This window comes from Mirounga angustirostris, unplaced genomic scaffold (genome assembly GCF_029215605.1).
Source record: "Mirounga angustirostris isolate CCGP_5_RB_7025 unplaced genomic scaffold, mMirAng1.0.hap1 SCAF_16, whole genome shotgun sequence".
In the NCBI taxonomy this organism is placed as follows: Eukaryota; Metazoa; Chordata; class Mammalia; order Carnivora; family Phocidae; genus Mirounga; species Mirounga angustirostris.
The window spans coordinates 58,900,866-58,971,907 of record NW_026991724.1 but is presented as its reverse complement, the minus strand read 5'-3'; the positions used below and the strand labels follow the sequence as shown (position 1 = coordinate 58,971,907).

The 71,042-nt window shown below is 44.1% G+C and overlaps 3 protein-coding genes and 2 pseudogenes across 5 annotated transcripts; 2 read left to right on the top strand and 3 right to left on the bottom strand.

Moving 5' to 3' along the window:
* The first annotated feature begins 16,240 nt into the window (after window positions 1-16,240).
* ZNF550 (zinc finger protein 550) lies at window positions 16,241-24,184 on the top strand. Its single transcript, XM_045892481.3, has 4 exons — window positions 16,241-16,417; window positions 18,702-18,828; window positions 21,098-21,193; window positions 22,109-24,184. Exons 1-4 carry the CDS (start codon window positions 16,241-16,243, stop codon window positions 23,098-23,100), a joined length of 1,392 nt encoding a protein of 463 aa, XP_045748437.1. The 3' UTR covers window positions 23,101-24,184.
* Window positions 24,185-24,344: 160 nt separating this feature from the next.
* LOC123856226 (thioredoxin domain-containing protein 17-like) lies at window positions 24,345-26,889 on the top strand (annotated as a pseudogene). The gene has a single exon (XR_008507393.2). The product of XR_008507393.2 is annotated as a thioredoxin domain-containing protein 17-like (transcript).
* A 19,695-nt stretch (window positions 26,890-46,584) lies between these two features.
* On the bottom strand, window positions 46,585-47,361 carry LOC123841257 (ATP synthase subunit O, mitochondrial-like; annotated as a pseudogene).
* A 135-nt stretch (window positions 47,362-47,496) lies between these two features.
* On the bottom strand, window positions 47,497-58,483 carry LOC123841255 (zinc finger protein 551-like). 2 transcript variants are annotated; one of them, XM_064580309.1, is made up of 3 exons: window positions 58,206-58,483; window positions 55,401-55,527; window positions 47,497-53,626 (listed from the first exon to the last, which is right to left on the bottom strand). In XM_064580309.1, the coding sequence occupies exons 1-3, from the start codon at window positions 58,236-58,238 to the stop codon at window positions 52,083-52,085; spliced, it is 1,704 nt and encodes a 567-aa protein (XP_064436379.1). In that variant the 5' UTR covers window positions 58,239-58,483; the 3' UTR covers window positions 47,497-52,082. The 2 variants fall into 2 exon arrangements, with proteins under 2 accessions (XP_064436379.1, XP_064436380.1); XM_064580310.1 differs by having other exon boundaries at window positions 52,074-53,626; window positions 55,401-55,522.
* Window positions 58,484-62,893: 4,410 nt separating this feature from the next.
* LOC123842119 (zinc finger protein 501-like) lies at window positions 62,894-70,462 on the bottom strand. The gene is made up of 2 exons (XM_045871534.3): window positions 70,153-70,462; window positions 62,894-68,731 (listed from the first exon to the last, which is right to left on the bottom strand). Exons 1-2 carry the CDS (start codon window positions 70,184-70,186, stop codon window positions 67,221-67,223), a joined length of 1,545 nt encoding a protein of 514 aa, XP_045727490.1. The 5' UTR covers window positions 70,187-70,462; the 3' UTR covers window positions 62,894-67,220.
* Window positions 70,463-71,042: the final 580 nt, after the last annotated feature.

The window sequence follows — 71,042 nt, the reverse complement described above, 5'->3', positions numbered from 1 at the left end:
ACCAATTTTTAAAGTTTGTAGTTCTAGTCATATTTTCTACAATTGACCTCACATGCTTGGGCCTCATGGTCTGGGCTAGTGGCTCCATGATTATTTTCCTGCACGGGCACAGGCAACAAGTCCAGGACATTCACGGCAACAGCCATTCTCCCAGACCTTCCCCCAAGGTCAGAACCACATGTACCATCTTGATCCCTGTGAGCTCCTTTTTCTCCTTTTACTCACTGTCTTCTCTTTTGTCTGTTTGGATGATTCTATTTGTTATTCCAGGCCAGTGGCTGGGGGATACCTCTACTTTCTATGTTTCCCAACATTCAGCCCCTTTGTGCTCATTTTCAGTGGATACTCAGGTCACTGATAAAACTGCTAAAACAGTTCTGTTTTATCTGGTAGGCAAGTAAAACTGCTTTTGCTAATTTGGTTATGACTGTAAGACTCTACTCTCTACAGGAAATTCAATCATTCTTTCCTTCATCTGTTAATACTTAGGGGACTAATAATTTTCGGATTCTTTTTTTTTTTAATTTTAAAGATTTTATTTATTTATTTGACAGAGAGAGAGACAGCAAGAGAGGGAACACAAGCAGGGGGAGTGGGAGAGGGAGAAACAGGCTTCCCGCGGAGCAGGGAGCCCAATGCGGGGCTCGATCCCAGGACCCTGGGATCATGACCTGAGCTGAAGGCAGACACTTAACCGACTGAGTCAGCCAGGTGCCCCAATTTTCAGATTCTTTTTTTTTTTTTTTTTAAAGATTTTATTCATTTGAGACACAGATACAGAAAGAGAGAGAGAGCATGAGCAGGGGGAGAGGCAGAGGGAGAAGGGGAAGCAGACTCCCCGCCGAGCAGGGAGCCTGATGCGGGGCTCGATCCCAGGACCCCGGGATCATGACCCGAGCCGAAGGCAGACACCCAACCATCTGAGCCACCCAGGCGCCCCCAATTTTCAGATTCTTGATAAGAGAAAGTATTATTCTGTGTAGAGTGGAACAATTAGGTTCTGGGAACCCCTAAATCCTGTAATAGGAGAACATGAATACTATGTATGTTGGTTATACAAAGATTACTCAAACTAACTGTTTTAGCTTCATCAATAGAAAACTCCATGAAATTTTGAAATAGTATAACAGAGGAAAAATTTTGAGTTTTGGAATTTGGACAAAATCTCTCACTTTGTAGGTGTTTTGGTGTATATATATATAGTGGTAAAATGTATGTAACACAAAATTTGCCATTTTAATAATTTTCAAGTATGTAATTCAGTGGAGTTGAGTAAATTTGCAAGGTTTTGTATTTCCTACCACTATCTATTTATAAAACCTTTTTTATTGAGGGGCGCCTGGGTGGCTCAGTCGTTAAGCGTCTGCCTTTAGCTCAGGTCATGATCCCTGGGTCCTGGGATCGAGCCCCGCATCGGGCTCCCTGCTCAGCGAGAAGCTGGCTTCTTTGCTTCTTCCTCTCCCACTCCCCCTGCTTGTGTTCCCTCTCCCGCTGTGTCTCTCTCTCTCAAATAAATAAATAAAATCTTTAAAAAAAAAACCAACCTTTTTTATTGAGGTATAGTTCACATACAATGTTATATTAGTTTCAAGTATACATCATGGTGATTTGACAACTCTATACATTACACAATGCTCACCATGATAAGTGTAGCTACCATCTATCACTGTGCAGTTTTTACAATATTTTTTTAAAGATTTTATTTATTCATTTGAGAGAGAGAACAGAGGGAGAGTGAGAGGGAGAAGCAGACTCCCCGCCAAACAGAGAGCCTGATACTGGGCCCGATCCCAGGACCCTAGATCATCCCTGACCCAAAGGCAGACGCTTAACTGACTGAGCCACCCAGGTGCTTCAGTTTTTACAATATTTTTGACCATATTCCCTCTGCTGTACTTGTTGTCTCTGTGACTTATTTATAGTTGGACATACAAAACTTAAAAAAAAAAATCAAACCAAACAGAAAATAGGTACCCCTTAAGCAATATTTTCCCATTTCCCCCTCCACCTAGCCCCTGGCAACCTCTAATCTATTTTCAGTCTCTATGAGCTTGCATATTCTAGATATTTCCTATAAGTGGAATGATAATATGTATCTCTTTGTGTCTGGCTTTAATCACTTAGCATAATGTTTTCAAGTTTCACCCATCTTGTGGTATGTATCAGAACTTCATTCCTTTTTATATTTGAATAATATTCCATTGCATGACTGTGTCACATTATATTTTATTTTATTTATTTTTAGAGAGAGAGCATACAAGTGGTGGGAGAGGGATGGAGGGACAGGGTGAGAAAATGTTAGGTAGGCTCAACTCCCAGTGCAAGGCCCTATGCAGAGCTCAATCTTACCACCCTGAGATCATGACCTGAGCCCAAATCAAGAGCCAGACACTTAACCAACTGAGCCACTCAGGCACCCTGAATGTATCACATTTTAAAAAAATCCATTCATGTGTTAACAGATACTTGGGTTATTTCTACCTTTTGGTTATTGTGAATAATTCTGTTACGAACATTGGTGTACAAATGTTTGTTTGAGTCCTGTTTTCAATTCTTTTGGGTGTGTACCCAGCTAATTGCTGGACCCAATGGCATTTTTATATTTAAGTTAGTATTAAGTATACTAAACTGGTTTCCACATTGTTAAACTATTTTTTACATTGTCCCATTTTACATTCCCATCAGCAGTTTATGAGGGTTCCAATCTCTCCACAGCTTTGTCAATACTTTTTGCCCCCAGAGCCATCCTGGTAGATGTGGATTGATACCTCATTGTGGATTTTGGTTAGAATTTCCCTAATGACCCATATCATTAACATCTCAAGTAATTTAGACCTGCTGTTTTCCATGATCCCTTTCCTTATCTATTTTCCCTCCACTGACCTTCCATCAGTGTATAAACAGGGACTGGCACCTAGTCTCCTAAAAGGAAAACTCTTTTGTTTCCATCACCTCCTTAAAGCTCTATTCCATTTCCTGAGGCTTGCTGGATCCTCTTCTCCATTGCCCATCCCCAGTCAGTTTTGCAGCCTATACGTTAAATTCCCTCCTCCATTACCTCTCTTCCATTCCCCCAATGAAGTCAGGGAAATCCATCTTTTTTCCAGTGAGTAAACTTCACATAGTAAAAAGATCTCCAACAGGAAGGAGACATATCCTATTAGAAATAGAGGTAATATATGACTTGAACCTGTCACTTTGGGATTTTCTTCCCCCTTTATTCAACTCAAAAAATAACTTTCCTAACTCAAGTAAATCTCCTTCCAGAAGGAGCTCTTACTTCAAATAAGATTTCTTCCGACCTTTAAATACGTTAGAGGTTTCATGCAAACCAGCCCTACAAGAAATATGAAAGGGGCCTCTAAGCAAAGAGAGAGCCTAGAAGTAACATAGACCAGAAAGGAACAGAGACATTATACAATAACAGTCACCTTATAGGCAATACAATGGCACTAAATTCATATCTTTCAATAGTTACCCTGAATGTAAATGGGCTAAATGCCCCAAACAAAAGACACAGGTTATCAGATTGGATAAAAAACCAAGACCCATTGATATGCTGCTGCAAGAGACTCATTTTAGACCCAAAGACACCTACAGATTTAAAGTGAGGGGTGGAAAACCATTTTTTTTAAAGATTTTATTTATTTATTTGATAGACAGAGACACAGCGAGAGAGGGAACACAAGCAGGGGGAGTGGGAGAGGGAGAAGCAGGCTTCCCACGGAGCAGGGAGCCCGATGCGGGGCTCGATCCCAGGACCCTGGGATCATGACCTGAGCCGAAGGCAGACACTTAATGACTGAGCCACCCAGGTGCCCCGGTGGAAAACCATTTACCATGCTAATGGACATCAAAAGAAAGCTGGGGTGGCAATCCTTATAGCAGACAAATTAGATTTTAAACCAAAGACTATAATAAGAGATGAGGAAGGACACTGTATCATACTTAAAGGGTCTATCCAACAAGAAGATCTAACAGTTTTAAATATCTATGCCCCTATGGGAAGCATGGAAGCAGCCAATTATATAAGCCAATTAATAAAAAAATCAAAGAAACACATCAACAATAATACAGTAATTGTAGGGGACTTTAACACCCCCCTCACTGAAATGGACAGATCATCTAAGCAAAAGACCAACAAGGAAATAAAGGCTTTAAATGACACACTGGACCAGTTGGACTTCACAGATATATTCAGAACATTCCATCCCAAAGCAACAGAACACACATTCTTCTCTAGTGCACATAGTACATTCTCCAGAATAGATCACATCCTAGGTCACAAATCAGGTCTCAATCGGTACCAAAAGATTGGGATCATTCCCTGCATATTTTTGGACCACAACGCTTTGAAACTAGAACTCAATCACAAGAGGAAAGTTGGAAAGAACTCAAATGCATGGAAGCTAAAGAGCATCCTATTAAAGAATGAATGGGTCAACCAGGAAACTAAAGAAGAATTAAAAGAATTAATGGAAACAAATGAAAATGAAAACAACTGTTCAAAATCTTTGGGATGCAGCAAAGGCAGTCCTAAGAGAAAAGTATATGGCAATGCAAGCCTTTCTCAAGAAACAGGAAAGGTCTCAAATACACAACCTAACCCTACACCTAAAGAAGATGGAGAAAGAACAGCAAATAAAGCCTAAACCCAGCAGGAGAAGAGAAATAATAAAGACCAGAGCAGAAACCAATGAAATAGAAACCAAAAGAACGGTAGAACAGATCAACAAAACTAGGAGCTGGTACTTTGAAAGAATTAATAAGATTGATGAACCCCTGGCCAGACTTATCAAAAAGAAAAGAGAAAGGACCCAAATAAATAAAATCATGAATGAAAGAGGAGAGATCACAACCAACACCGACAAAATACAAGCAATTATAAAAACATACTATTAGCAACTATATGCCAAAAAATTAGGCAATCTCAAAGAAATGGATGCATTCCTAGAGACATATAAACTACCAAAACTGAAACAGGAAGAAATAGAAAACTTGAACAGACCCATAACCAGCAAGGAAATTGAAGCAGGGATCAAATATCTCCCAACAAACAAAAGTCCAGGGCTGGATGGCTTCCCAGGGGAATTCTACAAAACATTTCAAGATTTAACACCTATTCTGAAGCTGTTTCAAAAAACAGAAATGGAAGGAAAACTTCCAAACTCATTTTATGAGGCCAGCATTACCTTGATCCCAAAACCAGACAAAGGAGAATCCCCATCAAAAAGGAGAATTACAGACCAATATCCCTGATGAACATGGATGCAAAAATTCTCACCAAATTACTAGCCATAGGATCCAACAGTACATTAAAAGGATTATTCACCATGACCAAGTGGGATTTATTCCTGGGCTGCAAGGTTGGTTCAACATCCACAAATCAATCAATGTGATACAATACATTAATAAAAGAAACAATAAGAACCATATGATTCTCTCAACAGATGCAGTAAAAGCATTTGACAAAGTACAGCGTCCTTTCTTGATTAAAACTCTTCACAGCGTAGGGATAGAGGGTACATACCTCAATATCATAAAAGCCGTCGATGAAAAACCCACAGTGAATATCATTCTCAATGGGGAAAAACTGAGAACTTTCCCCCTAAGGTCAGGAACACGACAGGGATGTCCACTATCACCACTGCTATTCAACATAGTACTAGAAGTCCTAGCCACAGCAATCAGACAACAAAAAGAAATAAAATGCATCTGAATCGGCAAAGAAGTCAAACTCTCACTGTTTGCAGATGATATGATACTTTATGTGGAAAACCCAAAAGACTCTACCCCAAAACTGTTAGAACTCATACAGGAATTCAGTAAAGTGGCAGGATATAAAATCAATGCACAGAAATCAGTTGCAGTTCTATACACCAACAACAAGACAGAAGAAAGAAATTAAGGACTCGATCCCACTTAAAATTGCACCAAAACCCACAAGATACCTAGGAATAAATCTACAAAAGAGGCAAAGAATCTGTACTCAGGAAACTATAGAATATTCATGAAAGAAATTGAGGAAGACACAAATGGGAAAACGTTCCATGCTCATGGATTAGAAGAACAAATATTGTGAAAATGTCTACGCTACCTAGAGCAATCTACACATTTAATGCAATCCCTATCAAAATACCATCAACTTTTTTCAGAGAAATGGAACAAATAATCCTAAAATTTGTATGGAACCAGAAAAGACCCCAAATAGCCAAAGTAATGATGAAAAAGAAAACCAAAGCCTGGTGGCATCACAATTCCGGACTTCAAGCTCTATTACAAAGCTGTCATCATCAAGAAAGTAGGGTATTGGCACAAAAACAGACACATAGATCAATGGAACAGAATAGAGAACCCAGAAATGGACCCTCAGCTCTACGGTTAACTAATCTTTGACAAAGCAGGAAAGAATATCCAATGGAAAAAAGGCAGTCTCTTCAACAAATGGTGTTGGGAAAATCGGACAGCCACATGCAGAAGAATGAAACTGGACCATTTCCTCACACCACACACAAAAATAGACTCAAAATGGATGAAAGACCTAAATGTGAGACAGAAATCCATCAAAATCCTTAAGGAGAACACAGGCCGCAACCTCTTCGATCTCAGCTGCAGCAACTTCTTCCTAGAAACATTGCCAAAGGCAAGGGAAGCAAGGGCAAAAATGAACTATTGGGACTTCATCAAGATAAAAAGCATTTGCACAGCAAAGGAAACAGTCAACAAAACCAAAAGACAACCAACAGAATGGGAGAAGATATTTGCAAATGGCATATCAGATAAAGGGCTAGTATCCAAAATCTATAAAGAACTTATCAAACTCAACACCCAAAGAACAAATAATCCAATCAAGAAGTGGGCAGAAGACATGAACAGATATTTCTGCAAAGAAGACATCCAAATGGTCAACAGACACATGAAAAAGTGCTCTGATCACTCGGCATCAGGGAAATACAAATCAAAACCTCAGTGAGATACCACCTCACACCAGTCAGAATGGCAAAAATTAACAAGTCAGGAAATGACAGCTATTGGCGAGGATGTGGAGAAAAGGGAACCCTCCTACACTGTTGGTGGGAATGCAAGCTGGTGCAGCCACTCTGGAAAACAGTATGGAGGTTCTTCAAAAAGTTGAAAATAGAGCTACCCTACGACCCAGCAATTGCACTACTGGGTGTTTACCCCAAAGATACAAATGTAGTGATCCTAAGGGGCACGTGCACCCCAATGTTTATAGCAGCAGTGTCCATAATAGCCAAACTATAGAAAGAGCCTAGATATCCATCAACAGATGAGTGAATAAAGAAGATGTGGCATATATATACAATGGAATATTATGCAGCCATCAAAAAATGAAATCTTGCCATTTGCAATGACGTGGATGGAACTAGAGGGTATTATGCTAAGTGAAATAAGTCAATCAGAGAAAGACAATTATCATATGATCTCACCCATATGTGGAATTTGAATAACAAGGCAGAGGATCATAGGGGAAGGGAGGGAAAAATGAAACAAGAAGAAACCAGAGAGGGAGACAAACCGTAAGAGACTCTTAATCTCAGGAAACAAACTGAGGGTTGTTGGAGTGGAGGGGGGTGGGAGGGAGGGGAGGCTGGGTGATGGACATTGGGGAGGGTATGTACTATGGTGAGCGCTGTGAACTGTGTAAGACTGATGAATCACAGACCTGTATCCCTGAAACAAATAATACATTTTATGTTAATAAAAAAATAAAAAAATAAAAATATGCATGCATAATCATTCTGTGGATTTCCATGTAGTCAGAGCACTCAGGTGAGGAGGCTGGAATTCCTATGTACGCCTGATAGAAAATGGGATATGGGCACTGAAGAAGCCTCAGAAATCTGCGAGAAGTCACCAGGGTGTCTGGAAGAAAACTAACCTGTGCAGGTGCTGGGTGAGACTTCACAAGGCTGGGCGAAGAACTACACCTGGGGCTGGGAACCCGCTCCAGGTTGCACAGGCCACACAGGGAGGGTAATATCAGAACCCTGCAGGAAACAAAAGCAGCAATGACTCCCCCTGTTGCTTGCACTCAGGCTGTCACCCCATCCTACTACCCCATAAGCGTTTCTCACCCTTTGAATTACCAAGTATTTTTCAATTTTCTGTTTTAAAAGAATTCACCATTGCTTTGGGTTGCTTTTTTGGATACCCCTGCAGGAAGACGCACCCGCACTGGAGGCCCTTGTCTGGAGCCAAGGGGCGGGGGAGGGGGGTGTCCCAGGTGGAGTCTTCCTTCAATGGACTCGGACTCAGGGGCAGGTGGGTCTTGGATGCACCAGGGGCCCACGGGTAGGCTCCGCACGGGGCTCTCAAGGTTCACTGGCTAATTCTTTCCGTCCTCAAACAGACACACTTCAAGCCAGCAGGCCAGGTGATCTGAGGCCGAATCTGACAGGGGACAGGGTGGGCTGGGCACCGTGGGGGTGGCACTTCAGACCCGTCGGGGCCAGTGGGCCCCAGGGGAGCTCGGTGGAGGGCAGGGGAGCGCGCGGGCCAAGGGACATACGTAGAGTCTCCATCCCAGGCCCCTGAGTCTGAGTTCCCCTTCTTACCCAAGGGCCGAGCTTGACTTTCACACGTGACCTCCAGGGGGCGCCCGCCCGGGGAGCTGCTCTCAGGGCCCCGGGGTAGGAGAGCCGGGAGCTGTGGGCGCGCGCGGAGGTTACTGTGTCGGGCTCCTCCCCGCCGGGCCCCCCGGGCCCCCCGGGCTCCAGGCGCCGCGTCTCCACTGCTGGTCCCGGGGGCGAAGGGCCTCACTCTGACCGCAGACCCGAGCCGCCAGCGACGCGCCCGCGCGGCCCTCCGGGGGCCGAGTCCGCACCTGTCGCCCCCGAGGCCAAATCCCGACCTCTGCGGGCGACCCCAGGAGGCGCACACGAACCCGCCGGCCCTGATCCGGGCAGGTCCTGCGCCCCTGGGGAGCGGCTCCGAGGCTGGGGAGGGGGCTCAGCACGTTTCTCAGAGGGCGTTTACCCGGGAGGCCTCCCACCTCACCCGCGACCACCCCGCTCAGCTGAGGGGTGCCCGTGTGGGGTTGCGCTTCCGCGACAGGACCGTCGCCGGGCCCTCTCCCGCACACCTCCTGAGGCAATGTCAGTACCTGCAGAGCAAACGCGGCCTCGAGTCCCTGCGAACCTCGTGCCGAGGGCCCCTGGCTGGGCCCGGGAAACCGTGGGAACTACGTTACCCATAATGCCCGGGGCCGCGTGCCCAGGATGCAGCCAATGAACGCGCAGAGACAGGGCGCTTCCGCTTGTGGACCCGAGCATCTGGGAGGGACTTCCGGCACCACTGTCGCGGCAGTCACTTTGACCGCTCTCGCGCGCAGCGGCGATCTGAGTCCTTTAGGAGCGGGAAGGTGCGCCCGGGGTGATGGGAACGAGAAAGCGATAGGGGAGGGGCTGTCCCCACTGCACGGCAGCCGGCGTGAGGTCGACGGCGGTGGTTGACAACTGTGCACGGGTCCCGTCTCTGTCGCCGGCTTCTTAGGACCCCCGCTCCGCCCGTACAGTCCGAGGGCCGGGGCCACGCCCGGAACCCTGCTCAGGTGAACGCTCGTCCCCCGGGCCTTCCCGCCCTCCCCCGACCCAGATCCTAAAGGCCCGAGGGCGGGGCGCCTGCTCGCGTCCCTGCCGCCCAGGGCCCGGTGTTGGGACAGTGGGGAGATCATGGGTGGCGTCCCCATATCCGAAAGCCAGTGTGATGAAGTGCGAGAATGTTACAGGCAGAGGGACAGGTTTGCTGGGGCGATTGATCCAGGAGCAAATGCTCCTGGAGAGTGCCGAGTTTTAACTTAATTCTCAGGATGCTGGGAGGCATGGAAGGTTGTGAATAGAAGAGACACAGGATCTGACTTAGGCTTTTCAAAGTTTTCTAAAAGTTGCTCAGAGTTAGAACAGACTGGAAAAGGGATGATAACACCGAGGCACAGGGAGGTTGAGTCTTTGTCCAAGGTCACACAGCTGTAAGAGTCAGCACTGGAGACCGAGGCTGAGAGATAATGCAGTCATCCCGGGTCACCTGGCTCCAGGGCTGGGCAGGGGTGCAGGGAGGCCTGAGCCTATGGAGCCCTGCAATGGTTACATCCCTCTGATGTCCCTCATCTTCTCACAGATTCCCATGACCAGAGAAGCACTTACGGACTGTGGGAAGGTGAGTGAAGGATATTCCAGGCCCTCAATGGTCCTGATCCCACCCTTTGTCTCTGGGATTGTGTCCTCTGACTCTTTGCCTGCCACTCTTCCACTCTTCTTGGTCCAGGAGACCCTGAAGAAACTCCAAGCCCAGGGTCATAAATCCAGGCTGGAAGTTATATGGAGAGGTTCCTATTGCTGGCACCCAATACAATGAGGTATAATAGATTGTTCCAGACATAGGTATCAGAATATGTTCATGCTAGGAGGTGAGGATGAGTTTGTTCAGGGAACTGCAGTTCTCCCTTCTTATCATGAGAGAGAAAGGAGAACTGAGAACAGGTGGGAAGGGGTCAGGCGTGGAATGGCTCCATGAAAAGTTGGGTGTGTCTTCTGGAGGTGGTGGGGAACGTAGGTTTGGAACAGAGGGAGGTGATCTGACGCAGGTTTCATCAGGCTCCCTGTGGCTGCAGCCTGGAGAGGGAGAGCAGATACTGTTGGAGTTGGGAGGCGATGGGAACAGGGAAGAGGAAACTGCAATACTTCAGGTGAGAGTTGGTTGTACCAGGGAGGTGGCTGTAGACGTGGGAGAGCCAGCTGGATTCTGGATCCGTTTTTTAATTAGGGCTGCCAAGAATTTCAGATTTTGCGAATGAGAGAGAGAGGAAGAGAGTTTCAGGGCTCAGCAGCTGGAAGGATGGAAACTCCATTAACCAGGATATTAAAGTTGGTAGTAAGATTAATTTTCACTGGGGACATCAGTTTTGTTTTTGGCTATCTTTTTTTTTTTTTTTAAGATTTTATTTATTTATTTGAGAGAGAGAGAATGAGAGAGAGCACATGAGAGGGGGGAGGGTCAGAGGGAGAAGCAGACTCACTGCCGAGCAGGGAGTCCGATGTGGGACTCGATCCCGGGACTCCAGGATCGTGATCTGAGCCGAAGGCAGACCCTTAACCAACTGAGCCACCCAGGCGCCCAATATTTAGTGTTTTTAAATGGGTTCAAACTTAAATGACCATCAACTTAATTTAGACTGCTATATGCATAAGATGTTATATATAAAACTAATGGTAACCACAAATCAGATATGCAAAAAATAAAGAGAAAGGGATCCAAGTGTATCACTAAAGAAAGCCAGCAAACAGGTGCCTGGGTGGCTCAGTAAGTTAAGCATCTGCCTTTTGCTCGGGTCATGATCTTGGGGTCCTGGGATCAAGCCCCACATCGGGCTCCCTGCTCAGTGGAAGCCTGTTTCTCTCTCTTCCACTCCCCCTGCTTGTGTTCCCTCTCTCACTGTCTCTCTCTCCCTGTCAAGTAATAAATAAAAATCTTAAAAAAAAAAAAAAAAAGCCAGCAAACCATGAGAGAAGAAAGGAACAGAGAAAAACAACAAAACAACTATAAAACAAGTAACAAAATGGGAATAAGTACATACCTATCAATAATTACTTTGAATGTAAATGGATTAAATGTTCCAATCAAAAGTAGGGTGACAGAATGGATTCAAAAGTAAGAGCCCATCTATATGTTCCCTATAAGAGACTCTTCAGACCTAAAGACATCTGCAGATTGAAAGTGAAGGGATGAGGGGTGCCTGGGTGGCTCAGTCGGTTAAGTGTCTGCCTTCGGCTTGAGTCATGATCTTGGGGTCCTGGGATCGAGCCCTGCATCGGGCTCCCTGCTCCGCGGGGAGGCTGCTTCTCCATCTCCCACTCCCCCTGCTTGTGTTCCCTCTCTCTCTGACAAATAAATAAATAAATAAATAAATAAATAAATAAATAAATAAATAATCTTTAAAAAAAGAAAGTGAAGGGATGAAAAAGCATTTGCCATGCAAATGGAAGTGAAAATAAAGCCAGGTTAGCAACACTTAGACAAAATAGATTTTAGAATTATTGATGCAATAGGGCGCCTGGGTGGTTCAGATGGTTGAGCATCTGCCTTCGGCTCAGGTCATGATCCTGGAGTCCCTGGATCGAGTCCCGCATCGGGCTCCCTGCTCCTTGGGAGCCTGCTTCTCCCTCTGCCTTTCTCTCTCTCTCTCTCTCTCTCTCTCTCTCTCTGTCTCTCATGAATAAATAAATAAAATCTTTAAAAAAAAAAAAAAAAAAAAAAAAAGAATTATTGATGCAATAGTATTAACCATAACAAAAAATAATATCATATATTTTCTTGTAGACTGTCTTCATGACTCAGGAAAAAAGATATTTCTTCTCCTTGAAATTACTGTCTGTATTATACTCTGCATCCCACCCTTTTCCACATTCTCCATTCATTTATTTGTCCTCCTCTTTGTCTATCAGACTTAAAGGCATTCCCTTGCACTGTGTCTGTCTGACCTTCGTGTCTTCTAAATACAAATATGATATTTAGTCTTGTCTATTTCACATCTGACTGCAGAGGCAGCTGCAGCCATCAAGCAAATGAATTGGCTTCACTGTCAAGTTGTGGCCTCTTCCCTCTAATCATCCTTCAGGCTAACTAGCCAGCCACTAAGTGCCCATATCCAACTAAGATCCTGAGTCTGTTCCAAATGCCCTCCTAAATTCTCAATCCAATGTCTCCACTTGAATGTCTCAAATGCACCTTGAGCTCATATTCCAACGACCCCAATTTCCGTTAATAGTCTTGCCATCCAAACAAGTTCAAAACCCAGATTCAGCCTTTGGCCATAAAACTCTACACACAGTGCTGAGAAATTGTAACTGCCTCGAATAAGTCTGCTCTGATGTAAGGGTGTCTCTCTTTTGTGATGAGTCCTAATGTTATTAGTGTTCTCTATCCAATACCATTCTCCATGCATCTTATACATTGTCAGCATGCAATGATCATCATTGGGTAGTTGATTATTTCATGTACTATTGAAACACATTTGTATCCTACTTCTACTGCTATTTCTGCATTTATTAGCTAGAAATTCTAAAGAAGCATAAAGATTTTTCCATAATCTTCTATTCAGTTACCTTCTATTCAGTTACTTCTATTCAGTACCAAAAAGGGAAGAAAGAGCTTGATACCTTTGCTCTATTTAGCAATTTCCAGAATAATTATTTGGATCACTAACATCATCCTCAAACAACAACCATGTTTTTTGTTTTGGTTTTTTAGGGAGAGAGTGAGTAGGGGGAGGGTGGTGGAGGGGCAGAGAGAGAGGAGCAGGTGTTTTTTTTAAATATATTTATTTTAGAGCGAGCACGTGAGTTGGGGGAGAGGCAAAGGGAGAGGGAGAGAGAATCCTCAAGCTGACTCCCCGCTGAGTGGAGCCTGATGCAAGGCTCAATCTCAGAACCCTGAGGTGGTGACACCAGCTGAAACCAAGAGTTGGACACTCAAACCACTAAACCACCCAGGTGCCCCAGAATGTTTATCTCAGGAATAAGATGCCCCCTTTGCACATGTGCTCAGACTGTGATCATAGTGCCTACTATCACAGCAGGAAAAAACATTTGTCAAGTGGCTCTTCTTTTCAGATAAGTCTAAGATTTTAAAATTAACTGTATCTGTCTTAGTTTGTTAGGGCTGCTATACAGAAATACCATAGACCGAGTGGCTTATAAACAACAGAAATTTAATTTCTCACAGTTCTGGAGGTTGGAAGTCCAAGATCAAGGTGCTGGCACATTTGGTGTCTACTGAGAGTCCACTTTCTGGTTTACAGACAGCTTTCCTCTTACTGTGTCCTCACATGGTGGAAGGGGCAAGGAAAATCCCTAGGATCTCTCTTATAAGGGTACTAATTCCATTACTAAGGCAGAGCCCTCATGACCTAATCACCTCCCTAAGGTCCCATCTCTTAATACCATCACATTAGGCATTAGGTTTTCAACATATGAATTGAGGGGGACACAAACATTCAGCCCATAGCAGTATCTGTGTTAGGAAATTCAGTTAGAAATATATGAAGGAGGGGAGAAACAGGTGAGATTGCTGGGGTTGGAATACTGAGATGTATCCATGCAGGGAAGAATTTCTTTGCATGGGAAACAGGCAAAATGCTACATCATCTTGCCCCTTCTGCTGCTGCTGCTGCTTCTTCTTTTTTTAGGGAGGTAGGGGCGGAGGGGAAGGGAGAGAGAGAATCTTAAGCAGGCTCCACGCCCAGTGCAGAACCCAATGTGGGGTTCAATCTCACAACCCTGAGATGATGACCTGCGCAGAAATCAAGAGTTGGATGCTTAACTGACTGAGCCACCCAGGCACCCCATCTGTTTCCTTCTGACATTTCCCTTGCCGTGACCCTAGCTGAATTCTTTCTTCCTTGTCCCTTGACTGCACATACCAAAGCCCACAAAAATGACTGAAGCTTTGATCACCATATAGTTGAAGAGCAATAATATTTGTTGGTTGCCAACTACGGAAAGCATGCATTTCATGACTAACATTGCAGTGTGTACATTCAGGTTTTTCTTTGGATTCCTGTTCTGCTGAATGGAATCTATAATATATTGCCTTAGTTTAAGGGAATAATTTTTAATAGAAAGGGCAGAATAAATATAAAGACACCGGGATAATAATAATCTTAAAATTATAATTTATGTCAAACTTCTCATTTTAGGTAAATTAAATCTATCTTATATATTCCACATAAAATTTGAAGGAACTTCATAAGCTTATTTAAAATCTTACAGAAAACAAATTTTTCACTATTCTCTACCTGTTTCAGGGACACACAACATTTTCTTCTCCAATATCCCAGTAATGGCTTGTGTGAAGTCTTTTCTCTCTTGACCCTGAGCCAACTCACAAAGTTGACTCTAAAGCTTCAGTCTATTTGAAGAGCAACAAGATAATGTTTATTAGTTCGCAGCTCTGAGTGAAGGTACTTTGTACCTAAGTGACACTATGATATAACATTATGATATCTTGTGTTACTCCCTCATACAGTGAATGCAGGAATAAGTCCCCCTTGTGGAGTCTTTAAGCAACACTACAACAAGGCTGTGTGAATTATACTCTCAGTGGCATATGAAATTAAAGGATTCATTACATTCAGAGCTCCTAGGAGACGGAGGCACCATACCCCATACAAGAGGCCAGATGGGAGGCCAGATGGAGCCAGGGAACTGGATGGAGCCCACAGACAGAGTAAGGACCCGTAGGCAAGTGTCATTATTGGGAGTCAAGGTGGGTGCACAGACAAATGACGTGAGGGAATTTCATTAATACACTGGAATGTCACTAGATCACAGGGAAGGACAAGAAAAGGAATTTGTATAGGGGACTAACCTTGTTATCACACTGGTATACCCGGTCACGTGGATGGGGTGCTCACAGCCGGTTTGTAGGATATTGAGGCAGCAGGAAAATGTGGTTTTAAAAATTTACAATAACAGGGGCACCTGGGTGGCTCAGTCCTTAAGCGTCTGCCTTCTGTTCAGGTGGGATCCAGCTCCCCATCCGGCTCCCCTGCTCAGCGGGAATCCTGCTTCTCCCTCTCCTACTCCCCCTGCTTGTGTTCCCTCTCTCGCTGTGCCTGTGTCAAATAAATAAATAGAATCTTTAAAAAAAAAATTCACGGGCGCCTGGGTGGCTCCGATGGTTGGGCGTCTGCCTTCGGCTCAGGTCATGATCTCGGGGTGCTGGGATCGAGCCCCGCATCGGGCTCCCTGCTCAGTGGGGAGCCTGCTTCTCCCTCTCCCTCTGCCACTCCCTCTGCTTGTGCTCTTCTGTCTATCTCTCTGTCAAATAAATAAATAAAATCTTTAAAATAAAATAAAATAAATAAATAAATAAAAATTTTACAATACAGCGTGCCCGCTTGCTCCATCAGAAACTTCTAAAATAAAAAGATACAGAAAACGCAATTTGGGAAATTTCGGGTGCGTCCCCTTTAGGAGTATCCGATGCCGCCCCTTCTTCTTTGGAGCCTCTGTACACCCTTTCCCAGTGTCCCCGTCCTGGACGCTGGGTCCTTGGCTCCTAGAAAGAGCGGAGGATTCCTCGTTGGGCCGGAGGCAGGACAAAAACTACATTACCCAGAAGGCTGTGCCGCACGAAGGGGCGTTGCTGGGCCCCGCTGGCGGGGGCGGGGCTTCCGGTGTCTCGAGTGGGCGTATGCTGTGACGCGACGGGTGGGTGCATGCGGGTGAGCTCCCGGTGGCTCGTGGGGCCGGAGCGGGGGACGGAGGCGAGGGGCTTCGCCCGCATCTCTGTGGAGCCCGGGGACGGCCGGCTAAGCCCGCGGGAGCCCCGCGGCGGCCTCGTGCGGCCCTGCTGTCCCCGCGGCCCGATGGCGCCACCCGTGGACCCGGCGCAGGTGAGTGGGCGTGCGGGCGGCAGTGCCCTGTGACCCTGCGCCTCGCCGCACCCCTGCCGCTGTCTCTCGGCGCTCGGGGTGGGTCCCTCTCGGCTCCGGAAGGCAGGTCGAGGGCTACGTGGGGTAGCGCCCCTTTCTGGCAACCGGTGGGGTGCTGTGCGGAAGGGTCAGGAGTGGCTTCTGCGACCCCCTCCCCCCCGCCCCACACCGTGTGTCCCGACCCGCAGGCCCACGACCCCACTGTGGGTTCCGGCCGCGCCCCTTCCCGAGGCCGTGACCTTGAGCGAGTCCCCCCGCTGCGCTGGGCTTGCGTGTTCTCGGGTGTAAAATAGAGGAGTATTGACAGTCCCTCGTCCTGGGTTGAGGGAACCAGAAGGGGTCGGTGGGTGGTGTGTGTCCCCGGTGCCCAGCAGGGTCCCGGGAGCATCGCTCCGGGAGCTCTTTCCTCGGAGATGCTTCCTGAGTCTGTTGGTCTCGGCTCAGCACAGCGGGAGTCTGGCCTTGCACCTTCCTGGCCTCCGGCCTTCAAAGCGAAGGGCTGGGGTGGAGGAGAGGCGGTAGGTTTTTGGAGTTGTTGCTGTGCTAGGGCAGAAAAGGCGGAAGGGCAGGCACTTTATCTTTCCGTTTACAGCGAATGGAACGGACTTTTTTCCCCTGACAGTAGGGGATCCATTTTCTTGTTTCAGACATTCCGTTAGAGTTGAAACGCGAGTCCATTCAAACGGTCAGTGATGATAGCGTTCAGGAGTGTTGGTGTCCCTTTGGACACAAATGCACAAGGGGATCCGGCTAAGTCCCTAGCAGTCACCTCGAGTACCCTCTTCGCAGCCTTGATCATTGTCAGCACTCGTCTTACTCCCATCCACACGGCTCCCTCCCTCACTTTATTTCAGACCCACTCCAGTGTGCCATCCTGAAAGACGGCTTCCGTGTTGCCCCATGTAAAGCGGACTACAAGTAGTCTCCTTGCTCTGTTTTCTTGTCTTTGGAATCTTTAGGGCCCTCTGACATTGTCTTGCTGATTTTAGTTGCTTGTTTAGGATCTGTTTCCAGCCCTGGATCATGAGCACCTGTTGCTGCCCTATGCCAAGACCTAGAACAGCCTAGGCTTGTAAAAGGTACTCAATAAATGGTTGAATGAGTGAATGGGTCTCCCCCTCAGGGGCTCCCATCATACTTGTATCAAATGCACACAACCCTCACCGTGGCCCTCAGGGCCCTGCTCCATCTGCCCCTGAGACTTACCTCAGTGCTCCCTTTCCCTTCTTCCCTTGCTCACTGCACCCAGCTGGGTGGTACTGAAATTGTCAAACTCCTTCCCATTTTGCAGCCTTTGCCCTTGCACTTCCATCCCAGGCCCTGTCCCCAGGTCCCTGCAGGGCTGTCTGTCCGTATTCCTCCTGTGTATCCATGCCACCGCTTAGAATAGCCTTTCCTGGCTGTTTTATTTCTAGTTAAGGTGCCCCTGGCCCCCACCTGCCTATTTTCTGGTAATTCTGTCATCTTTTGCTGGGTGTTTAGATCCTGTCTCTGCTCCTTAAATGTGAGATTGTGGGCAACTTTCTAAAGCTGCCTGAGCCTCAGGCTGCTGGAGGTAATGGTGGCACTGACCTCATGGGCTGTGGGAGGATTAGTAAAAGTCACAAAATACATTGAACACATTCCAGGCCAGGCACTCCACTGTTTTCCACGTGAACATTTTCTCTTTACTTAACCGCCTGGTGAAGTAGGAAGGATTATTGTACTGATGTGGAAATCAAGGCTTAGAGAAATGATGGGATGTCCGCCCCATGGTCACAGCTGGCAAGTGTCAGATTCAAGAGTCTTAATTTGGTCCCTGGGAGTCTGGCTCCAGAACAGGGGATTTTTAATCACTTTATCTCAGTGTGTGAAGCCCTCAGCTGGGGCGGCCACATGGGGAGGACCAAGGAGACTTGGCTGCTATTGCTGCAGTTCTCATTGTTGGAGTTATCATCATGATCATTTTCCCTGTTCCTCTGATGTCCCAGATCACCTATTGTCTGCCCCCACCGTCCTCATGGGAATGCTACTGTCTGTCATCTCCAGCAGCTTCCCAGGGGAGGTTCTTCGCTCAGCCATAATTGCGTTATGTCCAAAGGCTGCATCTCTCTCCCCCTTGAGCCCAGCACAGAGCTCTGCTCTCAGGAGGCCTCAGTGATGCAGGCCTGGGTCTCTCTACATCTTGACCAGAGACTGAGTTACAGGGTTCTGACCCCACCCAGCAGCACAAGGCCAACATCATTACCTCTGTTTGACTTTCCAGGTTTTGGTTACCTTCAAGGATGTGGCCGTGACCTTCACCCAGGAAGAGTGGGGACAGCTGGACCTGGACCAGAGGGCCCTGTACCAGGAAGTGATGCTGGAGACTTGTGGGCTCCTGGTCTCACTGGGTAAGGGCTCACCTCTCATCCCTGTGGGGTAACCCAGCCTTCTTGATTCCTGGCTGATCAAGAAGGTCACAGCAGCTATCTTTCCCTCTTCCCTGAAGACCCTGCAGTTTTCTGGTTCCTTCTCTTCCTACCTGGCCTCCCTCCATCAGGTCTCCGTCAGGGATCATTGGAATAGAAACCACCTCCTTCTGAACACAAACCCTCACCCCAATACCCAGCATGCTCAAGCTGCCGTCTGACCTCCATATTCCAGACTGCGTAGGAGCCTGGTTGGGCCAGGCGTCCAGGGCCCAGTTAGCGGGGCTGTGAGTGATGGGCTGTTCTCAGGAGAGAGGGTGAGTCAGGCAGATCCCCATATGGCATTTGTCATCAGTGCCCCCCGTGGGATCTTCCTAAACAACATAGCTATAAAAAGACCCCTGGTGTCTCCATGATCATCACCTGTTCTTCTGAGGCCTGGGTCACAGTCCTCCACTGAGGTAGGAGATGCTTTAGAAAGTGCACAGGAATGGCACAAAATGCCAGAGGCGGACACCTTGAGAAAGCCAGTCCTTTAACCTCCTCGGTCTGGAAGGCTGATTGGTGTCAAGAGAAAGTCTCAGAACAGTGCTGAGTATTTCATGTGCCCTAATTGTGGGTAATTTTTCTCTTCAACAGAAGGGACAGCTTGTAGCTCACAGTCCTGAACTAGCTACATGAACTTGCTAGGGCTCTGATGGCATTACTTTGATCTCGTTGTTGTGTTTTGATGGTAACCTGCCATTTGTGGAGAGTGAACTTGACTTTGCTCGTTTACCAGAGCAAAACAGAGCTCCCTTTTAGAACAAAATATGTAACAAAAATTAAAAGTGGGGCCGGTTAAAGAGAGGCCATCAGTGACAATGGCACCGTGGGTGTGAGGATGCAGACCGTTCACTCTGAGTTCAGGTCAATTCTTAGATGAATCGTGATGAGTCATACATAGAAATATCAGGGGACCTTAGAAGGCAGACGTCAATTCTTAGATGAATCGTGATGAGTCATACATAGAAATATCAGGGGACCTTAGGCGTATGTAGCCAGGTGGTCATAATCCATCGTGGGTGCTTCAAAAAAGGCGTCTCAGGAAGTGACATTGGAACTGAGCCTTGAAGCTTGGAGGGGAGGTGGGGGAGGAGTTCCAGGTGGAGGAACCAGTACAAGAAGAGACCCTGAGGTGGGAGGGGGCTCAGCTCCTGGCAGAGCCAAAGGAGCGTCTGGTTCACCTTTTCTCCTGCCCCTCCCTGAGCTCCGGGCCAGGCATGTAGGACACACTGGTGACTGTTACCGAGACTTGTCCGAATGAGTCCTGGGCTGAGGATCAGAACCTGCTAGCTGATAGACTTCAGTGGGTCCTGGTGCCTCAGTCCTTGAAATTCTGTACAGAACCCACCTATCTCTGTTGAGCTGTGTCTGGCTGCATGAAACAAAAAAGCAAGCTTGAAACCGGCTTCCCCTGAAGGAAATCTCCCATCTCACCTAATGAGAAGCCCCAGGGTGGGGCTGGCCCCCAGGCTGAAGGTTGCAGCCACCAGTTCCATCCTCAGTGATGTGAAGGTTCTCTCTGCTCCTCTCCCTGGACCAGGCATCTCCCTGTTCCTCAGGCTGGCTCCCTTTTGGGCCTGTGGGGTGCTGCAGCCAGGACTGAGGAAGCAGCCCCCTTGTTCAGCCTCCCCTCACATTGGAATAAAGGCTTTGTCTTCAGCTCAGGTCACCTGCCTCTCTCAGATTACCAGTGATCAGAGATGCCATTCACCACTTTCTGCCCTGGCAGTTTTTAGTTCTCTCTGGGAGAGAGAATTCCCTAGGGAGAGCCAGAAATACTGTTGGCTAGGCCTCACCCCAGGCAGTTTTGTTTCTTTTGGTTTGAGGTTGGAATCAAGCATCCCTAAGTGGTTCTGAAGTGCAGGGTGTTTGAGAACAGTGACTTAGATTAATTACAGAATCCCTTCTGGAAGGAGGGGCTCCCCTTCCCAGGGTCTCTTGGCTGTGTGTGAAAGTGGTGTGCCCCTGAGTAGGATTGGCTTCTGTCGATGAGGTTCAAGGACACTGATGTTGTCTGGATAGACAGCACCACCCTCTATGGCAGTTGCAGCCCAGGAATGGGATTTGTGCAGTTGGTTTCCAGGTCATAGGTCAGCATTTTCTCCACAGCTTCATTCAGTTCTTGTCCCTGCCATGAAGTCCCAGAGGGGATGGAGATACTGCTTTCTTCTCATACACCATGACCTATTTCTTTCTCCATCAACAGGGCATCCGGTTCCCAAACCAGAGTTGACCCATCTACTGGAGCACGGGCAGGAGCTATGGACAGGAAAGAGAGGCCTCTCCCGTAGCACCTGCTCAGGTAGGAGGGGACAGCTGGTCAGGTGGAGTCATGGGAGCCTTCAGCATGCAAGGAACCAGTGCCTCTGAACTTCTTTGTGAAACTTAGTGACCTCTTGGTCACATTCATGGAGAACATGAATGAGATGGAGTCTCCTAGTCTCTCAGATGAGGAAATCATGCTTTGAAGAAAAAAGTAACCTGTTCAAGATCACTCACTTGGTAGAGGCAGGACTGGACCAATGGCTTTCTGGCTCCAGAGCCCTCTTAACCACAACATGATGCCTCCCAGCAGAGCAGAAGCTTGTCTTTTATACCATTTGTCCCTGAGTGTCCCTCCATCCCTCTTCTGCAGTCTTAATTCTCTTCCTTTTATGGTGATCCCACTTCATTGTTGGCTTCACCAGGCATCTGGGGCCCTTTCTTCCTTTAATTGTTCAGCACTCTCCAGGAGTGACTCTACTTATGCTTGCTCCTCCCATTCCAACCCAGTGCTCCCTTCCTCTTTCTCTCTCTGGCAATTCTGATTCTCCATTAGGACCTAGCTCATGGGACACTTCTGGGAAGATGACCTCTTTTTTGTCCCAGTCCTGTTCGGTGCCACTTCTGTGTACTCTCTTAACACCAAGAGACATCAATTCTTGAAGCAAATACCCCACAGACAGTGTTATGTCCTCCCTCCTCTCCTCTGGACTGTGAGGAGGGGTTTCCACTCCAGATCCTCGGTTCCCTGGTCCAGCCTGTCCTCTGGATTTTCCCTTTAATGGTGTCAAGGGTACAAGGACCAGAGACAGTCCTTGGAAACCCAGGAACAGAGCTGTGGAACACAGCAATCCCAGGGTACTGTTTCATCCTCAGTTTCCCACTGAAGTGTTGAATTTGTTTCTTCTGTATTGAGTCACTAAAAGTTCCCCTCTCTGTGTTGGTTTCTCTGCAGGTGACAGTGCAAAACTTCAGACCAGGGACCCAAGCACTTCTCAACTGGTTTTGTCTGAGGGAGCCTTGCTCCAGGGAAGCCTGACTCAGGGATCTTCAAGGGACTCCAGGTTGGCGCACGCCAGGGTTTGGGAAGGGCTTTTGGAAATGCAGAAAGGTCAACTGAAGCCTGGGACAGATGCTCAAAAGGAGACCCATCTTGGGAGAATGAGCCTTGAAGATGACGGTTTGGGGACAGATGATAGTCTGCACTCTCAGGGACACGTTCTCCATGAATGTGACCCACAGGGACCAGGTAAAGGCCACATGATTCATGCAGGGAATAATCTCTACAAATGCAAGCAGTGTGGGAAAGGTTTTAGCCGAAAGTGGTACCTTGTTCGACATCAGCGGGTTCACACTGGAATGAAGCCCTATGAATGCAATGCGTGTGGGAAAGCCTTTAGCCAGAGCTCAACCCTTATTCGGCACTACCTCATTCACACCGGGGAGAAACCATACAAGTGCATGGAGTGTGGGAAGGCCTTCAAACGCAGGTCCTACCTCATGCAGCACCATCCGATTCACACTGGAGAGAAGCCCTACGAGTGTAGTAAGTGTCGAAAGGCCTTCACCCACCGCTCTACTTTTATTCGGCATAACAGGACCCACACCGGAGAAAAGCCCTTTGAGTGCAAAGAATGTGAGAAATCATTCAGCAACAGAGCACACCTGATTCAGCACTACATCATCCACACTGGAGAGAAGCCCTACGAGTGCATGGAGTGTGGGAAGGCCTTCCGATGCAGCTCAGAACTCATGCAGCACCAGCGGGTTCACACTGGGGAGAAGCCCTATGAGTGTGCCCAGTGTGGGAAAGCCTTTCATCGGAGCACGTACCTCATTCAGCACTCCATCATCCACACGGGGGAGACGCCATACAAGTGTCTGGAGTGTGGGAAGGCCTTCAAACGCAGGTCACACCTCCTGCAGCACCAGCGGGTTCATACTTGAGAGAAGCCCCCTCAGTGCCATGAATGTAGAAAGGCCTTCACCCACTGCTCCTGCTCCTCTTTTGTCCTTCATAAGGGGATCCACACTGGAGGAAGAAAAACAAAAACCAAAACCCTTTCAGTGTAAAGAATTTTTGTTGGCTCTTCAAACACATGAGTAGTCACACTGGAGATGACGCCTGTGATGCAGTGAACACGAGAAAGCCTCCAGCCACGGCTCCGCCCCCACTCATCATTGGATTCATACCGGAGAAAATTTCGAGAAGGCAGGTCACCCATGGGTCCACCTCTGTCAACATCAGAGAAAGCCCTGGGGAAACACATTCTGAACGCAACTACTGAGGAGTCTTTAGCCAGAAGACTCTTACCATCTGAGAATTCATAATGATCAGGAACCACATCGATGTCATTACTGTGAGAAAACCTGTGGACAGGTCAGCACTTACTGTTATGTCAAGAGTCAGATGGAATGGGACACAGTGTGGGCCTTAATGTGCCCATGAGAAGCATGTGGGAGACGGACAGTGGGTACTGTGCACTTACAAAGACCTCCGGCCACCGATCTGCTCCTTGGTTGACACTTAGACAGCCATCTTAGCATTATTTTTAAAAGAAGAATAAAAAGAAGGGGATGGAAACCTATACTCTAAACTGAAAAAAACAAATGTCTTCACAAACTCTTTCAGATTTCCCTGCCAAACCTATTAGTTTTTCATCAGTTTCATTATTTTGGTGGGGGAATGTTTGAGAGAAAGGGTCTCAGCCCTTTGTTTTTATGTGTGTGCACTGCTCTCCTGTATCCGGAAGCTTGGACAGTGAAGGCAGCTCTACAGACATTTGCTAGAAGCCTTGTTCCACATCTCTACCCTCAAGGAGCATCATTCTTTGTGAGAAATATGAAGGCTGAGTCATGAGATACTTGAACTTAGAAGAAGTTAGAATTCTGAAAATAACATCACATGCCACTTGCTTCTGATGTTGTCTGAAGGATCTGCATACAACAGCCACATTAAAACATGCTCCCTCCAGACTGTTTAAGGCTTTGATATTTTTAAGTAAAACTCCTTGTTTGTGTGGTTTTTCAATGCCTGCTGTTCTCCGTCACTTTTTGATTCCATTCTGCTCTTTTGTTTTCTGTATTTTTCCCCTGATGGTGTGGGTGTGGCCTTCTCAGTTGGAGCCTAATTCCTTCCTATTCTTGGGGTTTCACAGGTTAATCCCATGTAGAGGACTGTGCATTCTCAAGTCCCCCTCCACAGCTTTCTAGGGGTTGAATTACTGCTAAAACCAGTGAAATAAAACACTCTGCTGGGGTAAATTCATGATTAAGCCCAGAAAAACAAACACAGTATTCTCATTGATCTTACAAATGGTTGTGTAGGGTGCCTGGGTGGCTCAGTTGGTTAAGCGACGGCCTTCGGCTCAGGTCATGATCCTGGAGTCCCGGGATCGAGTCCCGCATCGGGCTCCCTGCTCAGCGAGGAGCCTGCTTCTCCCTCTGACCCTCCCCCCTCTCATGCTCTCTATCTCATTCTCTCTCTCATATAAATAAATAAAATCTTTAAAAAAAACAAACAAACAAAAAAAAAAAACAAAAAAAAAAACCAAATGGTTGTGTGAAGTTCTGTTTCAAAATAAAGTGCCAGCCCATGGCCGCGCCTCCCGGGGCCCCTGCCCGCCGAGCACAGCGAGCCCTCCCGATGGCAGGCTGCGAGGAGGTGAGCGTGTCCGGCTTGGAGGAGTTCCACCGGGCCGTGGAGCAGCACCATGAAAGACCATCTTCGCCTACTTCACTGGCTCTAAGGACGCTGGGGGGAAGAGCTGCTGCCCTGACTGCGTGCAGGCTGAACCGGTCGTACGAGAGGGGCTGAAGCGTATTAGTGAAGGATGTGTGTTCATCTACTGCCGAGTGGGAGAGAAACCTGACTGGAAAGATCCAAATAATGACTTCAGAAGAAACCTGGAAGGGAGTGCAGTGCCTACACTACTTGAGTATGGAACACCTCAAAACTGGTGGCATCTCAGTGCCTTCAGGCCAACCTCGTGCCAATGCTATTCTCTGAAGATTAAGATTTGATGGTGGCAATTGTGTCTGGATTTCCTGATTTCCTCTTAGTGTAAAGGCAATTGCATACTTGCTTTGAATTCACGTTAGCAATAAATAAATGAAGCGCCAGGGATTTGAACAGGAGATGCTGGTTGTGTACATGTGGGTGTCGGGTTTGTGTGGGCCTCACAGTTGCCACCATGAACTTACCATTCCCTGTGTGCCCGCATTGGCTGTGGTCATTTTACATTCATCCTGTGGACTTCCCTTCAAGACTAGTTTTCAGGGTACACAAGATAATGTTAATGGGTTAAAAATGTACAGAAAAATAGAAAGTGATCATTTCCTCACTTGGAGCTTTCCTCAGCGCCTTTAAAAGACTACACAGTTCACATTTTCATAGTGGGCATGCACCTTTTTTGTGGTACACACAGTATGGCTGCACTTCTTGATGAGTTAATAAGAGCTTTTGTTTGGATAGTGTGCAGTTTCCTGTCCTTCAGAAAGGAGAGTTGACTCAAAGCCCCCTGCCCTCTTCTGTGCTCTCTCTGGAGGGTGTATCGTAGCTGTGGTCATACTTGTGACTGAGCCTTGAGTTCAAGAGAGTTGGAGAAACCCCCTCTGGAAGCATCTTGGTTTTTATCAAAGGTTCTCCTTTGCCTGCCTGGGATGCTGACCCCAGTTTGTCCCAAAGCAGGAGTGATGCATTTTCCACTAGATGAAGGACATCTGAGGATTTGTTCCCTCAACTTCAAGGTTTTTCCATACAGTCTTGGTATGTTCAGTGCCAGGTCCTACTATACACTTGCTGCTGTGCTCAGCAGGGTTCTCCTGAGACCTCCATCCTTCATCTACATGACCACTTAGTGTGTTCTGGGCACACTGTGAGGAGTGGGGCACCTGGGCGACTGAGATGGGAATCCTGTCCTTGAGCAGGGAGGGAGTTTAATGCCTGGTGTAGGTGAGCAGAGTACACTGAAATCTAAAAAGAGAAGGAAATTGAGCACATGGCTTTGTTGGATTCTTAATCACCTTGAAAATTTTGTCTCCAAAGTAGGATTCTTCTCCATTCTTGAGTGCACTCAGGGTACTGAGCCTGAAGGGCGGGTGGTAGTGAATTAGTAAAGTTAGGATAAGTAGCAGAGTGGATTCTTACAAATGTCACAAAAGGTGACATTTAGTGCTCCAAAAAATCATTTACTGTATATCTTATGTGAGTCTCGGACTCTTTTAGGTATATGAAATGCACAAAACACCAAAAGAATTTTGCCCTCGTAGAACCTACATTCTGGGTGAGAAAACAGCAATGTTCTTTAACTTCCATAGCATGTTAGAAGGGAATAGGTTCTGTGGAAAAGAGAAAAGCAGGACAGCGGTGAAGAAAAACACAGGAGAGGGAAGAGTCCCAACATTAAGACTGTTCACATTAGGGCTGGTATGGATGATGTGTCTGGCATGTATTTTAAAGAGGTGAAAGAACAATCTATTTCTTCCTTTCTAATGCATATACGTATACATTTTTTCTTGCCATACAACACTAGGTAGTTTCCGTAATGTTGAACGCCAGGAGATCCCAATTATTTTTCTTTTGTCTCTGATCTTGGGTGAAATATTAACATCATATGTATGGCGTGTGTTGTAGAATCTTTTCAATGTTTAAGGAAAATCCATTCTATACTTTGTGGGTTTTTTTTTTTTAAAGCCAAAGAATGAGTGAATTAGCATCAAATTATATTTTATGCATCATCTGAGTTGATTATACCATTTTTTTTAAAGATTTTATTTATTTATTTGAGAGAGAGAATGAGATAGAGAGAGCATGAGAGTGGGGAGGGTCAGAGGGAGAAGCAGACTCCCCGCTGAGCAGGGAGCCTGATGTGGGACTCGATCCCAGGACTCCAGGATCATGACCTGAGCCGAAGGCAGTCGCTTAACCAACTGAGCCACCCAGGTGCCCTCTGATACCATTTTGTATGAAGTGGTAAAATGTATTGATTTTTGAATTTTTAAATTTTTCAGCTTTAAACTTACAGTAAGTACAAGAATAGTACAAAATACTCTTGTATAAATTCTACCCAGATTAAACAATTGTTTGTTTTGCATCTTTTGTTTTATTAGTCTCTCCCCGCATACATGTGCATATGTGTGTTTCTGAACAATCTGAATTAATGGGTAAATATATTGCCTCTGTACAAGTGAATGCTTCAGTGCATGCTTCCTAAGGGCACATCTTATATTATCAGAATATTATCATAATCAGGAAATTCAGTATTGGTAAAATACTATTATGTAATCCACGGGGCATGTTCAAATATTACCATTTGTCCTAATATTGCCCCTTGGTGTCTTTAGGGGTCCATGACCAAACCCAGAACAGCATGAGGCATTTTGTTGTCATTGCTCTCCACTCCTTTAATGAAAGTTAATTAGCCTTTGAGTTCCTTGGATATGATAGCTCATGAATTTTGTAGAATTTCCATTTGTTTCTCTGATGTTTCCTAATGATATTTTCCTTTTGCATTGTTTACACTGAAATCACAGAAGTGATACTGTATCTTTCATAGTACTTCATATCAGGAGGCACATGGTGTCCATGTTTACCAATACAGATAGTAACTTTAGTCACTTCTGTATGTTTGTGTTCTTGACTTAAGAATTACTATTTCCCTTTATTTTTTGTAACATTTAAGAGTTTATTTGAGCAAAAATTGATTCAAATCGGGCAGCATCTAATCTGGCAGATAGAAGGGAACTCTAAGGAGCTGTACAAAATGAAATACTTTTGGGGTGCCGGGGTGGCCCAGTTGTTAAGTGTCTGCATTCGGCTCAGGTCATGATCCCAGAGTCCTGGGGTCGAGCCCCGCATCGGGCCCCTGCTCGGCGGGAATCCTGCTTCTCCCTCTCCCACTCCCCCTGCTGTGTTACCTCTCTTGCTGTCTCTCTGCCAAATAAATAAAATCTTAAAAAACAAAATGAGGGCGCCTGGGGGGCTCAGTTGGTTAAGCGACTGCCTTCGGCTCAGGTCATGATCCTGGAGTCCCTGGATTGAGTCCCGCATCGGGCTCCCTGCTTGGCAGGGAGTCTGCTTCGTCCTCTGACCCTATCCCCTCTCATGTGTTCTCTCTCTCTCAAATAAATAAATAAAATCTTTAAAAAAAAAAAAAACCCAAAATGAAATACTTCTATAAGGGAGAAGGAAGTTGGGACAAGAAGTCATCCTAGGCAAAAAGTGGGTTGGTTCCTACAAGGTCACTTTCCTTCAGGAGATGGCTGGAGTCCATCAGGCAAAGTACCTGACTAGTGCTGATCAGGAGATCCTGATGGTTTACGGTTCCATTTTTGGGAGAGCCAAACTGTAATGAAGTCTTGGTTTGGTGACATAGGGCTTAACATAAGGGACTCCATGTTGGGCCTGTTGTTTTATTTCCCTTTATTTTTAGTATGTAATTATTCAGAAGATGTTTTGAAACTGCGTGAATATACTGATCCACATCAGTATTTCACCCCATAGTTTTAGCCACCACTGATGATTTTCAAATCCCAACAGTCGTCCCACATTTATTTATTTATTTATTTTTATTTATTTTTTTTAAGATTTTATTTATTTATTTGACAGAGAGAGAGTGAGCACAAGTAGGCAGAGCAGCGGGCAGAGGGAGAGGGAGAAGCAGGCCTCCCACCGAGCAAGGAGCCCGATGCGGGGCTCGATCCCAGGACCCCAGGATCATGACCCGAGCTGAAGGCAGACACTTAACGGACTGAGCCACCCAGGCGCCCCTCGTCCCACATTTATTAGTTGGCATTCTATTTGGGAAGTAAGTTTCCCAACGGATTGTTCACTCGTTTTTTGTTTTGTTTTTTTTTTTTTTTTAAAGATTTTATTTATTTATTTGAGAGAGAGAATGAGAGAGAACACATGAGAGGGGGGAGGGTCAGAGGGAGAAGCAGGCTCCCTGCCGAGCAGGGAGCCCGATGCGGGACTCGATCCCGGGACTCCAGGATCATGACCTGAGCCAAAGGCAGTCGCTTAACCAACTGAGCCACCCAGGCGCCCCTGTTCACTCGTTTTTTATTAATATATGTCAGTATGGAATAATGCACACTTAAATATATAAGTGGGCCATTCATTGTGATGCTTAAATCTTCCCAGGTTGGGCTCAGGGGAGCTCCTTCCAGCTTGCTTCTTTGTCCCTTTGTGACATCACCGTCACACTGTGGGCTCAACTTTCTGGTACAAAAGAGATTACAGTTTCACCTTATAACTTTCCTTATCCTACCAGGAATCAGTCTTTTCTTCAAGGAGGTTTTCTTCTTTTTGGTAGAGACCAGCACTGAGAAATCAAGAACTGGGTACATGGTGTGCTTCTAGGCCACCTTTGACTACACAGAGTGTACTTTATTGTTTTTTTTTAAGATTTTAATTTTTAATTAATTAATTTATTTATTTGCGAGAGAGAGAATGAGAGGCAGAGAGCATGAGAGGGAAGAGGGTCAGAGGGAGAAGCAGACTCCCTGCTGAGCAGGGAGCCTGATGCGGGACTCGATCCCGGGACTCCGGGATCATGACCTGAGCCGAAGGCAGTCGCTTAACCAACTGAGCCACCCAGGCGCCCCTAAGATTTTTAAAAAATCTATTTATTTGACAGAGACAGCGAGAGAGGGAACACAAGCAGGGGGAGTGGGAGAGGGAGAAGCAGGCTTCCCGCGGAGCAGGGAGCCTGATGCAGGGCTCGATCTCAGGACCCTGGGATCATGACCTGAGCTGAAGGCAGACGCTTAATGACTGAGCCACCCAGGTGCCCCTAGAGTGTACTTTTTAAAAAATATTTTATTTAGGGCGCCTGGGTGGCTCAGTTGGTTAAGCGACTTCCTTCGGCTCAGGTCATGATCCTGGAGTCCCGGGATCGAGTCCCACATCGGGCTCCCTGCTCAGCGGGGAGTCTGCTTCCCCCTCTGCCCTCTTCCCTCTCGTGCTGTCTCTCATTCTCTCTCTCTCTCAAATAAATAAATAAAATCTTAAAAAAATATATTTTATTTATTTGAGAGAGAGTGTGAGTGGGGAGAGGGGCAGAGGGGGAGGAAGAGGGAAAGGGAGAGAATCTCAAGCAGACTCCTGGCTGATTGTGGAGCCCCACAAGGGGCTTGATCTCACAACCCTGAGATCATGACCTGAACTGAAACCCAAGAGTTGGACGCTTAAACAACTGAGCCACCCAGGAGCCCCTGACGTCAGAGTTTATGTTCATAGATGCTACCCATGCCATGACAGAACCAAAACCACTGAAGTTCAGGAAATGTTTTAAGCTTTTTTAAAGTAGGCTCCACACCCAACATGGGAGTAGAACTCATGACCCCAAGATCAAGAGTTACATGCTCTACCAACTGAGCCAGCCAGGTGCCCCAGTGTTTTAAACTTTTTTTTCCTTTTATTTAAAATTTAAATTCTAGTTAGTTGACGTACAGTTCAATATTGGTTTCAGGAGTAGAGTTCAGTGGTTCATCATTTGCACATACCACCCAGTGCTCATCATAACAAGTGCCCTCCTTAATATCCATCACCCACCTCCCTCTACCAACCCTTGGGAATACACAAATAACTGTACAATTTGAGGACTGACAAATGCATTTACCCATGAAACAACTTCCCAATCAAGGTATAGAACAAATCCATGATTCCAGAGAAGGCCCACATGCCTGATTCAGTAAATCTGTGAAAGTCAAATCGCTTTCCTTATTTTTTCATTGTAGTTGTTTGCTTTTTCTCTCATTGATATCTAAACTTTGCCTGTCCTGAGTTTTATGAAATGGAAATCTTTAACTGGAAATATTAACTATATTTATCAATTTTAATTAAGATTTTTTACTTTCTCTGGATTTTTTAAAAAAGATTTTATTTATTTATTAGAATGAGGGGGGTGGAGGTGGGCAGAGGGAGAAGTAGGCTCCCTGCTGAGTAGGGAGCCCCAATGTAGGGGCTTGATCCCAGGACCCCAGGATCATGATCTGAGGTGAAGGCAGATGCTTAACCAACTGAGCCACCCAGGCACCTCATGGATTTTTTAATTAATTATCTAGTAACAAAATTATGCTCCTAGCATTTTTAAAAATTAGTTTTAGTTTTAGCAAAACAACATTAAATCTATGTTTCTGTAAAGGATATTGAAGCAAAATTAAGAACTTTTAATATATTAGAATCAGGATGAAATAACAGCAAAGAAACACTGCAGACTGAAATAGAAATTCTGCAAATAATTCAATTCACAAAATACCTTATGTAATGTAATACCAGTTGAATAGCAATTTTTCCAAAATCCCGCTAGTAATTACAAAATATTTCTAATTAATAAATAAAATGTAAAGTATTCAATGAAGAGAATTGGCCCTGACAAACAAAATATATTAACAAGTTTTTATGCCAAATGGGTGAAGGGGAGGGGGAGGTACAGGCTTTCAGCTATGGAATAAATAAGTCACAGGAATAAAAGGCAGCATAGGGAATATAGTCACTGATAAGGTAACAATGTTGTACAGTGACAGACAATCGCTACAGTTGTAGTAAGCACAGCATAACATACAGACTTGTCCACACACCTGAAACTAATGTAACATTGTGTGTCAACTACACTCAGAAAAAAAAAAAAGACAAAAAATTGAGGATTGTTTCAATGGTACAGAACAGGGAGCCTATGAAACAAACGATTGGTGATAGATGATGGCTAGATGGATGGATAGCTAGCTAGCTAGATGGATGACAGGTAAGTGACAAGTGACAGGTGATAGATGAAGAAAAAAGAAAATTTAGTGAACATACGGCATTAAAATATTTGAGTATTTAACTGAAACACAGAGGTAAGTTTTTACCTGGTACATCAGAGAGTTTTAGAAAATAATATACTCGATCTAAAATATCCTGCTATATATTTACAATGTGGAATAGGGCAAATCATTACTACATATAGCACAGACCAGAGGACACTTAATTAAAACTGAAATAACAGTAAAATTACTAATATGCCACAAGCAAATTAAAATGAAACTTAAAGAAAATATTTAAATATGGAATATTTAAAAGAGGAAACTATCAATAATCTCCTGGTACTGATATTAATCAGTTGGGTTAACCAAAAAAATGCTGTAATGTATAGGAACAGACAGTATTAAAAAATAATAAGCTCAGAAGGCATGTTCATAATGAGCAGAAAATTGCAAACAAAAATGATGCTCGATTATGTTCAACTATAACATATGAATTTGCTCAGATTGTATTTTGGATCAAATCCCTGTGATTTAAATTTTACATATTTTTCATTCTCTATCACAAACCGTAATTGATCAAACATGACTTAATATTGGGAATCCTTTCAAATAGCCTGAAAATTTAAAGATGTCAAAAACCTGAGTGGAGAATATTCAAAGGCTTATATGATATCTAATCTGGTATGATTTTATAACCCATTTTTACCTCAATTGCATTTTTAAAGCCTCTTCACTTTTCATGTTTTTGGAGACATGCAATTTAGGATTTACAGAAATAAGACTTTTTTGGCAATACACGTCAGTAGTTGTCATTACATTAAATCACATTTGACAATTTATTGTCATAAAGGACTTCATAGTATTCCCTCATTATTCTTTTAATACCTATAGAATCTGTAGTGATGTCACTTCTAACATTTCTGACATTGGAAATTTGTGTATCCCCTCTTTTTTGTATGATCAATTTGGATAGAGGTTCATCAATTTATTGATCTTAAAGCCTTGGGTTTCACTAATTTTCTCTAGAGTTCTTCATTTTCTATTGCATTCATTTTTATTTTATCTTTATTATTTTCTTCTGCTTTCCCTGGATTTCATTTCTCTTTTTCTGGTTTCTAAAGGTGGAAGCTGAGATCCTTGATTTGAGACCTTTCTTTTTTTAAAGTAGGTTCCACACCCAATGTGGGGCTCAAACTCACCACCCCGAGATCAAGAGTCACATGCTCCACCAAATGAGGCAGCCAGGCACCCATAGACCTTTATTTTTTTTTTTTTAAGATTTTATTTATTTATTTGACAGAGAGAGACACAGGGAGAGAGGGAACACAAGCAGGGGGAGTGGGAGAGGGAGAAACAGCCTCCCCGCTGAGCAGGGAGCCCGATGCGGGGCTCGATCCCAGGACCCTGGGACCATGACCTGAGCTGAAGGCAGACGCTTAACAACTGAGCCACCCAGGCGCCCCTTTTTCTGTGTTTAATGTGATAAATTTTCCTTGAAGTACTGCTTTAGAAGCCTCCCACAAATTTTCTTATGTGGAGGGCTTTTTCCCCCCATTCAGTACAGAATACTTTTCTCCAAGAAATTAAAAAAAATTTTTTTGGTGTGTGTGTGTGTGACAAGGAGAGAGAGTCATTAAACTTAAGAGCTTCTACAAAAGTGCTATTGCAAATATGGCTATTGCCATACCTCTTCGTCCATTATAAAATATGCCCCTGAGACTGTGAACAAAACCAGGATGCCTACTCTCTGCACTTGTATCCAGTATTAATATTGATGTTCTTACCTAGTGCAATAAAACAAGAAAATGGATATGTAACATTTGGAAAGGAATAAATAAGGAATTTATCACTAGCCACCTTAACATTTTCCCCCAAATTTCATCTTCACTGAGTACTACTTTGGAGGTCCAATTTACCTTTTGTAATCCTTCCCTACCCCCTCTACTTGTCTTCACCCAATCTGGTTTTCTCCTTCCATGAGACCTATTACCTTCTAAGACACTATGTAACTCAACTTAGACCCATTGCTTGTCTGTTTCCCTTAATCAGAATGCAATTTCCTTAAGGAAACATTCCTTGTTTATGTTCAGTGCACTCATATATCACATACCTAGGAATGTGTCTGACCCACAAAAGGTACACCATAAGTACCTGCTAAAGCACTGACCAACGTAACACAGAGTTCCCGTTCTTTCTAACCCTGCAGATCCAGTAGGGTCTCTCCTTTCAATTTCAGTACCGTCAGGTCAGTACCGTCAGGTCTCTCAGAATGGGAAAGAAATCATAGTTTGGATATAAACACTGAATTGACTAAGTGGATAAGATGTGCTCAGCTTAGTTCTCTCACTTAGTAGATTTCAGCGTCTTCTGTTCAATTTCCATTAGGATTTTTGCTCTCCCCATCCTGTTCTGCCATTCCTGTTGGATATCTCCATCAATCACTTTTAATAGCGTTCAGTGATATGCACAATTCATAAATGTTTTCCAGAAATAATCTTAAATCCCCAGCAGACACTGTCAGTGCAATTGTAGGTGAAATGATAATCACTTTCCAGCAAGCAGGTGAAATCACGGAATCTCACATCCGTCACCTCAGGGTCCAGAAGCCCCTTTCCACACCTGCAGAGGTTCCATCACTGTAACCACTGCCCTCACAGCTCACACCAGTTGGGTTAGTAGCTGTTTTTTTCCAGTTCTTCATTATTATAAGGAATTTATCTCAGGAAATCCAGGGATACGCATTCTCTTAAAAGCATGAGGCTTTCTGAAATCGAAACATAAAAAAACTGAGGGGCAGGGGAGACATTTGCTCTTGGAACCAGCTGAGGAAGACAGAGGCTCTTGCCACTCTTGTCCACCTGCCTCAGGGCCACCCCAGCTGCTCCCTCTCCCTCAGTTGGGTTAGTAGCTGTTTTTTTCCAGTTCTTCATTATTATAAGGAATTTATCTCAGGAAATCCAGGGATACGCATTCTCTTAAAAGCATGAGGCTTTCTGAAATCGAAACATAAAAAAACTGAGGGGCAGGGGAGACATTTGCTCTTGGAACCAGCTGAGGAAGACAGAGGCTCTTGCCACTCTTGTCCACCTGCCTCAGGGCCACCCCAGCTGCTCCCTCTCCCTCAGTTACAGCCCTTGTGAAACCGTCTCTCACTTGTCTGCAGCACACTGCACCTCACAGGCTCCACTCTGGAGGCTTCGCACTGCGGGCGTGTGACCAGCAGTCGGACAAGAGGAGCTCCCAGATGACGAGCGTCCGAGTGCCCGCTGGTGGGATGCCTAAGTACCTCCGGCGACGCTGCTCTCCGTTGTGCGCAGGGGAGGTGGCATGCAGTGCTAACTAAAGTCTAATATGTTTCTAAATTTCTCTCATTTGTAAACATTCATATCTCATTTACAGAAAACAATGTCTCATTTGTTTGCATGACAGAAACAGAATTTTTATGGTAAGAAAAATGTGGAAAGGACCCCTGAGTAGCTCAGTTGGTTAAGCGGCTGCCTTTGGCTCAGGTCATGATCTCAGGGTCCTGAGCTAAAGCCCCGTGTCAGGCTCCCTGCTCAGTGGGGAGTCTGCATCTTCCTCTCCCTCTGCTGCTTCTCCTGCTTGTGCTCTCTCGCTCACACTCTCTCTCTTTCAAATGAATAAATAAAATCTTTAAAAATATATATTAAAATAAGGTGGCAAAAAGTTTGTGGGGAACAGACAAAAGGAATAATCAGGACTTTAATCGTCTCAAAATACAAATGTTACTCTGACAGGTAACCAGATTTTAAAGGTGCTTCAATAGTCTCCTTCTTGTACAAATCTGACATTCTCTCTACCCTCTAGGGACCACGGCTATCCCTTTGGATCCATCATATCTATATCTAAAATCATCTATCTACCTATCTCTATCATCCATCATTCTATCTATCTATCTATCTATCTATCTATCTATCTATCTATCTATCACCAATCTTTCCATCTAAATATATATGTAGTGTGTGGTCACTCCATCCACTTAACCACCTACCTCATTTTATACATTCTTCTTTCTTTCAAACAGAAAACAATTCTGACCAGAGACTCTGACTGACAGGCAGGTTCACCTTCCTCTCTGCTAGAGCAGGAACACTAAATTTAGATTCTCTCTGTGACTCACAAAGCTACTATGATCAGGTGGACACTGTGAGCCATTATTGCCCTGTGCATTGCTACAGTTCTTTATTGAGACTGAATGGTTAAAAATCACACTGATTTGAGATTCACAGGTTTCTGTTATGAGATCTCTTGTTAAAAAGAAAAAAAATATTAAGTCCTACACCATGACTGTTAACCTACCTATTGCTATTTAAATACATTCTATGATTTCTCCTCCAAATCATTCCTATTTCTCTCCCTATTCTCTTGTTTTAGTTCTATAATATTTTACTAGCTAGTGTTTTTTAATCTTAACTGTCATTATCAAGAGTCAGTTTTCTACCCCAAAACTTCAACACCATTGCACCCGTTATTTCAATTGCATAGTGTATTTGATATGATGAAATGCTGAAATATGGATGCATTAAAAAATACCTTCTTTATGCCAAACCTTAATTTAATTCTTTGAAGAAAATAAATACTATATATTACTTTAAAAACCTATTAAGGAGAAGTGGATGAAGAAACCGGAGTGCTTTTGAGAATAGCATGATATAAATCAGTGAGCATTCTCTACTCAAAGAGGTTTTCAAATGTTTTAAACTCCTTGGGCCATTTTTAAAAACTTACACAGTTTTAAAACCTTTACTAATTACAGTTTGTGATAGGAAAATGAAAATGAAAATACTGTACCACAGAAATGTGACCCATAAAACAATTTTGGTAAATTAATAAAAATTATACTTGACAATAATGGAATATCATTTTCAATTGATTTCACTTTATTTTAGAAACAAGCATTTCATAACTTTATAATGTTTTTACTTTTAAGTACTACCTGTTCACATACACTGCCAGCACTTTATTTTTTATTTGTTTTTAAAGATTTTATTTATTTATTTATTTAAAGATTTTATTTACTTATTTGACAGAGAGAGACACAGCGAGAGAGGGAACACAAGCAGGGGGAGTGGGAGAGGGAGAAGCAGGCTTCCCGCCGAGCAGGGAGCCCGATGCGGGGCTCGATCCCAGGACCCTGGGATCATGACCTGAGCCGCAGGCAGACGCTTAACGACTGAGCCACCCGGGCATCCCTACACTGCCAGCATTTTAAAAATCCATTATCTAAATGATTAATATCCATAGTGAGGTCGTGCTTAATATTGTCCTCCTTTATAATCTACATAGTTAAATAACTTCTTTGTATTTAAGTTTAATTCATTTCTGGTACATCTGTATTTATCTCTACTTTCATGTTTGTTTTTTTTAATTTTTAAAGATTTTATTTATTTATTTGAGAGAGAGAGTGAGAGAGAGAAAGAGCACAAGAGGGGGGAGTGGGAGAGGGAGAAGCAGACTCCCTGCTGAGCAGAGCCCGATGCGGGACTCGATCCAGGGACTCCAGGATCATGACCTGAGCCGAAGGCAGTCGCTTAACCAACTGAGCCACCCAGGCGCCCTCTACTTTCATGTTAATGAAATAAAATGGCCTCTGATTTGGGCCATGCATAGTAATGATGTATCAAAACAAATTTATAAAAATATACCCTAGTATTTTTACATGGCAGATTTGACATATTTATGTTAAGATAGAGTGTGTTATTTAATTCTAAGATGAGAGCAAGAAATTTACCGCTACTATTTCAAATAAATCTCCAAGCAGTTTAGCCATGTATTAAATAGCTTTCCCAAATACTTGATGATTTACTTTCATCAGATACGGGTTTTGGTTTATTGACCCTGTTCTGTGCCACTGATCTGTATATTTCTTCAGCAGTGATGAGTTGTGGGTAACGCTCTTTGTATCTGGACTAGCAAGTTCTCTTCATTGAACTTAAGTGTAAATATATGGATGATATAAAATACATTATGTAATATGGAATGCATTTAATATATAGTATATAATTACATATGTTTATATTTTTTGTTCTTTTGTAGTATTAGAAAAATTTAGGGGCACCTGGCTGGCTCAGTCGGTAGAACATGACTCTTGATCTCAGGGTGGTGAGTTCAAACCCCATGTTAGGTGTGGAGCCTACTTAAAATAAAAATTAAAAAAAAAAAAGAAAAGGGATGTCTGAGTAGCTCAGTTGGTTAAACGTCTGACTCTTGATTTTGGCTCAGGTCATGATCTCAGGGTCATGAGATTGAGACCCTTGTTGGGCTTCAGACTGGTCATGGAGCCTGCTTAAGATTCTCTCTCTCGGGCGCCTGGGTGGCTCAGTTGGTTAAGCGACTGCCTTAGGCTCAGGTCATGATCCTGGAGTCCCGGGATCGAGTCCCGCATCGGGCTCCCTGCTCGGCGGGGAGTCTGCTTCTCCCTCTCCCACTCCCCGTTTGTGTTCCCTCTCTCACTGTGTCTTTCTCTGTCAAATAAATAAATAAAATCTTTAAAAAAAAAAAAAAAGATTCTCTCTCTCTCCCTCTGCCCCTCCCCCATCCCTCTCTAAAAAAAAAAAAAAAGAAAAGAAAAGGGAAAAGAAAAATTTATAAATTTTAACTTGAATTATATGAAAAAGATACTAATTGTGTTAATTAAATCACTACAACAGTAGACTTTCTATCTTGGGATTAAGTCTGTCATGCTATTTTTTTAGTACTGATTTAAGCTTTTAATAGGGCTTTAATTTTGCTTCAGTACTTCATTACCATTATTTAGCTTATTAAATTATTTAATTTACTAAAGAATATTTTAGTAGACTATTTGGTATTTGGCAAAACTGTATTATCTTTAGTGAGATATCTTTCTTTATAATTGTACAGACAATATTTCCTACATGCAGAAAACTGGTTGATTTCTGATGATTTTCATAGCAAATACATAAATGTTAAACTATGTTACTAATTCTAACATTTTATGTGGTCCTATAGTGCCTCTGAGATATGCAGGCATTTCAGCTCTCAATAATATATTTCCATTTAAAATAAATATATCTCATAGCTATTTTCCCTGGATTATTGAAATGCCAGGAGATTGGAGTCAATAAGGGACCAGCACAGTCCTCTTATTTCTGATCAATTTGGGAATATTTCCATATTTCTCCATTCAGTACCAAACAGAGTATTTCTTGAAGAAAACCCATTCTTAGGGAAGCCTCCCCTTAAAATCTTGTTGAATTTCATTTTATATTAATATACTTTAGATCTCTGCTTCTTTTTCCACCACTGATAAGGTTTTTTATCTGAGTAAAATCATTGACTTGCCACAAAGGCTCATACAAAACAGACCTAGTTTGGATACCTGCTGCCAAAGAGTTTTCTTAATGTTGTTATTCCTTTCTTTTAAATAGTATGGAAATTTATTAAGCTAGATTCCTTACATTTAGAATTATGTGAAAATCTGATACATTTCATTAAATGATGAGCACACAAGCACCTGTATATTAGGCAGCTTTTACCTTTTTAGTTTCCAAACTGCTCATGTATCTGGTCCCTCTGGATACAGACATCATTTGATTTTTAGAGTCCTGTCTAAAGACAGAAAAACATTTAAATATAGTAAGAATAAAGTAATTTAACATCAAATGAAACACTAAGAATAAAAAGTATATTGTCAGTGTGAAAAATATTTGAAAAATATTTTTTGAAATATTGAAAAATATTGCCTTAAAGACGTAAAACTTAGAAAATATTATTCAGAGAAGAAAATGTTTTTAAAAACTGGCACAATGGAATATTCCAAATCTATGTGAAAGGTAATACCATAAGGCTCATAGACATATTACCAGCTTCAACAGTTAATTATCAGCACACAGTCATTTCATTTCATCTACACTGCTACCCACATTATCCACACTGGATTATTTAACAAAAAAATTATATATATCATTATATTCTTGAGTAAATAATCAAGAACATACTTCCACACAATGATATGGGATCTAAAGATGGTATTCATTCATTAAGGAGGACCTGAATACCTTTATAATACCTACAACAATAACAAAAACTCAATAATATCATTAAATAACAGTAAGAGCTCATGTTTTCCTTATTTCCTCAAAAAAACCCCACTAATAATCATTTAAATCAGGATCTAATCAATGTACCCCCATATACTTTGTGGGTTATTTTTTATTATTATTATTTTTTAAAGATTTTATTTATTTATTTGGGAGAGAGAGAATGAGAGAGAGCGAGTACATGAGAGGGAGGAGGGTCAGAGGGAGAAGCAGACTCCCTGCCGAGCAGGGAGCCCGATGCGGGACTCGATCCCGGGACTCCAGGATCATGACCTGAGCCGAAGGCAGTCGCTCAACCAACTGAGCCACCCAGGCACCCCTGTGGGTTATTTTTTAAAGATTTTATTTATTTATTTGCCAGGGAGAGAGAGTGAGAGAGCACAAGCAGGGGGAGCTGCAGGCAGGGCAGGCAGAGGGAGAAGCAGGCTCCCTGAGCAAGGAGCCCAATGCATGATTTGATCTCAGGACCCTGGGATCATGACCTGAGCCAAAGGCAGACGCTTAACTGACCCTGCCACCCAGGCATCCCTAATTTGTGTTTTTCTATTAAGAGTCTGGCAAATAGGGCGCCTGGGTGGCTCAGTTGGTTAAGCGACTGCCTTCAGCTCAGGTCATGATCCCAGGGTCCTGGGATCGAGTCCCGCATCGGGCTCCCTGCTCTGCGGGGGGTCTGCTTCTCCCTCTCCCACTCCCCCTGCTTGTGTTCCCTCTCTCGCTGTGTCTCTCTCTGTCAAATAAATAAATAAAATCTTAAAAAAAAAAAAAAAAGAATAGCATCTGAGACAGACAAGGTGCTCAATAAATATTTATTCAGCACGGGACACCACCCCTTTCCCTCTGTTTATATACCTTGTCAACTTTCTCTCACTTTACTTTTTCTTAACAGCCAAGTTTGTTTTTGTTCAGTGGTCTCAGAAATAAAAATATGCTTTGGAAAACAATTTTCACGGTAGCCCAGATGCAGGATAGCCATGGACTCAACTGACTTCTCTCATGTCTCAGAACCCAGCGACCTCTACTTCCCACCGAGACTTAGCCAATCACCAACTTCACCAACTTCTCTATTTCTATAGTCATTCTCCTTGTACAAGTTTGTTAATTAACATTAATAGCTTTACATAATTTGCTCACTTCACAAATGCCTTTCAGATATAATCTTAAGTCCCATACAGACCCTCCCCACCAACTACAAGTGAAGAGACAACCACTTCCTAGCAAGAGGCCAGATCATGGAATCCCCAGTTTTTATCTCAGGCTTCAGAATCCCCATCTCCACAGACGTACAGGTATACAGATGTCTGCAGCTACTGTCCTGGGAGCAAACACAATCTGTGTCAGTAGGTGGCTATTTAAAAAAACAAGTATCAGAACCTCTGAGGAAACAGAACGTATTCCATAAAACCTAGTAAGAAACCCATATGAAAAAACCTCATTCTTCTTGCTCGGGTTGAAACAAGTACTCTTAGGATTGAAAGCATTAGGGAGCTTTCTGAGGGGTCCAGACACACTGTCATGCTCATCCACCTACTTCAGGGCTCCCAAGCATATCCTTCCTTCTTCCCTATTGCCCTGACATCTTCTCCTCTTGCTTCTGAATAAACGGACATGCAGACACGCTCATGACAGTCAGGGCAAAGGCTTAACACTAAATGGAAGTGAAGAGCAGTAAGATAATGATTTTTAGTTCTCATCTGTAAATGGACACTTGGTTTCTGGGTGGCAATTGCAGATATATGCAGTAGGGTTTTGTTTGTTTTTAATCACTGAGAGCCTGTGTTTAAAGGAGTCTGTTATTACATTTCTCTACAATACCTACGATTGGTGGAAGAGTATAAATCTCCTACTCCCATCTGGAGATATGACTCTTTCAAGAGAAAAGTGACTGAAGATTCCACATTTAAAAGAGCAGAGATCATCAGGGACTTCAATATTCTCAGGTTCTCAATGTTACCCTGACCTAGAACTAGATTTCAAAATTACTGTGAAATTATAATTATCTATAAATCTGTAACTCTTTCTACCCAACAAGAACTTCACTGTCCACTCTGATCAATATGAAATTCTAGTGTGTTCACCCCTCACACACCTGTAGCATTAACAGGATGGTTTGTTCTGACATATAAAGTTCTACCCATATGATAATTGACTTTCTCTGTTTGACTTATTTCACTTAGCATAATCTCCTCCAGTCCCATCCATGTTGATGTAAAAGTTGGGTATTCATCCTTTCTGATGACTGAGTAATATTCCATTGTATATATGGACCACATCTTCTTTATCCATTCATCTGTTGAAGGACGTCTCAGCTCGTTCCACCGTTTGGCTATTGTGGACATTGCTGCTATGAACATTGGGGTGCATATGGCCCTTCTTTTCACTACATGTGTGTCTCTGGGGTAAATACCCAGGAGTGCAATTGCTGGGTCATAGGGTAGCTCTATTTTTAATTTTTTGAGGAACTTCCACACTGTTTTCCAAAGTGGCTGTACCAACTTGCATTCCCACCAACAGTGTAAAAGTGTTCCCCTTTCTCCACAGAGAAAGTCAATTATCACATGGTTTCACTTATTTGTGGACATAAGAAATAGCATGGAGGTCATTAGGAGAAGGAAGGGAAAACTGAAGGGGGGGGGATTGGAGGGAGAGATGAACCATGAGAGACTATGGATGCTGAGAAACAGGGTTTTAGAGGGGAGGGGCGAGGGGGGATGGGTTAGCCCGGTGATGGGAATTAAGGAGGGCACGTACTGCATGGAGCACTCGGTGTTATACGCAAACAATGGATCATGGATCACCACATCAAAAACCAATGATGTGCTCACCTCATAATTGTGTGGAGGGCTCCTCTGAAGGGCGCTGGGTCCCCCTCCCAGAGTTTTCTGGTTCTGTGGGTCTGGGGGGGCCTTGAAAACTTGCACTTCTAGCAAGTTCCCAGCTGATGCTGATGCTGTGGGTCTGGGGACCCCACTTGGACAAATCACTTCTCTGCACCCCTGCTGCCCAGTACGTAGTCACTAGCCACAGTTTATAGAGCACGGGAAATGCAGTTGGCCCAACTGGGGTTAATTTTTAGTTATATTTAACTTAGAGGAAATTAACTTGATGCACAGTTTAGAAAACTCTTCAGTATGGTATATGAGTCTTGTTTCAACTGTAAATTTTATTATTTATTTATTTATTTATTTATTTTAAAGATTTTATTTATTTATTTGAGAGAGAGAGCACATGAGAGGGGGGAGGGTCAGAGGGAGAAGCAGACTCCCTGCCGAGCAGGGAGCCCGATGCGGGACTCGATCCCGGGACTCCAGGATCATGATGTGAGCCGAAGGCAGTCGCTTAACCAACTGAGCCACCCAGGCGCCCCTCAACTGTAAATTTTAAATACAGGTCAACCCTTTCTCATGGAAATTTAATACCCAAATTGAGAATCAAAAACACTGAGCTTTGAAGACAATACCAATAGAGTATGTCATTGTTAAAGTTATTTACATGTTGAAATACTAATATTTTGGATATGATGGATTAAATAAAGCAATAAAGTTAATCTTAAAAAAAAAACTAATGATGTATTTTATGGTGACTAACATAATAAAATAAATAAATAAATAAATAAAGTTCTACCCAAGTAGCATAATGATGGATATTTCAATATTCTTTCTCTGAGAGCACAGTGCACATAATTTAGCCCCTAAACATGCCTATGGCCACCATTCCCTTTTGATTAAGGGAATAAAATGAGTCCCTTTTTTTTGCCCTTGAATGATTACACTTTGAGCATAGGAGTGACCAGTGATCACAGCTGTTAAGGAGTCAGAGACTCCTCAAAGTTGTCTCTGATTTACAGAAACTGTATAAATTCTCACTCCACATAAAATGACATCTTTGTTGGAGAATTGAATTCATTTTGTTTTCTTTTCAAAATTATTTCTGGAAATTTCCCTTGGTTTAAAATTCTTCTTTGATAAAGTTCATATGTATATTCTACTTTTTCTTAAAATTATTTTTCAATTTTAACTGCTGTTATAAAAATCACAATTGTATCTAAACATTTCGAACAAATCCACCTGCCTATAAAGTTAACATGAAAGTTTATGTCTAAATACCCCACAACTCCCTCCTTCAATAACCCAAGGACTAAGGGTTGTTGTCAATTAGTACACATCCTTGGAGAAACATTTTGAATTATTTACAACTACTTAGTAAAATCTCCTTTAGAAAACCTCTCTCTGATCCTTTTGTTTGCTTTTTTATTTTTTCTGGTGGGGGGGGGAGAGTAGGGAGGAGGGGCAAAGGGGGAGGGAGAATCTTAAGCAAGCTTCATGAGGTGGGGCTTGATCTCATGACCCTGAGATCATGACCTGAGCCAAAATCAAGAGTTGGACGCTTAACCAACTGAGCCACCCAGGCACCCCCTTTTATTTGCTTTTAAGGACATATTCTGAATGTCCTTTATGTGGGAAAAAATGCGGTTAATGAAAAGCCCTACAGGAAACATGAAGATAGTAATACATATATTTTGGATTTCCTCCAGATCTTCAACTCCAATTAAAGCCAATTTCCACTTAAAAAAGAAAAAGAACAATTTCCACTTGATATTGATGTGATGGGCTCTTTCAACTTGGAAATGGGGATTATCTTCCTCATTCAGACAGGAGTGGGGATCCTGGGAAATTCCTTCCTCTTTGGTCTTTATAACTTCACTTTGTTCACTGGACATAAGTTGAAATCCAAAGACCTGATTCTCAACCAACTGGTCTTAGCCAACTCCTTGGTGCTTTTCTCCAAAGGGATCCCTCAGACCATGGCAGCTTTTGGATGGAAATACGTCCTGGATAACATTGGATGTAAAGTTGTCTTTTATGTATACAGATTGGGCAGAGGAGTTTCCCTCAGCATCACCTGCCTGTTGAGTGGCTACCAGGCCATTAAATTCTTTCATTTTATTGTTTTTTGGTGCTATCACTTAAGGACCACACTTATGTTCATCCCATTTTTCTTTATACTCTTATTGTTATATATAACATTAGTACAGGGAATTTATATATATTTAGAATTTAACAAATGTTCCTAAAATAGATGCCTCTGTATCTGCCACTGAGGGAAATACAAAGAACGCTAGTAGTGCCCTGCCATGTCAAGTACTCCATCCCAGACACAGTCTGCACCTCCTCCAATAGTAATCCAACAGCCAGATTTTTTTTTTAATTTTCTTATTCTTATGTTAATCCCCATACATTACATCATTAGTTTTAGATGTAGTGTTCCATGATTCATTGTTTGTGCATAACACCCAGTGCTCCATGCAGAACGTGCCCTCCTCAATACCCACCACCAGGCTAACCCATCCTCCCACCCCCCTCCCCTCTAGAACCCTCAGTTTGTTTTTCAGAGTCCATCGTCTCTCATGGTTCGTCTACCCCTCCAATTTCCCCCCCTTCATTCTTCTCCTCCTGCTACCTTCTTTTTTTTTTTCTTAACATATATTGCATTATTTGTTTCAGAGGTACAGATCTGAGATTCAAGTCTTGCACAATTCACAGCGCTCACCATAGCACATACCCTCCCCAGTGTCTATCATCCAGTCACCCCATCCCTCCCACCCCACCCCCCACTCCCCACTCCAGCAACCCTCAGTTTGTTTCCTGCGATTAAGAATTCCTCATATCAGTGAGGTCATATGATACATGTCTTTCTCTGATTGACTTATTTCGCTCAACATAATACCCTCCAGTTCCATCCACGTCGTTGCAAATGGCAAGATCTCATTCCTTTTGATGGCTGCATAATATTCCATTGTGTATATATATACCACATCTTCTTTATCCATTCATCTGTCGATGGACATCTTGGCTCTTTCCACAGTTTGGCTATTGTGGACATTGCTGCTATAAACATCGGGGTCAACAGCCAGAATTTTAAAGTCAGCATCTTTTGGATTTTCTTGATAGTTTTCCTTACTATGCATAAATCCTAAACTAGTTTGGCTCTGTATATCATTGACATTTATATGAATGGAATCATATGCTATGTATTTGTTTGATCTTACTTCTTTTGCCCAGTGAATGTCAGTAAAATTCACCCATGCTGTTCAATGTGTCTGTATCATCCACTTTCATTGCTGCTGAGGGCACCATTTCATAATCTATCTCTATTCTACACTGATGGACCTTTGTATTGCTTTCAGGTGTTGCAATAACAACAATGCAGCTGTAAAAGTGTGTGTTCATGTGTTCTGATGCACATCAGAACATACTTCTTTGGAGCAGCAGTTTCCTTCCACACTAGGTGTGGATGTCCAGATGTATATGGATCTCCTTCTAAGCTCTACATGGTCTCCACTGATCTGTACGTGTAGCTCTGTGCAAATATCTAATACCAAATTGTCGTCATTTCTAGTTTTATAACAGGTCCTAGCTTCTGAAAGAACAATCCACCTTATCTTTTTTTCTCCTTATCTTCCAAATGTGCCTTATTTTTCTGTGAATTCTGAGTTTTAAAAACCCATTGTCAAGTTCAACAACAGTAACAAAAATCAGAAAAATGAAAACTTGAAAGTATTTCAGCACTCAGAAGACTTTTTCTCTTAAAACTACCAACTATACCAGAATTTACTTTTTTTTTTTCTGTTCAGGAAGCATTTTATTGTTGCTCCAAGTTTAGGAATTTTCACTGACAAAATCAACACTTTCAGAAAACTTCCCGCATGGCCCTGCTGAGCTTCTGAATCTTGGTTTTTGCAGACATATCAGCATCTCTCTCTCCAATACGGACAATCATTCCACCCATGATTGACGGGTCAGTCTTAACTTCCAAATTCAAGACTTGGCCTTTACTTAGGAAGCTCTTCAGGACTGTTTTTAATCCAGTAAGAGTGGCTTCATCTAAAGGAGATGCAGTGGTCACTGTGCACGGTACTTCTCCACAGTGGACGCTCATCATGGTCGAAAAGGCAGAAATGACTCCAGGGGTAGTGTCCAAGCGACCATTCTCAGCAAGCAAATTGATCAGGTTGGATGTGATAGGAGAGAACCTCTCTTGTGCTCACGTCATTTAGGTTTTTCATTTTCACTGAACGCTTTATATAGGGATTCATAATGGAAGCAGCCATTTTGGGTTCCTTCAAGATTTGTGATACTCTCAACAATTCTTTCTCTACTTGTTCCAGTTTATTCTGTTTAGATGCAGCAGAATAAAGAGCAGTGGCATAGCGACCTTCGATACCATATACCTGAACAGGTGGCCGCACGAGCTTGGAAAACAGCCTGACGACAGTCATACTAAAGCATCGCACCTGCTGGGACAGCCCGGACACTGCTGGGACCACCATCTTCTCCCGGTGGCTGTAGGTCAAACTTGAGTTAGGGGGGACCAGAATTTACTTTTAAACTGTGTTATGTGTACAAAATTATTTTTTCTTTTAGATAATAAAAAAACATTATCAAGATATGGATTATCCTTACATGCCAGCCCTATTTCACCACCCTGCTTGTTTGTCTTGTCTGAATATTTGTTTTTAAGACAGTCATTGTGGTAAATTCCCAGTTTGGAAAAATAAATTCCAAGGTTTAATATGCCCACAAATATTTCTATTGCTTTTTCTTTCAAACGGCATATTGGTTGAGGATGTATTTTTTAAAAATTTCTGCTTATTTACTACTTAGCCCATTCTTTCCTTTTTAAATTAAAAAAATTTTCAATTAATTTATTTTAATTCCAGTATAATTAAGGTACAGTGTTATAATAGTTTCAGGTGTACAATATAGTGATTCAACAATTCTACACATTACTCAGTGCTCACAACTGTACTCTTAATCCCCATCACCTATTTCACCCATCCCTCACCCACCTCCCCTCTGGTAACCACCAGTCTGTTCTCTATACTTAAACGTCTGTCTTTTTTTGTTTCTTAAATTCCACGTGAGTGAAATCATATTTGTCTTTCTCTGACTTATTTCACCTAACATTATACCCTCTAGATACATCCATGCTGTTGCAAATGGGACGAATTCATTCTTTTTTATGGCTGAGTAATATTCCAGTATGTGTACATTTTCATACACACACACACACACATCTTTATCCATTCATCTAGACACTTGGGTTGTTTCCGTATCTTAGCTATTGTAAATAATGCCACAATAAACAGGGTGCATGTATCTTTTCAAATTACTGTTTTTGTATTCTTTGGGTAAATATTCAGTAGTGGAATTACTGGATCATATGGTAATTCTATTTTTAATTTTTTGAGGAATCTTCAAACTGTTTTCCACAATGGCTGAACCAGTTTGCATTCTCACCAACAGGGCATAACGGTTCCCTTTTCCTCCACATCCTTGCCAATACTTTCTTTCCGTGTTTTTTATTTTAACCATTATGACAGGTGTGAGGTGATACTCATTGTGGTTTTGATTCACATTTCTCTGATGATTAGTGATGTTGAGCATCTTTTCATGTGTCTGTTGGCTGGCTGAGGATATTCTTGGTATACATAATTTTTACTTCAATACTTTTTTTTAAAAGATTTTATTTATTTATTTGACAGAGAGAATGAGAGACAGAGAGCATGAGAGGGAGGGTCAGAGGGAGAAGCAGACTCCCCGCCGAACAGGGAGCCTGAGGCGGGACTCGATCCAGGGACTCCAGGATCATGACCTGAGCCGAAGGCAGTCGCTTAACCAACTGAGCCACCCAGGTACCCTTACTTCAATACTTTAAAAGCTTTTATTTCAGTGCTCGCTTCGGCAGCACATATACAAATAAAAGCTTTTATTTCATGGTACACTTGTACTCACGAATTGTGAAAAGGAATGGGCTCAAGCTGACCTTGGTTCCTCTCTCTCACTGTACATGTGTATAACTTTCTCCTGTCCTTGATGTTCCTTATTACAATGGGTCTAGGCAGCACGTGTTTCCCTGTTCTAAACATGCCCCCTCTGTAATTTTTCCTTCTTTGCATTGTATTATCTAGATATATGTCTGCTTCTTCTTTAATGTTTTAGATTTTTAGCTTTCCTTTAAAATTTCCATTGGCTTTACCCCTTTCTGACTGCTTTAAGATTTTCTCCATCTGAGAGAAATCTTTTTTTTTTTTTTAAGTAAGCTCTATACCCAACGTGGGGCTTGAACTCATGACCCAGAGATCAAGAGCTGCATGCTCTACTGACAGCCAGCCAGGAGCCCCTGATATTTTTAATTTTAGTTGTATAGAAATTTATTTCTCCTTATTGTGTACTTTATGAAACCACTGTATTCAATGTCCAATATTTCCACATTATCACAACTTTTATATTGTACTATATTACTAACGTCCTCACTTTGAAAATAACTATTACACTTTATTTAATAGATATATTAGTCTGTTACAAAAGATGTTTCTCCAGTGTTATACATAGCCCCTTTTACAATGGTTTTGCTTACAGGTAACTTTGAAAGAGAAAGCCAAAAGGTGACTTCTTTACTAGATATGAAGAAACCAGAAAGTCATGGTAATGAAAGGTGTGGTGTCAAGCAGCCAAGCAAACTTTATGCAGCAGCAGCTGCTAGGTTTTGCTTGCCAATCTGCCATAGGTATGGCTGGTAAGGAAACCACAAGCCCAAATGGACTGAGAAAGATTATTCCTTACACAGATAGCACAAGAAAGTCAGCAAACATTCTGTCACCTCCTGCTATGCCTGTCACATAGGACACCACCAAACCAAAGGGACCAGATTACAGGCAACATGTGCAGTGGGACTCAGTTGCTGAAGAGCTATTCAAGCCTGGCTGTGAGTGGTTTTATATCCTTGCAGATGGACCCTATGAGGGAGGAGTTAAGTGGAAATTCCAATGTCTCACAGGAACCAGGAAGGTAGTGAAACTCTCATATACCACTGGTAGGAAATATAAAAAATAACCATTTCAGATCAGTTTGGTAATTTCTTAAAAAGTTAAACATTCACCTACCCTATGATTCAAGCATTGCACTCAGACGTATTAACACAAGAAAAATGAAACATGTATCCGTATAAAGATTTATATGTGAATCTTCACAGAAGTTTTATTTGTAATCATCAAAACCTGCAAACCCAGATGCCAAGGAACAGATATATGGAAAAACAAATAGTGGTATATCCATATAAATAGTGGTATATCCATATAACAGAATACGACTCAGCAATGAAAGGAATGAACTTTTTAAAATCTCAAGGTATGGGCACCTGGGTGGCTCAGTTGGTTAAGCGACTGCCTTCGGCTCAGGTCATGATCCTGGAGTCCCGGGATCGAGTCCCGCATCGGGCTCCCTGCTCGGCAGGGAGTCTGCTTCTCCCTCTGACCCTCCCCCCTCTCATGTGCTCTCTCTCATTCTCTCTCTCTCAAAAAAATAAAATCTTTAAAATCTCAAGGTAATTATGCAGTATATATGAAACCAGAAAAAAATAAATGCTTTATGATTCCAATCATATAAAATTCTAGAAAATGTAGTCTACTGTAAAGGAAAGTAAATCCAAGTTTGTCCAGACAGCCAGAGAGGGCAGGGAGAGAGATTAATAAAAATTATGAGGTAAATATGTGGGGGACTTATATGCTCATTATCACAATTATGACGATTTTGTGGATTATACTGTCAAATCTTATCAAACTATACACTTTAAATATGTGCAGTTTACTGTACGTCATTATAACTTAAAGCTTTAAGCAATGGTTCAAAATAAAAGAATCTCTCCCACTCCTTATAAAAAAAAAATCAAATCTGGCAACCCTCTATTATCTCTATCACCTCTCTCCTAATGTTTTGGGAGGGATGCCTTACCTCAGTGATAGCAAATATTGGTGAACAATGGAGGATGTTTCCACCTTAGTCACAAAGGCCATACCGCTGGACTAAGAGATCTCCCTTCTCTATATCCTTGTTTTCCTGCATGTGCAGTCTTAAGGTCAACAGCCCAGAAAGCAACAGGAATCCACAAAACCTTAATTTCTCTCTGCCAATGACCTCAGCTATTCAAGATACACAGGCCAGGAGGTACATACTCACTCAACACAGCCAGAGACACTGAAATAGCTGTGGGTGCACTTTCAGAAGAGGGATGTTCCATCTACTTTATTGCAGGCTCCAGCATTCCCTATCAACCCAATGTTTCTCACCAATTATGATTTCCGCCCCCCGGGAATTATGATTCCCACCAACTATGAGTCCTTTAGTGTTAAAACCAGTGACACTACCCTACCAAATTCTGGGCATCAGGGCACGTGACTCTTCTGAAGGACCTGGGGAAGAAAGTCCCCTTAGCTGTGTGGTCATTACATGATACGCACTATAAACAAAGGAACCAATCCCAGAAACACTGGGGATGGTCACAAGTGCCCGCTCCTCAATGTGACCTTTGGGCCCACAAAAAAATCTTGGCTTCCAGGCTGCATATTAGTTGTACAAAGCCTGTTGCCCTTGGAGGCACACCAAAGTTGGGAACTGTCACACAAGCCATTTACCCCTTCATGATGTTTTCAAAGCAACCAGTTAGTGAATACAACCCCCAAGATTAAAGGTGGCTTAAACAATAAGGCCTTTATTATTGCACAAGTCATAGCAAGGTCAGGCAGGCAGTTTATGGGTTGGTGACATGGAGACTGGAAAAATCCATCACAAGTGTCATATGAAACCAGTGTCCCTGAAGACAAATCTTCTCTGCAAGCCACCAGTAGAACCCAGATAAGGTCTTTTGGGAGAAAACTGGGTCAGGTATACACATTAATCAGAGAAAAGGGAATGATGTTACTCTAAAGGCTCAGGTTGCTCATTCTTTTCTCCAGACAGAACACAGAGATCTACTTCCCTAAACAGTGGGATAACTGATGCATACCATGGGGGCCTTTCTAGGCAGTAGCGCTGACTTATACTACGAAAACTGGCAGTCACACAATTTCAGCAAGGACCCCAAGCCGGTTAGGAAGCACAATATGGTTCCTAGAAGCTTCCCACGTACCTGGAACTTACAGGGAATCTTCCCTGTGGTGTATATTCAGATGTATGAGTTCAACTTCAGGAAGACGTCTCCCTCACAAAGGCTCTCCTCCAATGTCATTGTATCAAACATGTAGAAAGCCTGCTCCTTGCATGGCTATGGCTTTGCTGTGTGAACTTTCTGGTGCCCAATGAGGTGAGACTTCCGGCTGAAGGCTTTCCCACATTCACTGCACTCATGAGGTCTCTCTCCAGTGTGGACTTTTTTGTGTCGGATGAGGTTACACCTTCGGCTAAAGGCTTTCCCACATTCACTGCACTCATAAAGCCGATCTGCATTGTGAACTTTCTGGTGCTGAATCACAGCAGACCACTGACTGAAGGCTTTCCCACATTTGCTGCACATATATGGCCTTTCTGTGTGGTGGTAAACTTTCTGGTGTCTAATGAGGTTAGACCTTCGGCTGAAAGCTTTTGCACATTTGTTGCACTCATGAGACCTTTTTCTGATGTGAATTTTTTGGTGTTGAGCAAACTGGGTGTCACTGAAGAATTCTCCACATTCCCTGCACTCATGAGGCCTCTCTCCAGTGTGAACCCTTTTGTGTTGAATGAGGTCAGAGTTTCGGGTAAAGGATTTCCCACATATCTTACACTCATAAGGTCTTTGTCCACTGTGAACTCTCTGGTGTTGAATGAGGCCAGAACTTTGGCTAAAAAATTTCCCACATTCCCTGCACTCATAAGGTTTCTCTCCAGTGTGAACTCTACGGTGTTTAATGAGGCTGGAGGTGTCACCAAAACATTTCCCACATTCACTGCACTCGTAAGGCCTCACTCCAGTGTGAACTCTCTGATGTTTAATGAGACTGGAACTTTGGCTAAAGGATTTCCCACATTCACTGCACTCATAAGGCTTTTCTCCAGTGTGAACTCTCTTGTGTACAATAAGGCTGGAGCTCTGGCCAAATAATTTCCCACATCTGCTGCATTTATAAGGTTTTGCCCCAGTGTGAATTCTCTGGTGTTGAATGAAACTGGAGATGTGGGTGAAGAATTTCCCACATTCATTGCAATTATAGGGCCTTTCTCCGGTGTGGACTTTCTGATGCTGAAAGAGGTTAAACCTTCGGGTGAAGGATTTCCCACATTCACTGCACTCATAAGGCCTTTCTCCAGTGCGGACACGCAGGTGTTGAGCAAGAGTGTGTTTGTGGCTAAAGGTTTTCCTGCATTCACACCAACTGCAACGGCTCTTCCCACTGTGAACAGCTTCCCCACACACGGTGCAACCGTGTGGTTTCTGCCCATTATGAGTGGCCTGGTGCTGGTGCTGGCCTGAACTAGCGAGGAAATCCTTATCAACCTCCCCACTGGTAAAGGACTTCCCTGACACATGGGACCTGCAGCTCTTCACAAATGAAGCCCATTTCAACAGTTTCTCTCCACTGTGCTGCTTCCCATGCTGGCGAAGGTTTGCAGTGAAACAGACTTGTTTCCTACATGTGTAAGATCTCAACTGGGGACGTGTTCTCTGATGCAGAGCCACACCCAAAATGTCTTTTAAGACCAGACAACATATCCCACAGAGGTGTGCCTTCTGGGGATATGGGCCTGCATGGTGAGTCCTGACCTGTGACACTCCTATAGAAGCAGCCTGCTCTGAAGGTGCCTTCCCATCCTCTGCTCCATGCCAGCAACCTGAAAGCAGAGAAATTCCAGTGAAGTAGACATAGGCAGTAGTGGGAAGAGGCAACACCATCACAAATGTGTGCCCAACACACCAAGGAATGTGCTGATGGCATTGTTTCCAGGATGAAGGAGCTGGGGTCAGGGTAAAGAAGCTGCTGCTGTGGGGCACCTGGATGGTTCAGTCAGGCTTCCCGCTCAGCGAGGAGTCTGCTTCTCCTTCTGCCTCTCCGCCCACTTGTGCACTTGCTCTCTCTCTCAAATAAATAAAATCTTAAAAAAAAAAAGAAGCTGCTGCTGTTTAGTACTGGGCCTCTACAGGTCAGACAGTGAGGGTGGCCTCTCCAGGTGAAGAACACAAGGATGGGATGTGGCACAAAGAGGGGCAGCAGGCTCCAGCAAATCCTTGCTGACAACTGCAGAAAGGTGTATCTAAGCTCAGGAAGATCCAAGTGTAAGAGAGCTGGTGTTTAAGAACTATGTGAGTAGGGGCGCCTGGGTGGCTCAGTCGGTTAAGCATCTGTCTTCAGCTCAGGTCATGATCACAGGATCCTGCGATGGAGTCCCGCATAGGGCTCCCTGCTCAGCGGGGAGTCTGCTTCTCCCTCTTCCTCTGCCCCTTGGCCCCTCTCCCTGCTCGTGCACTAATAAATAAATAAAATCTTAAAAAAAAAAAAAAGAACTATGTGAGGATATGTACACACTTCATGATACAAAATGTGTAGGGCGATGTGAGAAAGCACTACAGAGGAAGCAATAAGAGGAACTGGTGACATGTGGAGTCCAGAGAGGTGGGAATGAACCAAATTCAGAGCAGAAATGACAAGTTAGCAAGGGTCAAGAATGGGGAAGTAAAAGTAGAAACGAGGTGGCCAGGGCGCCTAGGTGGCTCAGTCGTTAAGTGTTTGCCTTCAGCTTAGGTCATGATCCCAGGCTCCTGGGATCGAGCCCCACATCGGGCTCTCTGCTCCGCAGGAAGCCTGCTTCTTCCTCTCCCACTCCCCCTGCTTGTGTTCCCTCTCTTGCTGTGTCTCTCTCTGTCAAATAAATAAATAAAATCTTAAAAAAAAAAAAAAAAGAAACGAGGTGGCCAATGGCCACCAGTGGAATAGGACAGGTTTCTGGTATCATCTGAACACAGAGTTCTCTCCTACCTAACACTTCTCAGGGCCAGGGCTCCTCTGAGCCCACCTTGCTGTGGCTGGAGTCATGTTCATCCTGGGAAGCACCCAGGACTCTCCTCCATATCCCCTGGTTCGGGAACTAAATGGGACATGCACGATGCAAGTTCTAAGGGAAAGGTGGGACAGATGAGTGACCAGCAGTGGCCCAGAGCAACTTAACACATAACAGACCAGAGGAAAGAAAACTTCTATTACAAAAAAATCCTCAGAGGAGGATCCTGTAAGAACTGCCTGTAGTCCACGTAAGTACTGACCATGTCAGTGACTACAATTCCTGGAGCAGGCAGGGACAGAAAAATGTCATCACCTATAGGAAGGGGGCAAAACCTGGGGCAGAGAGGTGCAGTGGACTTGGACAGAGTCAGCCAGACAGCTGAAGGGCAAGCAAGGTGGAAGCCATTAGCATAACTGCAAGACTTCTGACCCTGAATACCTTCCCAGTGAGGCTTTGGTGCAGTGCACTCAACTAGCCCTAAGGACTACAACTAACCAGGGAACTGGGGAAGGAAGCAATGCCCATGTTTGTGATGGGAGAAATAGGGAGCTATCCCTGGGATAAAAGCAGAAAGCCCAGGTCCCTGGGGAGGGAATGAGGGCCTTACCCAGGGCGGTCACAAGTGCCAAGTTCTCCAGCATCACATTCAGGTACAGGCGTCTCTGAGCCTCATCAAGGAGCCCCCATTCCTCCCAGGAGAAGGACACGGCCACATCTTCAAATGTCACACTGTCCTGTCAGGACAGAGACAGATGAAACCCCAAAGAGCCCCTGTCCTAAGGACCTATAATCCCTTCGCCCACAAAAATCACCCCATTGGCACCACTGCTGGTCTCTCCTCATGGTCCCATTATTCACTGTGTACAATCCTCAGCAACAACGGCACGTCATCAGATAAACGCCACCTAAACTCTGGGCCTGGCACATAGGGCCCCAACGCTCCTGCTAAGCAATACCCTTGCAGTCCTCCAGACTAAGTGTCCCAGACTCAACCAAATTTGGGCTCTCCCTTCAACCTTAAGTCCCCAACACCAGGACCCTGGGGCCGTTAGTTCACAGTCCCTCTCCACGTGCACATCACTGCACTTGTGATGTACAGACTGTACCTTTTACATCTCTGGAGCCCACAGAGGCGCTCTCTCCACCACCACCACGACCCCCTAGCCCCACACACAGGCATCTCCCTAGACTGACAGTGCTTGCTTGGCAAACTCAAATGGAATCCAGTATTATCCAGACCTCCAATGCCTTCCACTCCAAGGGCACTCCAGAATCCTGCTAGGAAAGCCTCCCCTTCCTAGAGAGAAAGCTGGCTCTGTTCTTCGCTTCAGCCTCACCGACCAGAACCACATGCACATCTCAGATATCTCTGGCCCTCTTCAACTTCTGTGCTGCCCTTCCTGTCCTCTCCAGTCACAGCTAAACCTCATTCAGAACTCAGCCCCACTGGTTCCCTATCCCAGGCCTAATAACCCACAGATGACCACAGTGGACTCTGAAATAACCTACCATCCTGACCGAAACATCTCCAGTCACAGCTAAACCTCATTCAGAACTCAGCCCCACTGGTTCCCTATCCCAGGCCTAATAACCCACAGATGACCACAGTGGACTCTGACATAACCTACCATCCTGACCGAAACATCTCATGCCCTACCCAAGGGTCACCACAAAGTCCTGGGGAACATCATCCTGCCTCAATTACTCCTGTGCCTCCACATTCCTCCCACATCCACTTTTCCCTTGGAAACCTTGGTTACCTGCCAGATCATCCTCCTACCCACACTTCCCTGCCAGCCACTTTTCTCCTCCACCTGTGTACCCAATACCCTCCACCCTCAACCAGGTGTCCAAGCCAGAGGCCCCATTCTTGGGCCACACCATCTTCTTCTTGGACTGCTAACAGTATTACCACCAGGACCTGAAGATTCCCTTCCCTCAACGCAACCCACAGCTCCACCCTGGTTGACACTGCGGCAATCACCTTTGGGATGGCTCCATCCTGAAACCCCCTCCCTACCAGACTGTGTGTACAACTGCCCACTTAATGCCTCCACTCAATAGTCTCTGAAACGTCTCAGGCTTAGCATGGCTGAAACAAACCTCCTGATACCCCACGGAAAACTGTACCCATTACTGACTATCCCATCTCAGTTGATGGAACTTCCGTCCTTCCAGCTGTTAAGACCAAAACCTTTGGGGTTATCCCCAACTCCTTCCTTTCTGTCCTTCACCTTCCACATCAAAAAGTCTGGTTGGCCCTACTTTAAAAAAAAAAAAAAAGAGTCCAGGATCCAGCCACTTCTCCCACCTCGATGGCCACCATTGACATCCAACAACACTCACCTGGCCTATTACAGCAGCCTCCTTCCTGGTCATCCTTCTCCCTCCCTTATCCCAGAGTCCATTCTCCACTGTGCAGCCATACGAGGCCTGTTAGAACCTCGGTAAGATCACTTTGCTCTTAATCAAACCTAGTACGTCCAGAATTGACAACCGACCCCAAGGGCAGCCATTCCAGCCCTGCTCCTGTCCCCTTGTTTCCACGAGGAAAAAAAGGGAAATCTTCAGCTCCCTTGACACTCCCAGCTGCCTCCAAGCATTTGCACACACGGTCCCTGTTCCTCGGATAACCTTCCGCACCTCTTTCAGCGGGTTGCCAGAAACAAGAACGCCTCCATATAACCCTCAGCCTAGACTCAGGACTCTGTGCCTGGACTTTCTCCAAGGTCTCCCAGGCACCAGGGCTGGGAGAGTGGCAGACAGAGCCCCAAGACCCCTTAATCCCAGAAACCACTTGGGAGGGGTCAGGACCAGTAAGGAGCTGAGAGAGACCCTCCCCTGACCCGGGCTGGCCTCGTGAAACCCGTGAAAAGAGGCGGGCCCCAGAGGACGGCAAGCACGGCCAGGCCCCATGGGCTCCGATCTCCCTGTATTCCCGCCCGGCCCTGGAGCCAGGTGACCTCCGCTGACTGTGCAACCTTTGTGCCTCAGAGAGGACTCTGACCCGGGTGTGACCTTGCACAGGAACGTCACCTGCCGGCACCTCACGGTCCTCATCAACCCCCTCCAGTCTATTCTCCTTCCCAGCAACCTTTGGGAAACTTGAAACCCTCAAGGGGATCGCGTCTCTCCTTCGGCCAAAGTGCCCTCGGCGCCTAGAGTCCTCACCTGAAGGTTCGGCACCTCGGTCCGCAGTCCGGGCGTGACCCCCCTCACGCGCTGTCCCCCGAGGGCAGACTCCTCCCGCCTCAGGCCCCCTGCAGCCTCCCTCCAGCGCCCCTGCAGCCTCGGCCCCGGCCGCCCTCGGCCCGGAGCCCGCTCCCGCACGGGGCCCCCGCCCGCCGCCGCCCGCCTGTCCCGGACGCCGGGGCCTGGGCCGCGGGGGTCTGGGTGCGGGGACGACGCTTACCGGAGCCGGGTCCCTGCGCGCGGCCGCCGCCATCGGACCCTGTGGCGGAGCGGGCGCCCGGGCCGGCGGTCCCCGTCCCGGCCCCGGCGCGGGCAGTCTGGGCGGCGTCCCCGAGCCGTGGACCCAAATCTGCGCGGTGGGGACAGCGCCTCCTCTCGACCCTTCTCTGACCCCGTCAGCTCACTCCCAAACCAGGTCTACGGCAGCATCCCCAAACCACCGTAAGCCCTGAAAAGCCAAAATGACCGCCAACAAGAGGACGCCGGAAGTCCCGCCCCAATATGACGTGCTAGCACAGAAGGGCCCTCCCCTGAGCCTTCATTGGCTCAGCGCCGCGAGGCGCTCGGACAGAGCATTCTGGGTAATGTAGTTCCCACAGCTCTGCAGACTCTGCGAACGATGAACCCACACCTACCTCCCAGGTAAGTCAGGCAGCACCGCGAGGATGGCCAGGAAATGGCCTCGCCGGAGAGAGACTGGAGCTTGCCTCCTTAGGGAAGATCAGCACCCACACTTCTGGGTACGCTGCTGCAACAGATCGCCAAAGTGTTTAGAAACATGTTATTTCAGACTCCACGAAGCCGAGCTTGCTTCAGAGGCCAAAAATATTATTTCAGATGCCCTCAAAAGGACACAGATCCAAATGGACATATCATTCCATCGTTACTCGGTACAAAACGCGTTCGCTCCGTAGCTGGAAGCTAATAATCATCATGCTATTGCTTTTCAAATGCAGGTACCCCGAAACTTTGGAGTCAGTTTTGTTAGTTTCAGAATTTTAGGTCAGGGGCAGTAGAGAAGCCTCCGGATAGGGTCATGGCAATGAAAATAGAGGAGGAATGGATGTTGGACACTCTAAAGCAAGTGGACAAGGGTAAACCAGGCTCCGGTTCCCTCAGGAAATATCTTTCCTGCCTAAATTATCAGTGATTGTATCCAACCCAGTGAGCAGTACTGTTTTATCCATAGCCTATTTCTTACTCCATATCCCGAAATATATTCAGTTCTTTTTACAAAATGATAATGGCACAACTCACTACTATGGCCAATGACCTCATAAAATGTATGCTTCTTGTTCTCTTATTGCTCTAGATGTATCAATAAAACTTATGAGGGAGAGGAAAGGGAGGATTAGAAGGGAATAAAAATTAAATTGAGGAAGGAGTTGAGTAACTGTTTAAACTGAAAGGAGGGGAAAAAGAGCTCCTTTCTGTATTCTAGGTGTGGGCAGCCACTTTGTGCAGGTGATAACCAAGTTGACACTAAGGACTAGTCACTCACGGGGAGAGCCAGGTTAAAACAATCCAACACAAAGGTAGATAAAGTGCCAAAAAGAGATGAGAAAAAGCTTGGTGAGGTGGAAGGAGATCAAGTAGCCGGAAAAGGGCAAGGGGGACAGGATAGGAGGAATAGGAGCACAAATGTGAGCACAAATGAGACTCAGGTGTCTGATCTCACTTCTTTTCTATGTACACTCACTACAGTGGGGGAACCTCAACCAGGCTCGTGTCTGATGACATTCTCTCTGTACTTAGGACTCCAAAATTTATGTCTATATATCACACTTCCTCCAGGAACTAACCCATACCTCTATTCACCTACTCAGCATGTCCAGATGGGCTTGAATCTGCTGTCTCCAGTAGTCACCATCTTGGTTCATAACAGCTCCATTATCCTAGGTCCTCAGAACACCAACCTGGAGGCCACCCTTAACCATGTTCTCCCTTGTCCCTCATAGCATTTGTGAGGAAATCATGTGCTACTTACTTTCAAAGGACAAAAAAATCTGTATCTCCCTACTAAATATGTTAATAGCTGATCCGGCTACCATCTCCTCACCCCTGATTTATTATAGTTGTCTCTCAATGATCTCCCTACTTTACTTGTTAATTTATGGTCTAATCTTTAAATAGTAGCCAGAATGACTAATCTTTCCCAAGTAAAATCATGTCACTTCCCTTTCCAAACCTTTCAATACATGCTTCTTTACAAATTAAAATCTCGATTCTTGCAATAGGTTTAAAGGACAAACATGACCATGTCTTGGCCCAACCCTATGAACTTTCCTCCTACAGGGACGGCTTGCTGCTTATTCCCTTCAAGCCACCGGCCACACATAAGGACAGAAGTCAAACATCTACTGGCTATGCCAATTCACCATGTATTATGAGCCAAACCCATTCACTTCTGGTGGGTGAATTTTAGGCAACTGATTTTAAGTAACCTTCCTTCCATTACTTCATAAAATAACTCACAACTGCAACCCTCTGACACCCACTTCCACAAACAAATTTCAGGCTTTTAAGGTTAAATGCTGTACTTATTACATTGTGTTTCTCAAACTTTTAACAGGTGTAAAATTGTGCTACGGCATTTATTGGGATTCTATCTTCTTTTTTTATGTTTTACTGATTACATTTTGAGGATCTCAATAAGCCCTGTGATTTTTATTTTGGATTTTGCATAGCTTGGTGGTTTTCAGGAACACATACATTCCATGACAGCACAACTGAATCTGTGGACTCTCCTCCAGAATATATTCTTTTTTTTCCTCCAGAATATATTCTTAAGTAAAAATCTATGCTCCAGAATGAACACACAAACACACACAAACACACACACACACACACACACTGTGTACAACTAGAGGAATCTGTATGAGATCAGTAGATATATCAATGACAATTTCATTGTTGTGATATTATAATATGGTCTTGGAAAATGTTACCATTGGAGAAACTGGGTAAAGCATACACAGATCTCTCTGTAACAATTCTTACAACTGCATGTAACTTGCCCATTTTCACATTAAATATTTCAATTAAAGAATCCAAGAGCTATATACAACACAAAAATTCCTGCAAAGTATCTTAAAGTCCTTTACTTACCATGTTTTGGCAAAATCAGTTGGTATTGATAAATTTCAAAAATAAGCCTACTGGGTGCCTGGGTGGCTCAGTTGGTTAAGCGACTGCCTTCGGCTCAGGTCATGATCCTGGAGTCCCGGGATCGAGTCCCGCATCGGGCTCCCTGCTCAGCGGGGAGTCTGCTTCTCCCTCTGACCCTACCCCCTCTCATGTGCTCTCTCTCAAATAAATAAATAAAATCTTAAAAAAAAAAATAAGCCTACTAATTAAAATTTGGCAAAAATAACATTAAAATGAGGTAATTTTAAGGAAAATGGAAGCAAAAGTTAAAACTATTAAACTATGAAGATCAGAAGTAAATAACAGCAGAGACAAAGTATAGCACAAGATAATATATGTAAACATATTTTTACAATATACATTATTTAACATAACTCCAATATAAATATTTTCATAATGTTCCTAACATTTCCTAATTATAAAATATCAGAATTATAAAAGTAAGTAAAAAGTCAAGGGAAATTAAGACAATGTGTAGTACCATTTTATACTGAAAATGAAAAAAATAGAAAAGTCAGGGACACAGAACAAGAAACTTCTCCCTGCTCCACGGGAAGCCTGCTTCTCCCTCTCCCACTCCCCCTGCCTGTGTTCCTGCTCTCGCTCTCTCTCTCTCTGTGGTCAAATAAATAAATAAAATCTTTAAAAAAAAAAAAAAGAATAGTTAATCCTGGGTTTCCTGAGATCAACATTTTCTAAGAATCGGATACCTGAAAAGAAGAGCTACTTCGCAAATTGTGTTTGCTCCCAGGACAGGGACTGCCATGGCAGCATCTGTGCAACGGGGACATATACACCAAGACAAAGTTCTGGAATTCCATGGTCTCATCTGCTTGCTGGGAAATCATTATCATTTCACCTATAAGTGCAGTGACAGTGTCTGCATGAGGAGTAAATATTAACTGAAAAATATTTCAGACTGAGCAAACCAATGAAAGCTACTAAAAGTGCTTAGTAAGATATCCATCAGGAGTGGCACAAACTGAAAGGGGAAAACTTGCTTTTGAAATAAACAATCAAAATCCCAACAGACTGTGAGGAAAGGAATCTGAGATCTAATAAGTGAGGGACGTAAGCCAACCAAATGCTTATTGGGGCTTTTCAGAGAATTTGAAGGTTTTTTGCAAAATGGGATTTCTTGCCATTCCTGAAAACATTGAGGTTAGTGAAACTGAAGGAAAAGACACTGTGGGTGGAGTTAGAAAGTATATCCAGAGCTGGGCAAATAAACGTTAAATAGGCTTTGTCATTTTGTTCAACATTTTAAAACATCAATTTTGGGGGCGCCTGGGTTGTATACTCAGTTAAGCCTCCGACTCGTTTTCAGCTCAGGTCATGATCTCAGGTTCATGAAATCAAGCCGTGCATTGGGCTCTGTGCTGAGCACAGAGTCTGCTTGGGTTTCTCTTTCTCCCTCTGACCCTCCCCCCACCCCCGCTCTCTCTCTAAAATAAATAAATCTTTTTAAAAAACACATCAATTATGTACCTCATGTGTTTCAGACAAATTTCTAGGAACGTGGAATGTATCAGTGCACAAAATGTATAAAGAAATTTCCCTCCTGGAACTTACTCCATAGTTGATGGAAAAGGCAATATGCAATTCATAAATTATATTAAGTTGCATAGTGTAATAGAAGGTGATGTGTCCTAAGAAAAGAACAGCGAATGGGTAATGAAGAAATTAGGAGTTTGGGATGGGTTGAGGCAGTAAACTGGGTATCTATATTTGGACTCATAGTGAAGACGACAACACAGGAAATATTTTAGATGGTTTATTTTTTCCTTGTCAACTATTACATATCCATCATCTTGCCTTACTGAATGAAACTGGAACTCCAGAACAACTGAAAAAGAGAAAGGAGCAGTTATCTGCCCTTTGTTTTAATATCATGGGAAAATTTTAATAATGAATAATAAGATATAATATTTGTAAGAGTTTCTTTGTAGACATCATTCATAAGATTAAGGAGGATTTCTTCTATTCTTAGTTTAATATCTCTTTCAGTGTAACAAGACCGAACAATTGGCAAATTGAAATTTGATGTAAAAACTACCATTTGTCATATCATCAGATGCAGAAAATACTTGGAGATATGTAAGATATGTGAGGGCTATAAAAAGAAAACTAAAACACATTGCTAAGAGGGGCACCTGGCTGGCTCAGTAGGTGGAGCATTTGACTCTTAATCTCAGGGTTGTGGATTCAAGACCCACATTGGGTATACAGATGACTTAAAAATAAAATCTTAGGGCACCTGGGTGGCTCAGTCATTAAGCGTCTGCCTTCGGCTCAGGTCATGATCCCAGCGTCCTGGGATCGAGCCCCACATTGGGCTCCCTGCTCTGCGGGAAGCCTGCTTCTCCCTCTCCCACTCCCCTTGCTTGTGTTCCCTCTTTGGCTGTCTCTGTCAAATAAACAAAAATAAAAAATCTTTAAAAAAAAATAAAAGAAATAAAATCTTAAAAAAAGGGGCGCCTGGGTGGCTCAGTCGTTAAGCGTCTGCCTTCGGCTCAGGTCATGATCCCAGGGTCCTGGGATCGAGCCCCGCATCGGGCTTCCTGCTCCGCAGGCCTGCTTCTCCCTCTCCCACTCCCCCTGCTTGTGTTCCTGCTCTCGCTCTCTGTCAAAAAAAAAAAAAAAAAAAACTTTAAAAAAAAATTGTGAACAAAATTTCAATAAAATCTAAATAAAAGGAGACAGATCATGTTTATGGATTGGGACACTCAGTATTCCTTCTAAATTGAAGATTAAATGCAATCCAGCGGAGAAAGGGGAACCCTCCTACACTGTTGGTGGGAATGCAAGCTGGTGCAACCACTCTGGAAAACAGTATGGAGGTTCCTCAAAAAGTTGAAGATAGAGCTACCATATGATCCAGCAATTGCACTACTGGGTATTTACCCCAAAGATACAAATGTAGGGATCCGAAGGGGTACATGCACCCCGGTGTTTATAGCAGCAATGTCCACAATAGCCAAACTGTGGAAAGAGCCAAGATGCCCAGTGACAGATGAATGGATAAAGGGGATGTGGTATATATATATACAATGGAATATTATGCAGCCATCAAAAGGAATGAGATCTTGCCATTTGCAACGACGTGGATGGAACTGGAGGGTGTTATGCTGAGCAAAATAAGTCAATCAGAGAAAGACAGGTATCATATGACCTCACTGATATGAGGAATTCTTAATCTCAGGAAACAAACTGAGGGTTGCTGGAGTGGGAGGTGGGGTGGGAGGGGTAGGGTGGTGATAGACACTGGGGAGGGTATGTGCTATGGTGAGCGCTGTGAATTGTGCAAGACTGTTGAATCACAGATCTGTACCTCTGAAACAAATAATACATTATATGTTAAGAAAAAAAAAAAGAAGAAGATAGCAGGAGGGGAAGAATGAAGGAGGGGAAATTGGAGGGGGAGACGAACCATAAGAGACGAAGGACTCTGAAAAACAAACAGGGTTCTAGAGGGGAGGGGGGTGGGAGGATGGGTTGGCATGGTGATGGGTATTAAAGAGGGCACGTTCTGCATGGAGCACTGGGTGTTATGCAAAAACAATGAATCATGGAACACTACATCAAAAACTAATGATGTAATGTATGGTGATTAACATAACAATAAAAAATTAAAAAAAAATAAATGCAATCCAAAACAAAATCCTTGTAGGCTTTTTTGTGATACAGAAATTGACAAGTGGATTCTATTTTTTATTTGTATTTTAAATTTAAATTCAGCCAATTAACATATAATGTATTACTGGTTTCAAAGGTAGAGGTCAGTGATTCATCAGTCTTATATAATACCTAGTGCTCATTACATAATGTGCCCTCCTTAATGTCCATCAACCAATTATCCCATCCCCCTGCTCCCATCCCCTCCAGCAACCCTCAGGTTGTTTCCTATGATTAAGAGTCTCTTATGGTTTGTCTCCCTCTCTGATTTAGTCTTGTTTTATTTTTCCTCTCTTCCCCTATGATCCTCTGTTTCTTAAATTCCACATGAGTGAGATCATATAATAATTGTCTTTCTCCAATTGACTTATTTCGCTTAGCATAATACCCTCTAGTTCCATCCCTCTAGTTCTTTGCAAATGGCAAGATTTCGTTTTTTGATGGCTGAGTAGTATTCCATTGTATATATACCACATCATCTTTATCCGTTCATCTGACAAGTAGATTCTAAAATTCATACGGAAAGGTGAAGGACCGAGACTGACCACTACAACTTTGAAAAAGAAGACAGTTGTAGGAGTACATGACCTTGATTTCAAAACAAATTATTCAACACATGAAAGTATGGAATAAAATAGATAAATGCAACAGAAGAGAGTCCAGAAATAAACATTCAGAGAAATGAATGACCTTCAATGAAGATACAAAAGCCAATTCAAAGGAGAAGGAATAATCTTTTAAATCAATATGGCAGCAGCTCTTGGGTATCCATGTTTTGTTTTGTTTTAAGTAATCTGTATGCCCAGGGTGGGGACCAAACTCATGACCCTGAGATCAAGAGTCACATGCTCTACTGACTGAGCCAGCCAGGTGCCCCTGGGTATCCATATATATGTATTTTTTTAAAGAATGTCCAAAAATTAACTGAGAAAGGCACATAAACATCAGTAAAAAAACTAAAAAAAACTTACAGAAAGAAACAGGAAAAATTATGTCTTTAAATTTGGCAAACTTTTTTTCGCAAACATTTCTTGTATACAAGATCAAAAGGATATTCAGTGAAAGAATGGACAAATTCAACTTCATTAAAATTTTAAAATTTTTTCACAAGAAAAGTGATTGAAAAGACCAAACCATGACTAGAAGAATATATTGGCAAATATTTAAAATAGAAGACTTTCATCAATAATCCATGGACAAACGTCAAAACTCAGTAATTACGATGACAAATCATATGAACAGAAATTTCAAAAGATATGATGGCTAGAAATTAACACATGAAAAACATCTAAACATCACATCATTAGGGAAATACAAATTAAAATCACAAGGTGCCATTACACACCTATTACACCACTGAAATTAGGAAGCCTGACCATACCAGGTGTGAGTAAGGATATAAAGAAACTGGAACTCTGGTCCTGGTTTTTCTGGTGAGAATGTAAACTGATACCAACATATTAGATTATCCCTTAGTAAGTTAGACATTCACCTACACTGTGACTCAGGAATGCACTGCTACATACTAATTACAAAGTCCTGCAGTCTTTCCCAGGATGCCTTTGGAAGCAATGCAAATGAAGCCAAAATAGGACGAAGAAATATTTTCTGACTTGGGGCACCTGGGTGGCTCAGTCGTTAAGCGTCTGCCTTCGGCTCAGGTCATGATCCCAGGGTCCTGGGATCGAGCCCCACATAGGGCTCCCTGCTCAGCGGGAACCCTGTTTCCCCCATTGGCTGCGCTTATAAGCCACTCCCCCTGCTTGTGTTCCCTCTTTCGCTGTGTCTCTGTCAAATAAATAAATAAAATCTTAAACAAAAAAGAAGTATTTTTTGACTTGTACTGTGCCTCTGACATGACACTGTGACTCACAAAAGCTGTTCACCCCTTCACACTGGCAAACCACAATTCTATCCTAAACCTACCCCCAAAGTGCACATAACTTCCAAATTTCAACGTGGCTTAAACAACAAGATGTTTGTCTACTACACTAAGAACTTTCTCTACTGTGAACTTTCTGGTGCCTGATAAAGCAGTATCTTCCACTGAAATACTTTCCACATTTGCTGTACAAAAAGCCTTTTCTCCAGTGTGGACTTTGTGGTGCTGAACAAGTCTATCCTTGAGGCTGAAGGCTTTCCCACATTCATTATACTCAAAGGTTCTTCCTCCAGTTTGGATTCTCTGTGCTCAAGATTTCTTTTGTAAATGGAGGACATCCCACATCCATTACACATATTCAAGGCCTCTCTCCAGCATGAACTTTTTGGTGTTGAAGGTGAGTGGATCAATGATCACTGTCTAAAGAATTTCCCACATTCATTACATTCATATGGCTTTTCTCCAGGGTGAACTCTCTGGTGCTCATTGAATTCAAACCTTTTTATGAAGGTTTACCCACATTTGCTGCATTCATAAAACTTTTCTCTGATGTGGATTCTCTGGTGCAAAAGAAATCTTTTTTTGCGGATGAAAGATTTCCACATTTACCATGCTGAGACGGCCTTCTCCAGTGTGAACTTTCTGGTGTTTAAGGAGGGTGGAGCTGTGTCTGAAGAACTTCCCACATTGGCTGCACTCATAAGGCTTTTCTCCAGTGTGAATTCTCTGATGCTCAAGAAGTCTGCTTTTGTAGACAAAGGACTTTTCACATGTGCTGCATTTATAAAGTCTTTCTCCAGTGTGGATTCTCTGGTGTTCAAGAAGTCTCTTTTTATGGATAAAGGACTTCCCACATTCACTGCACTTATGAGGCCTTTCTCCAGTGTGAACTTTCCAGTGATGATTAAGGCTAGATTTGTGTCTCAAGAACTTCCCACATTCGTTACACTCATAAGGCTTTTCTCCAGTATGGATTCTCTGGTGCTCAAGGAGTATTCTTTTGTAGAAGAAGGACTTTTCACATTCGCTGCATTTATAAGGCCTTTCTCCAGTGTGGATTCTCTGGTGCTCAAGAAGTCTCCTTTTATGGATGAAGGACTTCCCACATTCACTGCATTTATAAGGCCTTTCTCTAGAGTGAACTTTCCAGTGATGAATAAGGCTGGGTCTGTGTCTAAAGAATTTCCCACATTCATTACACTCATGAGGCTTTCCTCCAGTGTGGATTCTCTGGTGCCTTAGAAGTATTCTTTTGTAGAAGAAAGACTTCCCACATTCACTGCACTTATAAAGCCTTTCTCCAGTGTGGATTCTCTGGTGCTCAAGAAGTCTCTTTTTATAGATGAAAGACTTCCCGCAGTCACTGCACTTATAAGGCCTTTCTCTAGTATGGATTCTCTGGTGCTCAAGAAGTCTGCTTTTATAGATGAAGGACTTCCCGCAGTCACTGCACTTATGAGGCCTTTCTCCAGTGTGAACTTTCCAGTGTTGATTAAGACTAGATTTGTACTTAAAGAACTTCCCACATTTGCTACACTCATGAGGCTTTCCTCCAGTGTGGATTCTCTGGTGCTCAAGAAGTCTTTTTTTGGAGACGAAGGATTTTTCACATTGGCTGCACTTATGAAGGCTTTCTCCAGTGTAAGCACTCTGCTGCTCCGTGAATTTAACCTTTTTGCGGCAGGCTTGCCCACGCGTGCTGCGCTGCCGTCGCAGAGTGTGAGAAACTGCCCTGCTCCCTCTGCCTCTGTGTGGATACTCTCCGCTGGCCATGGCCTGGTGCTGGAGAAGGCCCATGCTGCCCAGGGAATAATCCTCAACCTCTCCACAGGTGAAAATATTGTCTGACATGAGGATTTTGCTCTTCACGAACAAAGCCCCATTCTCCTCCCTTCCAAGGTCCTTCTCTCCACGGTTCTGCTTCTGGTGCTGGTGTAAGAAAGAACTAAACGAGCACAGTTTTCCACAAGGCCCACAAGTGCATGGTTTCAGTCCAGCACATGTTCCTTCGTGCTCAGCAAGGTACAAGACGTCTTTCTCTGCTGGGATACACACATTGCAGGAATGAGCCTTTGGGACAGACAGGCCCGGGTCTGGAGTCCTGGTCTGTGACACTCTTTCCATAAAAACACATTGCTCAGAAAAAGCTTCCTCAGTTTTTACCCCATGCCAACAACCTGAGAGCAGAAAAATGCTGGTGAAGTGTATTATAGGCTTTGGCAGGACAGGACAGCCCATTACAAATGTGCGTAGGACACAAACAGGACTGAGTCCCCGGGTTTGTTTTCAGGACAAAGGAGCCAGGACCGGGTGAAGGAAGGGGACGCTGTATAGCACTCCACCTCTGATGGTTACAGAACAGTGTCTGTGGGGACGGGGGCCTCACACCTAGCAAGAAAGTAGGATACAGTGCTGTGCCGGCAAGAGAGGTCTGGTACAGCTCACTCCTCTGCCGGGGTTCTCAGCAGGACCTTGTCTGCTGGTGACAAGTGTGTGCTGTGTGGAACGTGTGTCTCACTCCAGGAAAAAGCAACTGCCTTTTAGCTGGTGGTCAACCATTTAGGGCTGTGTGCACATATCTCATGACACACAGAATGGAGGCTAATGTTGCAGAAAGACAGAAAGGGGAAAGATGTGAGGGACACAGATGTAGGGGAGAGCCAGGGACTAGAGGTCACAGCAGAAATGACAAGCGGGCAAAATGTCAAGGGTGGGGAGGAAGGACTGAAATGAGGTATGGCCATGAGCCTTGGCTCTACGTAGTAGTGAGCAAAGGATGGTTTCCTGGTATGATTTATACTCAGTCTTGAAATCATGCCTTCCCGCTGCTCCTACTCACCAGGCCCAGGATTCCACTAATCCCCCTTCCTATGGTTGGAGAGGTGTCTGAGCTGTCAGGCACCCAGGGCTCTCCTCTACCCCTCAGCTCAACCTAGGCAATTTTCTGGGACCTAGCAGATTGAAGTCCTCAGGAGAAAACAGGGCAGTTAAGAGGACGACACTGGTCCAGAGTGACCCAACCACTGATAGACTACAGGAAAGAAGTTCATTACTAGGAAGATTTTGAGGACAGTCTTGCAAAAATAATTTAGGGTAGCCTGCAAATGCTGACCATGTCGTTGTCTATAATTCCCGAGACAGGCAGTACACAAAACAGAAGGGGCAGAACCTGTGACACAGATCTTCCACAAATGGGAACAGTCAGCAAAGTAAGGAGGGGCAAAGCTATTCAGAATTGATCAGGCAGGTCCAAGACTCAGAAACCAAACCCTTCTGCGAGAGGCTTCAAGGCAGAGTATGTTGGGGTTTCAGAAAGCCCAGGCCCAGCAAACAACACGTACGCCAAGAAACCAGGAAAGGAAGCAATGCCCATGGCCCAGCTCTGGGAAGGACAGAGACCCTTGGAAAAAGGAGAAGAGCAGAGCCTCATATGAGGCAGTGGTGTGGGAATGGGGCTCCTTACCCAGGGAGGCCATCAGTGCCAAGTTCTCCAGCATCACGGTGCGGTACAGCTGTCTCTGAGCCTCGTCAAGGAGCCCCCACTCCTCCCGGGAGAAGTACACGGCCACATCCTCAAAGGTCACATGGCCCTGTCATGATGAGGGCAGAGCAATGCATAAGCCGCCTCTCTAACCAAGACCCCCGGGCCATGGCCCCCCTCCCCAGCTCCCCAACTCAGAGGAGATGCAGGTCCTGCTCCACGGGTACCCACTCTTCCTCGTGTCAGACTCCTCCCTGTTGCCAGTCATCAGTAGGAACAGATGGGGAGAGAGGTTGTCATCTCCTTTCTAGACCTGGCATACAGAGTGCCACCACTCTCCTGACAGTCAACTGCCCTGGAGTTCCTCAGATCGTGCCACACACAGCCAAACTGTGCTCACCCTCTGCTCAAATGCTGAGGACAAAGACCCTGAGTAATTCATTCGTACTCTGTCCCCATTTGCACATCACTCTTGGGACTGCACCTGCTCTCCCTTCATAGCGTGGCTGCTAGATCCCCAACACCACAGCCACTTTCTAGCCCATGTCACAGGCATCTCTGGCTTCCCCCCAAGCCACTCTGCCCATGGCACCCGGGCAGTGCTTGCCAAACGCAACACATCCGGGGCTACCCCAGGCCTCTGATGGACCCTCCTGCCAGAGGCAGTCCCAGCGCTGCTCTGAGGCCTGCCTCAGCAGGCCTGGCTCCTTGTTGCATCTTCAGCCATCCAGACCTTCCATGGATCTCAGGTAGCTTAAACCCCTCTTCCTTTTCAGTGTTGCATGTGCTATACCTACCCCAATTAACATCTTTTCTCGCCACCTACACTCATTCAAAGTCCAGCCTCATCTGCTCCCATCACATGCCAATGA

What these genes read in the sequence shown, in the direction of transcription:
- ZNF550 (XM_045892481.3), top strand. Translation starts at nt 16,241, where the DNA reads ATGCGGGTGAGCTCCCGGTGGCTCGTGGGGCCGGAGCGGGGGACGGAG. An exon ending in CACCCGTGGACCCGGCGCAG is followed by an intron (nt 16,418 to 18,701) that starts GTGAGTGGGCGT and finishes TTGACTTTCCAG; the next exon opens with GTTTTGGTTACCTTCAAGGA. An exon ending in CTCCCGTAGCACCTGCTCAG is followed by an intron (nt 21,194 to 22,108) that starts GTAGGAGGGGAC and finishes GTTTCTCTGCAG; the next exon opens with GTGACAGTGCAAAACTTCAG.
- LOC123841255 (XM_064580309.1), bottom strand. Translation starts at nt 58,238, where the DNA reads ATGGCGGCGGCCGCGCGCAGGGACCCGGCTCCG. An exon ending in CGCGCAGGGACCCGGCTCCG is followed by an intron (nt 55,528 to 58,205) that starts GTAAGCGTCGTC and finishes CTGTCCTGACAG; the next exon opens with GACAGTGTGACATTTGAAGA. An exon ending in GGCACTTGTGACCGCCCTGG is followed by an intron (nt 53,627 to 55,400) that starts GTAAGGCCCTCA and finishes CTCTGCTTTCAG; the next exon opens with GTTGCTGGCATGGAGCAGAG.
- LOC123842119 (XM_045871534.3), bottom strand. Translation starts at nt 70,186, where the DNA reads ATGCTGGAGAACTTGGCACTGATGGCCTCCCTGG. An exon ending in GGCACTGATGGCCTCCCTGG is followed by an intron (nt 68,732 to 70,152) that starts GTAAGGAGCCCC and finishes TGTGTATCCCAG; the next exon opens with CAGAGAAAGACGTCTTGTAC.